This window comes from Castor canadensis, chromosome X (assembly GCF_047511655.1).
Source record: "Castor canadensis chromosome X, mCasCan1.hap1v2, whole genome shotgun sequence".
Taxonomy (NCBI): domain Eukaryota; kingdom Metazoa; phylum Chordata; class Mammalia; order Rodentia; family Castoridae; genus Castor; species Castor canadensis.
The window spans coordinates 24,670,193-24,742,281 of NC_133405.1; the positions used below are offsets into that span (position 1 = coordinate 24,670,193).

The following is a 72,089-nucleotide window of genomic DNA, read 5'->3' on the forward strand; positions in this document are numbered from 1 at the left end:
CAGTGCTCCAGATCTCAGCCACCCAAGTAACTAGGATTATGGATGTGAGCCACTGGAGCTCACGAAGGACAAACCCTTCATTGCCATCCACAGGCCACACACAAGGTTCTAACCTGCCTTCAAATATCCAACATGTTCTGCTTACAAGCTGGGTAGCCTTGGGCAAATAAGTCACCCTCACTGTGTGCCTTGATTTCCTCATCTGTAAGGCCAACTTATTAATAGTGCCTACCTTACAAAATTGCTGTGAGGATTAAATGGGAGTTTTTTTAAAAATCATAAGTGGACCCAGGCTCCTCTCTATATCGATTTGTGACCTGATTTGTCAATCAGCAATATATCTTGGAAGTCTATGTCAGTACATACAAACCTATCTCATTCTTTTCACACTACTGTGTGATACTTCATAATAGTGTATTACCAGTCCAGTCATTCAGGAAGAGATATTGAATGTCACTGTCAACTGTCCTGACAGATGGGCCTTCACTGCTACTTTGGGCAAAATGTAGCTAAATCATTGTAGGCAGATGACTAGCTTAGGCACAAGAAGTCAGGTGCAGCTTTTCTTGGCTACCATCCTAGAGCTTCTCTCAGGGGCCTGGATCTGATGGAAAGCCTTGTTGAAGCCTGCATTCTCTACTTTTATTCTTGCTGAAAACTCTGCTCCTGAGTCCCATGTCATTAGGGAGGATGAAATGCCCTTCTTCATCCTTGGTGATAGCCCACAATTACCAGCTTTTTGTATACTTGTTGAATAGTTTGATCAGAGAATAATCCCTTCTTCCTTCCTTCTTTCTCAACCACAGTATGTTTGCCTTTTAGGTACTCTAGTCTGAAGACCCCAAGAGCCAATAGAGTATCCCATTGGGGCACAACTGTAAGGATCAGCCACCACTCTCCCAGGAATGAGTCACGTTCCCTGTGGCCTTGACCTCATATCATGGGCACACTCCTAGGACACACAGGGTGGTATGGAAAAAGAAGTAGAAAAAAAACAAGGAAAATACAGAGGTGAGAGTAGGTAAGAAGGAAGGGAGAAAACAGACTGCATAGGGACTGAAACCCAAGTCAACGGAAGTCATGTTTCACACTGCTGCAGGAATTCCCTCTACAACTGTCCTGACAGATGGGCCTTCAGCCTCTGCGTGTGTATATCCAATGAAAAGGAGACCACCGTCTTTCAAGACTGCCTATGTTAGTTTAAATCAGTTCCTAAGAAGACACAACAGAAAACAGGAAAAATCTAATGGCTAAAAGAACTAGAAAGACTGGACCCTGAGTTCAAACTCCAGGACTGCAAAAAAAAAAATGAATGAAAGAAAGAAAGAAAAGAAAAGAAAACTAAATATTTAATGCATGAGCAAAGGTAAATAGACTGAAAAGAACATCTGTTGAATGATGAAGGAGGAAGAGATCTGGGCAGCAGAGAATACCAGTGTGTTGGGCAGAATAATACCCCCACAAAAATGTCTACATTGTAATCCTTGGAACGTATGAATATATGACCTCAGTTGGCAAAAAAGGACTTTGTATGTGTGATTAAAGATCCTGACACAAGGATGTTTTCCTGGTTTGCCTGGGTAGACCCAATGTAATTGCAAGGATCCTTGCAAGAGGGAGGCAGAACCGTCAGAGTCAGAGAAGATGTGACTGTGGAAGTAGAGGTCTAAGTGATACGTCCAAGAGCTAAGGAATGAGGCAATTTCTAGAAGCTAAAAATGCAAGGAAAGAGATCCTCTCCTAGAATTTCCTGAAGGAACACACCATTGCTAACACCTTGATTTTGGCCCTGGGAGACCCATTTCAGACTTCTGGCCCAGAGAACTCTTAAGATAGTAGCTCTTTGTTGTTTTAAGCCACTACATTTGTGGTGGTATGTTACAGAAGCAAAAGGAAACTGATAAAACCAGGCATGTGAGAATAGGAGCGAGCAAGGACAACTTTAACATGCATACAGATCATCTGGAGATCTTGCTAAAATGTACTCTGCTTCAGGTCTTTGCAAGGCCTGAGATTCTACATTTCCACCAAGCTCTCAAGTTATGCTTCTGGTACACACTTTCACTAACAGTGTGTTAATTTGATTAACAGAGACTAGAAGACTATCATAATACCTGTATAACATCCTACAGTTTGAACCAATAAAGAAATGGGCAAGTTCAATGCAGAGAAACTAAAGCAGATACCTTAAAAGCAACTGAGGCCAATAGGAGAAGGGGACCAGGAACTAGAGAAAAGGTGAGATCAAGAAGAATTAACCTAGAAGGTAACATACATGCACAGGAAATTAATGTGAGTCAACTCCCTGTATAGCTATCCTTATCTCAACTAGCAAAAACCCTTGTTCCTTCCTATTATTGCTTATACTCTCTCTTCAACAAAATTAGAGATAAGGGCAAAATAGTTTCTGCTGGGTAGCGAGGGGGTGGGGGGGAGAGGGAGGGGGTGGGGGGAGGGGGGAGAAATAACCCAAACATTGTATGCACATATGAACAAAATAAAAATTTTTTTAAAATCCTACAGTTTATGAAGCTTTTTCACATCCATCATACTTGATTTACCATTCTCACAACCCTGTGATGTAGGTATTATTGTCCCTATAATACACATCAGAGAACCAAAGCTTTATCAGAAAGAGGAAGTCATTTGCCTAACCAAAGTCAGATATGGAACCCAAGAGTTCTGACTCCAGAGCCTGTGCTTTTGCTACTAGACTATGGTTCTCAATCCCAGCTAAGTTTCTGGATTGCCTAAGGAATTTTTTAAATTGCAGATGCACAAGTCACACCCCATTCTAATTATGTCAGAATGCTTGGTACGTGGGACCAAAGAGCAATATTTTTTGGAATCACTGCTGATTCCAATGCAGTTAAGGTTAAGAACCATTGCACTAGAGCAATGCTCCTCAAAGTGTAGTCCCTTAGCCAGCAGCAGCAGCTGGAAATTTATTACAAATGCAGATTCACAGGCCCACTCCAGACATACTGAATCTGAAACTCTAGGGTGAGGACCAGGAATCTGGGTTTTTTTCCAGGTGACTCTGATGCACTTGCAAGTTTGAACATCAGCCAGCTTGAGTCCATCCATACAGGAAATGAAAAACTGGGGAAACACAAGAACACCTTAAATTCAGGTACAAAATTAGATTCTAAAGAACTGAAATCAGCCTCTTAAACTTGACATGTACCAAAGAATAAGAACTGTTCTCAGACTGACAACTGGAATATCGAGTCCCCATGAAACAGTTTTTCTGAGCCTTTGCAGAAGACACATCTGCCATAGGCCCCCTCAGACTGTCAAAACATCCTGGAATATATTTGCCTCCAACACTACACCTTGCTCTCCACTCTCTCACTGAAAACACTAACCTTTCCCATTTGTGCTCTCAGCTGAACTGAGTAAATAAGCTCCTAACTACTCTTCTTCCCACCCCTCTCTTCTTGGTATCCAAGATGAGAGTAGCAAGCAAAAGGTTAGTGCTAATATATCTGAGCAAATGGCCATACGACCTAAATGGAGTGACTTCCACAGCTGCCGTCCCTGCACCCATTTCACCTGCCTCAGCAATACTGCCACCCTTTGGCCTAACTCCCCACCCATGAGCTCTATCTCTGGAAAATTCCACTGCTAAAGAATGAGCACATATGTTTTTGACTGAAGCCCACCTCTTCTTGTCAAAGAACCTTGGGTCTATAGGATGAAGAAAGGCAAGACTGCCAGCCGCTACTCACTGACCAGGGACACAGCCCACCACAGTATGGAAACAGTTCCCAATGACTACACCCAAGAGTCAACAGCTTAAGATAGGGAATGGGCTCTATTCTAAACCAAATGATAGCTGTTAACTGTTATTTGCCTTGTCTTTCCTGTCTGTCCCTCTGAATTCTCAATGAACTGAGATCTAAGGGTGAGAAATAGGGGAACTGTATACCCTGTTTGAGAGAATTAGCATTTGGGGTCCTAGGAAACAAAACATAAGAAACACCTTAAATATGTGGTGATGTTCCTGAAAGGGTTGTGGGCCCCTCAAATAACTAATTTATCCTCACTTCCCACTTCAAACTAATTATCATCACTTGCCTGATTAAAAGCATTCATAGTATTAACTGAAAATTATTTATTAAGCAAATGCTTAATTAATCTGAGATTAATTACTAATCTGGCACGTAAGGCTTAGGAAGAATAGTGTAAATTTAATATCAAGCTATGAAGGAAGAATGATGAGAGTCAATTATATCTTTTGCCCAACAGGAGACCTGATGAATGTCCCCGTACCTTCAAAGTCCTTGAAGCATCAATGAAGGGAGAGGTCCTGGAGAGACAGCATGTGCCAGGTACTTGGGTGTTGTCTAGTAACTTGGTTGTTGGAAGGGGAGGGACTAGCTCAGAGCTCAGGGAGAGGTCTGCCTTGGGATTTCTGCCTTCAGAAAGCTGGAGAGGCAGGAGGTAGAGGACTGAAAAAGAGGGTGAGTAATTCTTAGTGACATCAGTCACTAGAGGTGGCAAGTTGCCAACCTGGACTGCCAGTAATGGCCAGAATTACACTGTGGCTCTGAACTTACAGCTCATCTTTCCCTGGCCCATGAGAATTTGAGGTGGAGAGACAGAATGCCCTGGTAAGTGGAAGTTCTGCCACTTCAAGACATGGAGTCATCTTTCCCATTTGGAGTGATCCTTGCTGTCCTGACCTTCCTCATCATTGCTGTTAATGCAATAGTGGTTGTGGCTATCCTGTTGTCAATCCACAAGAATGATGGTGTCAGTCTCTGCTTCACCTTGAATCTGGCTGTGGCTGACACCTTGATTGGTGTGGCTATCTCGGGGCTAGTCGCAGACCAGTTCTCCAGCTCTTCTCAGTCCACACAGAAGACCCTGTGCAGCCTTCGGATGGCATTTGTCACTTCTTCTGCAGCTGCCTCTGTCCTTACAGTCATGCTGATTGCCTTTGACAGATACCTAGCCATTAAGCAGTCGCTCCGCTACTTCCAGATCATGAATGGGCCCATGGCTGGGGCCTGCATTGCTGGGCTGTGGTTGGTATCTTACCTCATTGGCTTCCTCCCACTTGGAGTCTCCATATTCCAGCAGACCACCTACAAGGTGCCCTGCACCTTCTTCTCTGTGTTTCACCCAAGGTTTGTGCTGACCCTCTCTGTCGCTGGCTTCTTCCCAGCCGTGCTCCTCTTTGTCTTCTTCTACTGCGACATGCTCAAGATTGCCTCTGTGCACAGCCAGCAGATCCGAAAGATGGAACACGCAGGAGCCATGACTGGAGCTTACCGGCCTCCACGGTCTCACAGCGACTTCAAGGCTGTCCGCACTGTATCTGTTCTCATTGGGAGCTTCACTCTGTCCTGGTCCCCCTTCTTTATCACTAGCATTGTACAGGTAGCCTGCCAAGAGTGCAACCTCTACGAAGTGCTGGAACAGTACCTATGGCTGCTCGGTGTAGGCAACTCCCTGCTCAACCCACTCATCTATGCCTATTGGCAGAAGGAAGTGCGGCAGCAGCTCTACCACATGGCCCTGGGAGTAAAGAAGGGGCTCACCTCCTTCCTCCTCCTTCTCTCAGCCAGGAACGGTGGCCCAGAAAGACCCAGGGAAAATTCCTGTCACATCGTCACTCTCTTCCACTCAGAGCTTGATGGCTAAGATGGTAAGGAAGGAGAAGTTTCAAAGTGCCTTATCCTCTCCCCACTCTGGATCCCAGCTAGGAGTTCACATGGAGCTAGGTGAATGACAGAACTTGCCTCAGGCAATTGACCACTCCACCTCCCACATCCCCTCATCCCCAGGATGAGGAAAATGAGGCATGGTCCTGACTTGCTTCTATAATCAGTATCTCCACTTGCAAATTTCCATTCTTCCTTGCACTTCTTTTTTTTGAAATGGGCCTGTTTCCTTAGAGGTGTGCTCATTAATAGCCAGAAATATACTGCTAAAAAGACGTTTGCATGTGAAATCCTATTTTTAATGTATCAGAACAACACTGTCCAATGGAAATAGAATGCAAGCCACATACATAACTTTTAGTTTTCTAGTTAGTAGCCATGTTAAAAAGGAAATAGGCAAAATTAATGCTAATACTTTTTAAAGTCACAAGCTTTAATTTTTAAATTATTATTTTAATTATATATACTTATGGAGTACAGTGTGATATTTCGATACAAGTGTACAATATATATTGATCAAATCCAAGTAATTAATATTTCCATCTCCTTAAACATTAATGTTAATGTTTTATTTAATCCAATATATCCAAAATATTATTGCTTCAACATGTAATCAATATAAAAATTACTATTTTTTTCATACTAAATCTTTGAAATCTGATGTGTATTTTATTCTTTTTTCAATTCAAACTAACCATACTTCAAATACTCAATAGCCATATGTGGCTTAGCAGCTCCCACACTGGACATCACAGCACTTGAGAAATTAGGTTTTCTTTTTAACTGTTTATTATAGTGATTAACTACAAAAATGCGCTCATAAAGTAAGGAGTTCCTGTACCTCCTGCCTTTCCTAATGTAAATCAGAGATTGCATACAGTGAGTTTGCATAAAATACCTGAGTCTGAAGCTTGTCTTTTCCTTTGGGGTTCAGAATGTTTCTTTGGGAACTAGTGTATCTTGTGATTATTTCTGCTATTACCCCTCCCAGTCCATCACCTTTTTAACTCTCTGGTGCCCCTTCGCCTTGGTTTCCTCCTGTGTCACTTGTAGCTACTTGCTGAGGACAATGATAAACCACAATCTCTGAGGTACTGGAAGGGAAGAAAAGGAAAAGAAGTATATACTAAGGCATGCACTTCCAAGCTCTCCAGACTGGACCCACTTTTCTCCTCAGAGCTAGACTTTCTTCCCATAGCAATTTTTCAATACTCCCAAATTTGTATTTTCTGAGAAACTCAGCTGCAAATGATGCCATCAAAGTGGCATAGGACAGCAGTTCATCCTCCTTTCTGTGTGGTATAGAAAATGACAATGTTGGAGCTGGGGATGTACCTCAGAGGTGGAGTGCCTGCCTAGCATGCTCAAGGCTCTGGGTTCCACCCATAGCATTGTGTGTGTGTGTGTGTGTACAGAAAGAGAGAGAGACACTTTAGGACAAAATGGGGAAGGGAGGACTCAGGAATCACACTTTGCCTTCCCGTGTTTTCTTATAACCCTTCCCTCAACCTCCTGGTCTCCACAATGGACTCAGAGAGTGTTCTCAAGGCCCTAAATTGAGTTATTTCTCCCTTAAATCTTCTGAGTTGGCAAAAAAAGGGAGGGCAAGATGAAACTAAAGTAGCATGAAGTAATTTGTCTGGGATCTGGTACTGAGGCAATCTTAGGTTAATCCCTCAATATCTCTAAAATGATGGCCTGATGTGTCCAATGTGCAAATGCCAATTCTAAAAGGCCCTTGAAATATTTCATTCAAATTTTAATATTCAGAACCTGGATGGAATCCAGCCATTCTCCCCTCAAAAGGATGTCACCACACCATGGTGCTTTGCAGTTGAATTTTCTTAATTCCCTTTTCAATTAACTCCCAACTTTCTTTCACCAATCATTTAGAGGATAATAATTACACCTTTGAAAATTCCCTACCCTTTCTTCACCCTCTATCCAACGGCCCGTTTTCTACTATCTATTCTGCTGTACATCAGCCCTTCTTTGGGAAATTGTTTTGCTGTTGCTCTGCTTACTTCTCTGGCTCAGAGGAGGAACATGCTTGTTTTCATTATAGCAAGCTTTATGTTCGTGCCACTGAAGAAGTTTTTGGCTGTGTAATGGATGATGGAACTCAGTATGCCTTGAAGTGCTGAGTATCCAGTAAGTAGCAGCTATGCTAACACACTCTTGGACTGGATTATGCATTAAGTGTGAATTAAGTTAAATACAAATAATAACCGCATTTTGGACAAAATCCCAGTTCAAACCAATTCTTTCCTTACTGGTAGTTCAAAGCTTAATTCCTTGTCTTTCTGCAAAGGATGGATCTTGCTGAGGTACCATAAGCTAAGTGGAATGGAATTTAATTAGCCTGGCGTAATCATTCCACCTTGTAAACACATATCAAAACATCACACTGTATCCAATCAATATATGCAGTTATTATTTTTTAATTAAAAATAAAAATTTAAAGATATTTTAAAGCTACAGGAGAAAAGCAGAAACAAAAGAATCTAAATGATCAGTTTGTTATCAGGTTCAGTCTAACTAAGAAACCCTGGGAATCAGGATATGCAGCAAAAAAAATCATAGGCTTTCGAGTCTAACAAATAAGTGTTCATATCATGATTTAGTTGTTTAAATTCTCAAAATGAGACACATCTGTTAATTTGGGGGGTAATGCCTATCTTACAAGGCTATAGTGAGGATGAACTTAGATAATGTATGCAAAAATGCTAAATAAACTCCGGCACATTATTAGTGCTCAGAAAATGTTAGTTTTCTTCTTCCTTAAAAATCCCCAAGAATAAAACAGTCAGTTGACCCGTTTAAGGGAGTCCATCACATTCATGTATTATGATCTACAAAAACAATTTAGCTCAGAAGCGTGCGTCCCTCAACCCCAGAACACATTTTCTTTTTACTAAAGAATAAGAAATAATTCAGGTTGAAAAAGGCAAGCAGTAAATCTAATATCTTAGCAGTATCAAGATAGAGCAGATACAAGGCTGTAGATGTGGCTCAAGTGCTATAGCATCTGCCTAAAAAGCATGAGGCCCTGACTTCAAATCCCAGTACTGCCAAAAAAAAATTACAATACTTAAAAAAAAAAAGCAGATACAAACAAAGCACTGGCACTAGTCTCATACACTTGGGTTTAAGACTAACTGCAATTAACACTGTGTTTCATAAGCTGTCAAGAGCAGAGACACAGAACGCTATACAAAAGTTTAATAGCTTTCTTTGACGCAGGCTCCTTCACAGATAAGGGAAAGCACTGGAGAGGAAACATTTAGATATCATTCATGCATCCAATACTGTCTCCCGATGGGGTTGCAAAGAAGCTACATTTTGTTCAGCAGTTGATCAAAATATCTAAAAGATATGAACACGTGGTAGGATACAATGTATATCAATCAGTTCCATTCATAGTTTCCACGAGTAGCTTATTGTGAATTCATTATAAAAACTGTGACATAACTATGTTTTATATTAAATCCTTGGCTATCTAAAGTTATACATATTGCACCTCTGTTTCAGTTTCAGGACTACTTTGAAGAACATAAGATCACAAAGCCTTCTGTACAAGGGTATTTTGAATGGTTTTTACAAGTGTTAGAGGCAGGTTGCTCTGACCTCCTGATACTCTTCTGCACAACCAATAAGCCCATCTCTGGGAGTTGGCCAGCCAAAGTTAGCCGTGGGATATCTTCTCCCTTGATTAAGAAGTATTAACTGGTTCAAATGGGAATTGAACTCATGACCTAGATTTTATGCTCACCAAGCTCAACCACTGGCCAAACTGAACCAAGACCAGTGTAAAGAGAAGGCATTAGAGATACTTCAAGGACATACATAGAATAAGAAGAAACATGCATCCAAGGAAGGGCAAAAAGAGTAGCAATGGAAACAAGAACAGATCGCAACTCCTTGGCCATCAGGCACGCAATTTTTTGACTCTTTCAGTACCGTCCACGTGATCCTTTGAAAACTGCTGACCAGCCTGGAATATCCTTCTTTTATGTGAATCCTCATTTGTTATTTCTGCAATCTTACAAACTCAGTGGTGGTGCCTACAAATGTCAATTGTCATTTGTTCATTTGTCAGTCAGTCTATCTCTTTATCTACCAACAAACTGAGAGCTAGGTACTAAAACTGCCCTATCTTTGCTGGGATTTCTTTTAAAGATACTTACTGATGTATGAATGATACTTATTATTCCTTTTTTATTATAAAAGCAACTTTTGCTAATTTTAGAAAGTTTTGAACATATGGAAAATCATTAAGGTACCCACAATTATATCATCCAGAGATGACTGCTGTTACTCTCCATCTTTTTTTTTAATTTGACTGAATATTGTGGATATTTTCCTATGCCATTAAGTCTTCTTCAAAAACATAAATAATGGTTGCGTATTTTTTCAACAAACAAGTATGTAATATTTTAACCATTTCCCTATACTTGTGCCAAAATTTAGGTTACTTCCCAATTTCTCCTTGTTATAATACTACTATAAACACCGTGTATAAATCTTTGACATCCCTCTGTTCAGTTCCTTAAGGCTAAATCCTCCAAAGCAGTATTACTAGATCAAAGAGCATTAAACATTTATATGAATTTGATTTATACTTTTACTGGCATTTCTTGAAATGTAATGTTTTCCTGGGATATCTGCTCAGAGAAGTCGAAAGTAAACCATAAATGAGCACATAACACTGATATGAATATCTCAAGCAAATAAAAGCACATGAATTCCTGAAAGCACAAACCATACTCAGGGAGTTAACTTTGTCTTGTTTTGTTGTTTTGTTTTAACAAAAGGAAACCATTTGATATGTCCTGCTGCTAGCCTTAGTCTGTCTCCTGAAAATCAGAAGTCTGGACTAACAACACAGCATTTTAGGAAAGCCCCTCACCAGGCAACTCTATCATCAGTACAGCATAGTATGATATCTAGATATCAATTTCAGCATTTTCACTCAAAATTTTCTGAGGTAGCTGCTTTATACAATATCATAAAATGCTAAGTAGACATGAGAATAAAACATTTACACACAGAGCTAGGAGACAGTTCTTGATGCAGCTGAAGCCTTCAAGCCTCACAGTTTGCTGAAAGGGAAAGATGTTTCTCCACCTAATGATGGACCATGGCAGGGTAAAATGCAGGAGAGGTTAACATGCTACTACCCAGCCATATGTTCACCGAATTTACAAGCTGTTAGTACCCTAATCAACCACTGGGCTCAAAGAGGTCTCTCATGAAGCATCCTGGAAACGACTGATGCAGCTGCTAAGGCCTTGTCTGAGTCTTTTAGTGCACAAAGCAATTCCTGTTTCTTTCAAATCCCTTCTATACAATGGGGCAGATAGGATTCATTTGCTCCTGGGCACTAGAGGAACTAAGATCATGTAGAGCCAAGAGGCAGAGGAGGTCTCTGCATCTATTTAGATTCATTGTTTTTAGTGTGTGTTGCTCAATGATCCCATGGTTTAATATTTCCCATTTACTATAACAAGTCTACATCAGTTCTAGGTCTGTCTCAATTGTACTGACATTAAGGCACTAAAACGCCGATAAACACACTGAGATAGAACAATAAAATGCCGTGCTGTCTTATAAAATTGTTCAATGTGCTTTTACCACCTGTAGTATTTTTAAAGATTTGTTCATTGAGCCATTCAACAAATAGGAAAACACTTCCTGCAGAAAAGCAAACAAATGCTCTATCTACTCAGAGGTAGGTTTAAAAAAGGTGAGATGCTGAAACCAATAAATTATAGCTGAAGGACTATGAAATTATTTCAAATGTGAAAAACAGGCTCATAATCTAAACATTTCTCTTAGGAACTCTTGGACCCTTAGACCTCAAAATTCTAACCACTACTTTAAAATTACCAGGTCTTTAATAATCTTATATAATGAGTATGTTAAATAATTTTTTATTTACTAAAAAAAACAGGAAAGATATGGATGCACGAGGAGTTCATAATGAATAAGGCACAGCTTCCAAACACTGGATTCCAACGCCGAGACACTGAATGGAGAAATGAGAAATACTGTTTAGAATAATACCTTAGAAACTGGTATCATTGGGGAATAGCCATTAAAACTGGAAAGGCACAAAGACATTAGTAAAAAAAAAGGCAATTTTATTACCTTAACCATGCAATATCCTATTGGAGTAAGTTTTAAATTCCCTTAAGTGAGGCTTTCGTGAATACAGAATTATTTATAATCAGGTTTTAGTGGTTTAATCATTACTTGTCCTATAAACTTGTTCATAAGGATAACAAAAGACTGTGTGCATCAGAGGAGAGAGGGCAAGAAGTCTAGCCCCATGTCCAAATTACTAAATTTCAAAGTAACATCCGTATCAATAATTTTAAGTTCTTCAATAAATGCAGATAATCTAACATAGAAGAGGAATAACTTCATGTTGTTCTGGTGTGCTACCTCTAATAACAAGAACTTCTTTCTGAACCCTGCTGTGCTAACCTACCCCTGGTGAACTGTGCTCACTCAGACTGGAGGAAAAGGGGGGGTAAGGTAGTGATGAAATAAGTGAGAGGGAAGAAAGGCCAACAAAGTGAAGAGAAGGAAGTAATAGAACGTGGAGAACAAGGGGGGAATGAGATATTCACAGTGACAAGTCTCCAGGAAAATAATCTAAATCCAATATTACAGTTAAGTGTCAGAGTGTGACCAGTCACAAAAACTATTGATCTTCTTTCTCATGTGCTATAAAGATAGGGAAATTAATGAAATCAATATTTTAGTGCTCACCTGCCATAAACGTTGTGAATCCAGACAAGGTAAGTCACTACATCTTCAGTATGTGTGGACTTAAGTATGGGCTCATGAACCAGTATTCTGGCTCTGCGACTTTCTAGAGCAAAGTACTTTACCTTTCTGTGCCTCAGTTTCTCATCTGAAAAATGAGTATAGTATCTACCTCATAGAGGTGGTTCTAAGGATTTAGACACTTTTGTTAACACAATAGACTTAGAACAGTATCTGCTATATAATAAAGCCATGTAAATATTAACTATTGCTTTTTTTCCCCTTGAGATAGGATCTCACTATGTTTCCCTGGGAGGGCTTGAACTCCTAAGCTCAAAGGATCCTTCTTCTGCCACCTCCCGAGTAGCTGAGACTACAGGTGCATGCCACCATGCCCAGCTTAGCTATTATTATTATTATTATTATTATTATCTAAGTTGTCACTCTCCATTATCCCAATGAAAGGGGAATCTTTTTTCAACTTATAGTCTACAGATTTTGATCTTCATCCATTGAAATATGACTTGCTGGAGCTGTGGGAAAGCAGAGTTGATTACTTCGAGTCCTAAGCCATTAAAAGTGTTTTTAGGGAACAAATCAAGGATTTTGTTGTGAGCATATTAAGTCTAAAGTGCCTATTTGACTTTAATGGAGATGTGGGCTAGGCAATTGAACATAAACATACGAAGGTCAGGGGACAGGTATGGGCTACAGATGACATTCGGAAGTCATCAGCATAGAAAATACTTAAACCCATGGGAATCCTGGGAGTCCTGCCCTTCTAGTGACTCAGGCTTGAAGTAATCCTTATCATAAACCATCTATCTTGTAATTCAAATTTTAATTGAATTCAATATAAGTCTCATGTTATTTGCTAGAACTTTTCTATGTTTTTAGGCATTTTATCTGATACTTTGGATATATTTACTTATTTAACAAATCTTTACTGAGTGCATATAACTGTGCTAGGCACTGAGAACCCAGCAATAAAAAAAAAACAGCATAATCCCTCTTTACTGAGTTTACGGACTGATGTTAGATGTAGATACTAGTCAAATAATCACAAAAACACAATTGTGCAACTATAAATTGTGACATATGGTATGAGAAATTATAATGAGGAAAGTTATTTACATTAGGACAGAGGAAATCATTGGAAGGTTTCTTCTGAGTAACATTTGAAGTCAGTGAGAGCCATTTTCTAGCATATGTGAACCCTTCAAGAAACTATTTCTCAGTCTGTACACTGTGACAGTATGGCTTCCCCTTTGCTCATCTATTTGGTTTGAGTAAGGTATCTGATGGATGTAGTAAATGTTTTAAAAAATAAAGGAGATGCTATTACATACCTATAAGAAGGGCCAAAATCCAAAATAAAGACAATACCAAAAACTAGGAGGGATGTGGAACAGCAGGAACTCTTGTTCATTGGTGCTGGGAATGCAAAATTGGAGAACCACTGTGGAAAACAGTTTATCAGTTTCATAAAACTCAATATACTCTTATCACACTATCTAGCAATTGTGTTCCTAGATATTTACATAAATGAGCTGAAAGTTATGTCCACACAAAAACCTGCACACAAACGTTCATAGTAGCTTTATTCATAATTTCAAAAACTTGGAAGCAATCAAGATGTCATTCAGTAAGTGAATGATACATTGTGGTACACAGAAAAAACAAAATATTCCTCAGCACTCTTATGGTTTGGATCTTAAATGTCCCCTAGAACTCTGTGTTGAAGGATTATTCACCAGTTGATGGGAGGTGGTAGAAACTTTAGGAAGTAAGGCATAGTTAGAGAAAGTAGGTTACTGGGGGCATGACCTAAGTTGAAGGGGTTCCCTTCAAGGGACCCTGAACCCTTCTTCTCTTTCCCTTTGCTTTCTGGCAACTTTCCTGTGCCACATGCTTCTGCCATGATATAATGCCATGCCAAAGGCCAAAAGAGCAATGGGGAAAAGTGACCATGGATGGAAACCTCTGAAACTATGAGCCAAAACAAACTTCTCCTCCTTTAAGTTGATTTTTTTCTGATATTTTGTCATAGTAACAGAATTCCAACACAAACACTAAAAAGAAATGAGCCATTGAGCCATGAAAAGACATGAAGGAATCTTAAATGCATATTACTAAGTGAAAGAAGCCAATTTGAAAAGTCATCTATATGATTCCAGTCATATGACACTCTGGAAAAGAGAAAACCAAGGAGACAAGTTATTCCCAGGGGATTAGTGGGAAAGAGAAGAATGAATAGGACAAGCATGGAGGGTTTTTAGGACAGTGAAACCATTCTGTATGGTTTTCTAATGGTAGATATATGTTGTTAAACATTTGTCAAAATGTATAATGCCTTATCTACATGGGAATATCCAATCTTCTTTTGACTCAGCTTAAATGTCACCTCCACTCAGCTTAAATGTGAACTTTGTTTGACAAATCCCTTAGGTAAAGCTGTGATGTAGGAGAAGCTCCTATATAACTTTTTTCATCTCTCACAGAGAACTTAGAATCCACTGTAATTATTTACTTACAATCTACCCTCCCACTATAATGTTAGCTTAAAAAACAGAGACTATGTCTTACTCATTTTCATATTTCTAACATCTAAGGAAAGGGCTGGCAGAGTGGCTCAAGTAGTAGAGCGCCTGCCTAGCAAGCAAAAGATCCTGAGTTCAAATTTCAGTACCACCAAAAAAGTACATATTCCCAATGTCTAGGAAATAATAGGAACATTAAAAATGTTCAAACAAATGAAGGAATGGATAAATTATTAATCCCACCAATAACTTGAGTGCCTACAATGTACTAGGCACTGTTCTAGTGTAAGAAAATGGCCACAACTTTTTTGCCTGTAACAAACAGAATCCTAAGCACTGGGTTCTATTCTAAGTTTCTTTTATACTTGTATCTATAAAAACTTCTCAGTGAGCCACTTGCCTGGTTATTCATACATAAGGACAAAACACCTGCCTAATGCTTAGAAGTGAGTGGCATTATGCCATGAATAGCACCGTGAAAACACAACACACTTATTCTATTCCCATAAATGGTGCTTTCAGAGTCCAGTCTTGATTTCATAGTCACCTTCTCTTTATCATGTTCTAGGGAATGTAACTTAGAGTTAGCAAAGGAGAAAACAGTAAATGAAGACAAAGTCAAAGTGATTCTGCCAATAAATACTTTAATGAGAACCGAGGTCTGTAACATACATGGCAATAACTGTCCTGGCCTACGCCTTCTGCTCTAGCCCAAGTTTGGGGGCAACCAATTACATTTAACCCACATTTGGAAAGAAGGCCATTTTGAATGTCACCCATCAGTATCCATCTTCATAGAAGATACCAATCTGGGGCCAGACTCTCAATGTTAACACTTTCTTTCAGGGAAAAGTTAACATGGTAACACAAACACATAAACAACTTTGAACAATCCTATTGTTCTTCCATCAGGAGGCCCTGAGAGACCACCGGTTCAGTAAACACTTACAACTTTGTCAAAATACATTAGAACATGAAGAAAGGGAAAAGAAAAATAGTAGAAAGGCTGGCAGGGTTGGGCTGACAGGTATTCAGTTCTCAGATTTGAAGCCTCTTGAGCTGCTCATATGTAATAAAAAACTGAGAAGTAAGTCATGGAAGAACTCTGGGTTGATACTGAAAGCCAAACTCAGTTCTAAAATTGTACGTTGCATTCTCTTAAATTAAGGTACTTAGTCTGCTATTTTAGTGTATTCACTTAAAAGTCTAAAAAGAAAAACCCTGTTGAATCATAAATGTACTGAGTGCCTACCATGTGCCAACTATGATGGATGGCATTTAGCAACAGAAACAGACTAAAACTATAATATACCTTTAGTCTTCAAGAGCACAGTACTAAACGCACACATACACACACACACACACACACACACACACACACACCACTCAAGACCATCAATGACAACATATAACTCAATGGTAGAGAAGTTATTATACATGTTAGATGATAAGAACAATTCTAAGGAGTGGAAGAGATACTATCACTGTCAGCCTACAGACCCCATAAAGACAAGGGATTACTTTCCAACCCTGTAGAGCTTACAACTATACACACAGTATCCAGAACATAGCACTGCACACAGGAGGTGCTCAAGCACAGCTACAGGAAGGAGGTCCACCCATGAGGAAATATTCCTATTTGGCTGTGCATTCCTTCCCTCTATGAATGTTTTCTGTCATCTTAATATTTCCCAGCTTTTTTGTCATATAGTAAGGGACAAGAAATCCATACTACCTTAGCATTGATTTTCCTCTGGGCATCCTGCATCAAATTTTCTAAAACAACTTCATAGCTCTTTTCAGAATGGTTGTGTTGTCATGTAAAACAAAAAGGAAAAGAGGAAAGTTCGGCACATCTTTTCTACCCCCTTAAGCTTGCTATGTTCGAACTAAAAGTTGTTTCTCTACTCAGTTCCATCCTTGATGGTCACCATTGAGATGCTTGAGTTTCTTACTTGCCTAAAAGTATTTAATAATCAAAATTTCCTTTCCATAGCCTAGAATTACCTTGGATCTTGAATCATTTGCTTTCATTCTCATGTTCTAAAAGGATACAATGATGTTCCAGGGTCCAAGTCGAAGCCAGTTTGGCCAAAATCCTTTATAGAGTGCAAAAAAGCCCTCATGTTTCCACATCTGAGGAAAAGACATAATCAAAAATAGAATGAATTCGCCTTTCTCATTACATTTGACAACCACCTTCCATCCCCACCCCAGCAAATATGGCCTCATGAATGGTTTTTTTCCTAAGGATACATTTTAAATTCATATGTATTATAAATCCATCCACCCACTTATTTAACAAATATTAACTGAGCATCCACCATATTCAACACATTCTTCTCAATGTTAGAATATAATTGTAAACAAAATAGAATGTCTGTGGTAACCAGTCTCCAAGATGGTCCCTAATGAAACCTACCTTCAGTTATTCATGGCCTTGTGTAGTTCTTACCCCACAACGTATCAGGATTTGCATGTGCCACCAACAATATATGGCAGTAGTGAACATACATCACTTCCATTGCTAGATTATGAAACATATTTTATAAATAATAAGGCATCTACTTCATTCTCCCTTGAATTACTCACTCTGGAGGAAACCAGTTGCCATGTCATAAAGAGAGAGGCCTATGTGGTGAGGAACTGAGACCTCCAGCCAACAATCACACGAGTGATCTTTGAAGCAGATATCCTAGCCCTAGTCAAGTCTTTAGATGACTACAATCCTAGCTGAAATATCTCATGAGAGATCCTAAGCTAGAATCAACAGCTAAGCTGCTCCTTAATTCCTGACCCACTGAGACTGCAAAATAATAATCATCTTGTTTTAAGGCGCTGAGTTTTGGGGTAATTTGTTACACGGCAATAGATAACTTATACAGTCCCTGCCCTCATAGACTGAATATTTTAGTAAGGCTAACAAGCAAGTATACAAATTGATGCATATTTCTTCACTTCTGGATATTATATACATATATATATATATACACATTAGTTTCCAGAAATGAAAATACATCTGAAGAAAGCCAAAGCAGGATAAGGGAATAGAGAGTTAAGCAAGTCATTCTCCTTCTCTGAGTTTGCTTCATTATTATAAATCCTGTGTGATGTCATGGCCTATTTGAGAATGCATTGAGGAGCACATAAGGAGCAATGTGAACTGCTTTGAGTTTTGGTTTCCTGCTTTATACAGTGGTTATAAGAACTAAATGACAAGCTATGAATACCAAAGATCATAAACTGGTGACATGTACTGAATTCAGCCAGGAGAAACCGTGTATATAACATACAGATATCTATTAAGTAACTACATTGTGTTAGGCATTGTGTTAGATATGGAAAATGTTAATTTTTGCCTTTTAACTGGTGCAAAGAAATTTACCACTATTCTGAAAAGTGGATATATTTGGATATGACAATACAACAAGAATACAGAACTGCAAATATCCCTTATCCATCCTGCAGTTTAAAAATACTAGAGATACTTATCCTTATTAGCTACTTTTCAGGTGACAAACAATAACAAATAATGATACTATTTATGGAAACAGTGGTAATATGTTTACACCAATGGATCTTTAGCAAATTCTAAAGGTCTCATAGCAAAACTCATGCTGTAAAATTTGAAAATCACTCAAAATATATATATGAATTAGATGTTATAACTAGTTGATTTCTTTCATTGTTTTAGAGGTATTTTCATTGAACAAGGTCAACTGGTTACCTCACACTCAGTATACCAGCTAATATAGTCCAAGGGATCATTTCTCCCCAAGTCCATGGTATACTTTATTGTGTGAAGCCTGCAGTTGGTGAGATGGGATGAGTGTACTTGCTTCCTGTGGCAATAAAGATTTTCTGTCACACACACACACACACACACACACACAAATATGCTCTTTCTCAGTTCTTAGGTTTGAAATCTCTTCAACTATGTTCATCTTGTTCACCATTACATACCTACCACCTCACAATGCCTGACACAATGAAGTTTCCAATAAATATTTGTGGAATATAAATGTACACACAAAAACGATAAGGAGCTGGGCATGGTAGAATACAGTTGTACTCCCAGCTACTTCGGAGGCAGAAGTCAGAAGGATCACAGTTCGATGCCAGCCCAGGCAAAAAGTTAGCAAGACCCTATCTCAACCAACAAGTAGGGTATTGATGGTTCACACTTGTCATCCCAGCTATGCAGGAGGCATAAATAGGAAGATTGTGTTCCAGGCCAGCCTGGGTAAAAATACAAGTCACTATTCAAAAAATAACTAAAGCAAAAACGCTGGAGTCATGGCTTAAGGGGTAGAGTGCCTGCCTAGCAAGTGTGAGGTCCTGAGTTCAAACTCCAGTACCACAAAAAAAAAAACAGTAAGGGTCTCTGACAGTTCCATGAGTTATTTGCATCCTTATAAATCTCCAAAAGAGTGACCAACTTCTTCAAAATATTAAATAGGGAGGAACTTTTTTTTGCTTGAGATGTTAATGTGTAAAGAAACAAGAACTTCTGTAGGCAAGCATAGACAACAGAGTCCTTCATGAGCTTATATAGGTTTATTCATTTAATAAATAAATAATTTGCTGGAGATAAAGTGATAAACAAGATACACACAGCTCTGCCTTCGTGGAATTTAGATTTTATTGAGTCAGACATTAACAGCAACTACATGGTGGGGCACGTCTGTAATTGCAGCTACTTAGGAAGTAGACAGGAGGATTGCAGTTTAAGGCCCACCAGGTATGATGGTGCATGCCTGCTTGGGAGACAAAGGTAGGAGATTTGAGGTCTGAGATCAGTTTGGGCAAAAACACAAGGCCCTAATCAGAGAAAACACTAAAAGCAAAAGGACTGTGGGAATGGCTCAAGTGGTAGAGCACCTGCCTTGTAAGCAGGAAGCTCTGAGTTTAAGTTCCAATACTGCAAAAAAAGCAATTATGATAAAATGTAGCAAGTGTAAATAAAATGTGATATAGCCATACAATGTAATCTTTTATTCAATAATAACAAGAAACAAAGTACTGACACATGCTACAACACGGATGAACCCTGAAGACATTATACTACATGAAAGAAGCCAGTCAAAAATGTTGCATGATTTCATTTATACGAAATATCTACAATAGGCAAATCTATAGCGGTATGAAGTAGGTTACTGCTTGCTTAGGACTGGATGGATGGGGAGAAGTGGTAATAACTAACAGGTATATTTGGATTCTTTTTCAGGTCATGAAAATGTTCTGAAATTGACTAGGTAATGGTTGTATATGTCTCATTATTATAATCTTAAATACTAAGTCTATTAAAAGCCTCTTTGAATGGGTTTATTTGATAACATTGTGAATTTGTTCTCAAAAAAGTTGTTTTAATGTAATAAATGCTATGGCAGAGAAGCTATAAGAAACCTTGCACACCCAAAATGCAGAGGCAGGAGGATGGTGAATTTGAGACCAACTGTATTGAGTTCTAGGCCAGTCTGGACTGTATAGCAAGACCCCATCTCAAGAAAAATAAGAAAAAGAAAAAACCCTGCCCACATGACTTAGTCCAATGTCATGAAAGACTTCTGTGAAAGACTAATGAAATCTGAAGAATGAGTAGGCGTTGGCCAAGTGCAAGATGTATTTACAGTGCTGCAAGGAGATCGCTAACAAAGTATATGGGTAAACATTTGGAGAAAAAAAGAAAGTCTAGGGCTGGAAATTATTCGGTACATCTGGAATGTAGAATAAAGTTGGCAGAAATAAGGCTGTAGGAGTGAAAAGGGGTTATATAGAGTCATTAGTCAATGAGAAGCCACTAAAGGATTTTACATGAGGGTGACAGGATGACATCTGCAGCTGTTCTTTTCTATGTCAGAGATGGATGCATGACTCATATCACCAAAATTTTTTTGGATTCTTAAAGATGAAATGCAAAATAATAAGATATAATGCTATCATTATGTAATGGTGATATATAAGAAAGTCATTTTAAAGAACTTTAATTGTAAGTAAATGAGTAAGTAAATATAAGTACTTAATAGTTACTACCAACATGAAAATATATTTCTGTAGATACAAAACAACATAGTAGTTGTAAGTAGAAACTTTGGAATCAGAATGACCTGGAATCCTCAGATCTGCCACTTATTAGCTGTGTAATCTTAGGTAAGTTACTTAGCTACTCTGATCCAAAGTTTCCTCATTTATAAAATAGGGAAGATAATATCTTCTCTATAGGATTGCTGGGAGAGTTAAAAGGTATACTGTATATAGGACATCTAGCACGTGACAAGCATTCAATAAATACTAATTATTTCTATATTATTACCTTCCATACCCTCTTAGCCAATCTTTTTAGACAGTATTGGGGTTTGAACTAGATAGGTACTCTACCACTTAAGCCATTCCCCCAGCCCTTTATAGCCTCAGTTATCTTTTAGTCAGGGTCTTGCATTTATGCCCAGGCCAGCATGGACTCGGATCCTCCTATTTACACTTCTTGCCATAGCTGGAATGACAGGTATGTGCCACTACGCCCAGCTTTTTATTGATTGAGATGGGGTCTTACAAACATTCTGCCCAGGCTAGCCTCGAATGGCAATCCTCCCAATCTGCCTCCTAAGTAGCTAGGATTACAGACTTGAGGCACCATACCAGCTTAACCTTCTTGAAAGAGCTCTTTAGAAGTTTTCTACTTACCCTCACTTCCCATGCCTTTATCTCCTTCAATTAGAATTTCTCATGAAAGCAGAAACATTTTTATTTACTAACATATCCACACCAATCCAGTGCCTACTGCATAAGGCACAAAACTCTTAACATTGAATGAATTGATGATTAAATAAACTCTTCTGTGCACTACAGACTGGCTTTTACAAACACCAATTCGCCAAACTAACCCTAGAAAATAATAAATCCAACAAACACTCTGCAATCCTTGTCATACTGGATCTATTACATATGACATTAAATAGCCATTCACTCCTTCTTGAAACTCATTATTCCCTTGACCTCCATGACATCACTCTCTCCTAAGTGTCCTCATATCTTCTGAACTATTATATTTTGGTATCTTTCTTGGGATCTTCACCTGCCAAGCCCTTAGAAAATGGTATTCCCAGTCAGGAATGGGGGCACACAACTGTATAATCCCAGCTACTCTGGGGATGACGGTAGAAGGATCATGGTCGGAGAGTGCCTGGATTTATCAGACCCTATCTGATTAATAAATTAAAAACTAAGAGACTGGGACACGGATCAAGGGGTACAGAAGCTTACCTAGCAAGCACAAGGCTGTGAGTTCAATCCCCAGTACTGCGAAAGAGAGAGAGGAAGAGAAAAGGAGAGAGGGAGGGAGGGAAGGAGGGAGAGACAGAGAGAGAGAAGAGAGAGAGAGAGAGAGAGAGAGAGAGAGAGAGAGAGAGAGAGAGAGAGAGAGGAAGGAAGGAAGGAAGGAAGGAAGGAAAAAGGAAAGGAGAGGAGAGGAAGGGAAAGGAAGGAAAAGAAAAAGAGAGGAGAGGAGAAGAGAGGAAGACAAAGGAAGAGAGGGAAGGGAAGGGAAGGGAAGGGAAGGGAAGGGAAGGGAAGGGAAGGGAAGGGAAGGGAAGGGAAGGGAAGGGAAGGGAAAAGAAAAGAAAAAAATTGGTATTCCCAGGTAGTCTTTCCTTGGTCCAGTGTTCTTTCCTTAATCCAGTGCTCTTCCCTGTTAAATTGTGGGTGGGGGCAAGAATGTCAGGAGTACCAAGGGGATCTTTTGCCAAACTATATTCCTCAAAGTCTAAGAATCACTGCCTCAGTGAATCAATATTACTGGAAAGACTTGTGTACTACTTCAGCATGCTAGGAAAGCAAAAAGGCTGTGAACTACCTGCTGTACTCTACCTAGTAGGTTGTATTCTGCATGCTCTCCTTCATTGTGTACCTACCTGTATGCTAATGCTCCCATATGCTTTTGTTTGTATTCACGAATTCCCCCAACTTAGGGATAATATATATAAATATATTCACTGTCTGTTCCTCATGCACATCAATTTAAGTGTCCAAAACTATGATGTCTCCCCAAAAACCAGTTCCTCTTCCTGTGATGTCTCTGTCAATGAATGTCACTATCTGATCACCCAATCCAAAAACACAGAAATGATCTTTGACATTTCCTTTCTCCCACACTTCTTCACATCATCTCAACCAAATCTTGTTGACTTGAACAACTAACTTATTCTGAACTCTGTCCCACCTTCTACATCCCCACTATCATACTGAAGTTCAGGCCTCTTGCTCAGATTATTACAAGAGCTTTCCAATCATCTTCTCTATCTCATGGTCAGTGGTTCTTAAAGTGATTAAAATGATTAGCAGCATCTTAACTGCCTGGGAACTTGTTAGAAATGTAAACTCTCAGGTCCCGCTCCTGACCTAAAATCCGAACCCAAAGGTGCGGCCTACCTAACTGCATTTTTAACAAGTCCTCCAGGTGATTCTGAGGCATGCTAAACCTTGGCGAACCACTGCTCTACGCTTATCCCCTTAGATTATTGGTCTTCAACCTTGAGTGAACATTGCAATCACCTGAAAGGTTTGAAAAATATTTGAGACCTGGGTCTTACACCCCAGGTTCTGAGCTGTGAAAGAACCCCAAGTGATTTCAATGTGCACCCAAAATTGAGAACCACTGTCTTAGCTTCCATCTCCACAAAGCCAAAGTGATCTATTTAAAATACAAATCTGAGGCTGGTGGGGTGGCTCTAGTGGTAAGAGTGTCTGCCTAACAAGCATGAAGCCCTGAGTTCAAACCCTGTACTGTCAAAAAATAAATAAATAAAATGCAAATCTGACCTGATTAAAAGTTTTTAAATCTTCCCATCAAGATAAAAAAAAGTCTAAGCATCTCAGGATAATATTCAATATCCGCTTTAACCTAACCAAGGAGGAAAGTACCACAGGGTTGAAGAATGGTGATTGACACCAAATAGTCTGCGTTTAATCCCAGCACTCCCATTTACTAGCTGTGAAACTTTGAGCAGTTATTTAATCCCTCAGTGCTCCAGTATCTACTTCATGAGGTAATGGTGAGAATTCAATGAATGAACACATGGTTTCTTTGTTGGAGGAACTGGGGTTTGAACTCAGGGCCTCATGCTTGCTAGGCAGGTGCTTTACTACTTGAGCCACACCTCCAACCTTTTCAATAAATACAGATAAGTCTCATTAGACAGCTCCTGACACACAGTAAAGTATTCACCAGATAGTAGTTATTACTGTTCAATTTACTGCCATAACAGGGAGTTTATTTTCAATTTCTCAATTAGGCTATAATATCCTCCCATAGAACTCTGAGTTTGTCACTTACCAGGTTGTATTGATTACCTGTTTGTACACCAACAACATTTTTGTAATAGCTATAATTTCTGTGTAGCGTACTAAAATGGTGATTGATATAAAATAGTTTTTCAATGAAACAACAGCAGAGAAACCATATGATACCACATTTTAGCACAAAATTTGTTTTTTTAACAGTAATGTCACCAATAATTATGTAATTCATTTATGATACTCAGCTTCCTCCAAACGTAACAGCAGAAGTAGTCAAAGCAAAATATGAACAATAGAATAACCCTGAACTTAAACCAAGACCATGTTTTAAGTAGCAGGCTTTCCATTACAGGTCTCTGTCTTATCTGTGGTGAGCAAATGTGGGACATATTAAATATTTCTATCAATAATTCTACAGAGCAATATTAATGAAAATATCCTATTATCTCAAGTATGCAAATTGGACTAATAATATTAAGAATCACTGCATATCAGCAGATTGCCAAAGAGACAGATTTTCTAACCGGGAATGATTCTGAGAAACTACTAAAAATATACGTAATGATTCTTTCATTATCTGAATGTGTGGCAACTAAGAAAGACCAAAAAAGGTCTGAGACATTAAAGAAATGAAAACTGTAAACCAAATCCACAGTGTGCATACCTTTAAAATACCATCCAAAGTGCCCTTGTAGAGGTCCACATGTCCCACAATTGCTCTCTGATTCATCATGCGAGTTCGCACCACATCAACTGGATTGGATGCCAGAGCCCCAGCCAAGCCGCATGTAAAGCTGGAACTAAAGATGAAAACTTTACGAGTATAAATTGCAACCATTTCCACCTCCTGCCCACTTAAACAGAAATTAGGCCAAACATAAAAGTATAATAATCTAAACCCCTCAGCTAAAACCCTTTCATTACAATCTAAAGAGAGGGAATCTTTTCTAAGAAGGCATCATTCAAAGTTTGTCCCTTCAGTTTTCAATCTGAAACTCAGTCTCTTTCTTAAAGGAGACAGTCTATAAAGCTAACAAGATCTCTAAGCAGGAAGTGGCATGCACCATCTATTAGTTACATATACTGTTCAAACCACAACATCATATGCCAGATGCATTTAAGTAGCAAAATATCATAAAGGATATAAGACAAACAAAATGTAAGATGAGATCAGGAGCAGTGTTTAGCCAAAACCTGTATTTAGTTTCAGAAACTCTACAAAATCTCACCCTTTTTCTGATTCCCAACAAGAAGAGTTTGCTTTCTGATAAAAAAAATTAACCAAAGAAAATAATATATGTGCTTATTCAATGTACAGGCTTTGTATAAATAAATGCAAATCCCACAGACATCTGGTAGGCTGCTGTATTACACACTACTCCCAAGTACCAAGTGCTGCTGGAGGTGTGGTTCAAGTTGCAGAGTGTTTACCTAGTAAGCTTGAGGCCAGGAGTTCAAACCCCAGGCCCCACAAGTACTCATAGAATCTAGGATCTCTGTAAAGTGTAAAATATTCTGTGGGAAGGGAAAAAGGGATCTTCTGAGTAACGGGGGGCTAAAAATGATAAAACTACCTTATTACATACATGAAAATGTCATAATGAAGCCCATTATTTTGTATAATTTAATCTACACTAATAAAAAGGGAATAAAATGTTCAGAAGGCTTGAAGTGCTGATAATAGAAAAGAGTATTAAGTCCATACATACCAGTTATAATTCTATCTGAGAGGATGTCAGTGAAAGAGGCTCTTTGTGTTCAAATTGCTAGAAATATAGAAAGAGGACATCTTATCCTACTTACACAAAGTGAGTTAAAATTGTGTCTCCCATCATTCCTGACAGTATCAGGTGCTTCTTGGTAATATCATAGACAGGTAGCTCTACTCCTACAACTATAGCAGCACGCTGAGCAGTTGGAACCACACCCTAAAAACACAAGTGACATTAGACACCAAGGAAATACAAAGAGAATGACATAAGTCTTCAAGTTAACAAAAACAGGTCAAGTCTTGAAAAGGATCCCAAGCACAGTGATTCATGCCTGTAATCCCAGCTACTCAATATGCAGAGATTAGAAGGACTGTGGTTCAAGGCCAGTCCAGGCAAACACTTCACAAGTCCCCACCTCAACCAATAAAAATCTGGGCATGGTGGCACATACCTGTCATCCCAGCTATGGGGGATGGATAAATAAATAATAAATAGGAGGATAAATAGGAGGATCATGGTTCAGGCCTGCGTGGGAATAAATGTGAGACCCTATCTGAAGAATAACTGAGGTGAAAAGGGCTGGGGGCATGGCTCAAGTGATAGCGCATCTGCTTAATAAGTGCTGAATTCAAAACTCAGTAGTGGACGGATGGATTAAAAAGATGTGGTATTTATACACAATGGAACTCTACTCAGCCATGAAGAAGAATGAAATCTTATCATTCTCAAGTAAACAGATGGAACTGGAGAACATCATCCTGAGCGAGGTTAGCCAGGCTCAGAAGACCAAAAATCGTATGTTCTCCCTCATATGTGGACTTTAGATCAAGGGCAAATACAGCAAGGTGATTAGACTTTGGTTTATATGATAAAGCGAGAGCACACAAGGGAAATATGAGGATAGGTAAGAAACCCAAAAAACATGACAGTATTTGATGTCCTCAATGCAAAGGAACTAATGCAGTAACTTTAAAGTGACAGAGACCAATAGGAGAAGGGAACCAGGAACTAGAGAAGAGGTCAGTTCGAGAAGAATCAACTTAGAATGTAACACATTTGTACACGAAAGCAATGCGAGGAATCTCCCTGTATAGTATCCTTATCTCAACTAGCAAAAACGCTTTGTCCTTCTTATTATTGTTTATACTCTTTCTTCAACAAAATTAGAGATAAGGGCAGAACAGTTTCTGCCTGGAAGCGAGGGGGTAAGGGGGACAGGGAGGGGGCGGCGGGGGGGGGTAGGGGGAGAAATGACCCAAACATTGTATGCACATATGAATAAAAGAAAAAAAAAAGAAAATGAATCTGGAAGTCCAGGAAATAACATTTAATAAACAAATATAATAACATATAGTTTGAGCCATATTCCCTGACCTGTGGAATTACTTGAGGAGACAGCATTACTAAATGAGTAAGTAGGACTCTTGGAAAAGTCTTAGGTGAAGGTAAATAAAAACATTTAGAATATGAGACTATTTATAAACATTCAAAGAAGTTACTTTTTTAAAAATTCCCTTTTGGACTAGATATTTCTGATCACAATGTATTACTAAATATAATAATGTTTTATATATTTCTTCAATTAAAACATATGCTCTAAGAGGAAAAAAAAGAAAGGGAGGGGTGGGGGGAAGGGGGGAGAAATGACCCAAACATTGTATGCACATATGAATAAAAGAAATAAAAAAAACTTTTGTGATTTAAAAGACCACCAAAAGTGAATCAACAACTCACACAAAAATATTTGCAAACATATATCTGATAAAGGACTAGGATTCAGAGTAAAGAGCTCTCATAACACAACAATAAAGACAAACAATCCAATCAATGATGGACAGAAGACCAGAAGACATTTCCCCAGAGGAAGATACATGAGTGGCAGTAAGCACACAAAAAGCTGCTTAACATCAGTTCTTAGAAAACTGCAAATCAAAACCACAACGACATGCCACTTCATACCTACAAGGATGACTATGATAATTTTTTTTAAGTAAAATAGTAACTGTTGGTAAAGACATGGATAAATCAGAACCCTTATTCACTGCTGGTGGGAATATAAAATGGAGCAGCAACTATGGAAAACAGTTGGCATTTCCTCAAAAAGTTAAACATAAAATTACCATATGGCCAGGTTCTGGCAGCTCATGCCTGTAATCCTAGGAGGCAGAGATCAGGAGGTTTGCAGTTGGAAGCCAACCCGGGCCCAAAAAAAAAAGCAAGACCCTATCTCAAAAAATACCCAATACACATACACCCAAAAAAAGGACTGCCAGAGTGGTTCAAGCAGTAAAGCACCTGCCTAGCAAGTGTTAGGCTCTGAGTTCAAACCCTATATCACCAAAAAATTACCATATAACCTAGCAATTCTATACTCAAGGGAACTGAAAACATATGTTCATGCAAAACTGTACATATCAGTGTTCACAACAACACTAGGCATAATAGCCAAAAAATACAAAGTTACCCTCATTCTCATTAAGTAATGAAGGGATAAAGCAAAAAATGTTGTATAGGCATACAATGGAATTATTATTAAACCATAAAAAGATATTAAGTACTAGGATTGGGGGTGTGGCTCAGTGGCAGAGCATTTGCCTAGCATGTGTAAGGCTCTGAGCTCAATCCCCAGCACCACAAACAAAAGAAAGAAATTAAGTACTCATGCATGGTGCAACACAGATGAACCTTGAAAACAGTATACTAATGGAAAACCTCTACTCACAAAAGACTGTATATTATATTATTCTGTTTAAATGAAATATCTAGAAGAGGCAAACCTATACGGACAGAAAGTAGAATAGTGGTTGTTTAGGGCTGGGAGGGTTGGGGGAAGTGGGAAATGACTAGTAAAGGGTAGGAGGTTCCTTTTAGTAAGGAAAATGTTCTGAATTTAGTGGTAACGGTTAAAAAAATCTATGAATACACCAGAAGCAATAAAATATATACTTTAAAGATGGTGAATTTTATGATATGTGAATTACTCCAATGAAGTTGTTACAAAAAATAAAATCATAAAGCAAAAGTCACCTAAGAGGGTAGAGATCTGGGGTAAGATAGCAGATTAGAAGTTTCCTCTACATGATTCTGCTGGTGAGAAGAGTCAGGGTAACAAGAGGAAAAACTATATTCTGAGGAGAGAAAAAGAGGAAGAGTATCAGAAATCAAGAAGGGGGTGACAGGATAGCTAAAAAGCATGGAGAAACAGAAAGGCTATGCAGAAAGAAGGAAACAGTTCTCAGCTCCTAGTCCAACTATGGAAGGAGAGTGGACCTGAAGCCACACTGCAGGGTCCAGGTAGCCCTGGTGACTACAGATTGGCGGTCCATGCTGCTGGGAAAACCAACAGTTCTTATAATTCTTTTTTTGGTGGTACTAGGGGTTTGAATTCAGGGCATTGTGCTTGCTAGTCAGCATCTCTACCACTTGAGTCACTCAACTAGCCTCCAATAGTTCTGGCAAGCCTTAAATCTAGTGGGGAGATACTTGTCTGACATTAACTGCTCCTAAATGGGAGGCCAGCATTGAAAAAGAAATCTAGCGCATCATTCCCCATATCTTGGAGAGATATAGCCAGGAGCCACCAGTGGTTGCCTATTGTTTGAGACAGATACTCTGGAAACCTGAAAACAAGGAAGAATTACAACTCAGGGAGCCTGAGGACACCCTGCCATAGTATCTGGGTGAGAGATGGCCACCAAAATCAGTTGTGGAAACAGGGAGGGTCAGACCCAGAACTGCTTAAGAAATTTAAGCAGTAGGGAGCCTAGGCTACAGAAGAGACACATAACTGGTGGTCCCATTCTCTGTGGTCAAGAGCAAGCCCTGTTACTTGTGGATTGCTGTGGACACTGAAAGCCCACGGCCATAGGATTGTTTAGTCTCTGTAGATACCTCCTTGTCATGTGTGTGCTGCCAGGCAAGTCTGAGAGCTCTGAGGCCAAGTCTGGCAGATTGTTGGGTTTCCACAGTCTCCCCACTCCTTTAGGGTGGCTTACTGCTGAGTGCGTCTCAAAGTGCTCAGACCTGCAGGCAGAGTGAAGGAATCCCTAAGGTCTCCCTTTCCAGTGCAGAACTCAGTGCCCTGTTTTGATTTCCCCACTCTCCGATGCATTCAAGGGACAATCCCATGCTTGCCACCCCTGGGTTCACAGCCTGAGGGGCCTCTAGAGTGAGTGGGAGCCTGCCCAGCCCACAAGCCACAAAGTTCATTGGGGTGAGCAGCAGTTTCCTGTACCTAAAGAAGGGAAGCCTCTAAAGGAAATGCAGCCCTGAGGCTGAAAATAGACCACTGATCAGCTTAGCCCTAGGCTGGCATACAACACCAACTAGTGATAGTGGGAACAGAGAGGAACTACAGTAGACTCCAGCTATGTCCCACTACCACCCCCAGACCAGGCATACTCTAATATTAGTGGACCCGGAAAGAAGCTTCTCTAATTCTTTGCCTTTTTTATTTTCTTTTTGTTGTTTTTAATTTGCTTTCATTTTAATATTGTTTTAAGTATTATTTTAATTTTTTAATCTTTGATGTTATTTTCTATCCTTATTACTTTTATCTAATTTTATTTGCAGTTTTTTGTTTTGTAATTAGATGCCTTTTATCTCTTGCTCTTGTCTCTTTGTCATTCTTTTCCTTTTTTCCTCTTCATTTTCTTTGTACTTTAACCTTGCTTCTTCTTTCTTTTTTCTCTTTCCCTGCCTCCTTCTTTATTTCACTTTTTTTAATTACTTTTATATTTATCCATTCTCAACTTCACGGTTTATTAGGACAATAAAATAAATAATCATGACCACAACTTTCAGCATCTCTGAACACAATTAAAAGAACAAACTGACAAATCTTTGTCAGATTAAAGGCATAAAAAAGTATTCAATGAAGTAATAGCAGAAAATTTACCAAATCAGGGGAAAGGCATGGACATCCAAGTACAATAGGCATAAACTGAGAGAAAGAAGTACCAAGTTCCTCACAAAGGCAAACATCAGAACAACAACCAACTTCTCAGCAAAAACCCAAAAGGCCAGGAGAGTATGGCCATTTCAAGCCCTGAAAGAAAATAACTGCAAATCATGATTATGATATCCAGCAAAGTTTTCTTTTAAAACCAAAGGAGAAATAAAGACCTGCCATGACAAATATCAACTAAAGCAATTCATGACCCAGCATTGCATATGATACTTAAAGGAATAACACAGAAGAGAAAGAAAGATCTATATAATTAGCTGGGCATGGTGGTAGACCCCTGTAATCCCAGCACTTGGGATGTGAAGGCAGGAGGATCACAAGTTCAAGGTTCGCCTTAGCTATGTAGTGAGGTCTTGTCTCAAAAACCAAATAAATAAAAAAAGTTATACATAATCACAAGAGCTTGGAAAAGAATAAATCTCACTAGAAAAATAGATAAATAAAGCACTAAAGCAACTTGGGAAGCTAAGGCAGGAGGATTGCAAGTTCGAGGCCAGTGGGCTACATAATGAGTTCCAGGCCAGCCTGGGCTACAAAGTAAGATGTTATCTCCAAAAAAAAAAGTCAGAGGGTTCTCAAATGAATAAGCTAATGATGCACCTCAAGCTCTTAGAAAAATAACAAGCCAAATTCTAAATTAGTAGAAAGAAAGAAATAATATATATGAAAGCAGGAATTAATAAAATGGAGACTAAAGAACAATATAAACTATCAGTGAAACAGAGTTGCTTCTTTGAAAAGACAAACAAGACTAACAAACCCTTGGCCAAATTAGTCAAAAGAAACAAAGAGGAGACACGAATTAATAATAATTAGAGATGAAAAGGACAGTACAACAGATACTACTGAGAAATGGATGCTCATTAGGGATTATTTTGAAAACTTATATTCCAATAAATAGGAAAATACAGAAAAAATGGATAAATTTCTACATACTTATGACCTAACCAAATTGAACTAAGGGGACAAAAACAACATAAACCAATCAATAACAAGTAATAAGACTGATGAATAAAAAACATCTCAACAAACATAAGTCCACAACTAAACAGATGTGTCACTAAATTCTACTAACTTTAAACGCTTCTCTAACTATTCCATAACATAGAAAGGGAAAGAATGTTACCAAACTCATTCTGTGGTATGAGAATTTACCCTCATACCAAAACCAGATAAAGACTCAAGAAGAGAAAACTATAAGCCAAATTCCTTGATGGACACTGATGCAAAAACCCTCAATAAAATATTTGTAAACTGAATTCAACACTGCATTAAACATGTCATGCACCTAAATGGGACCTCATAAAACTAAAAAGCTTCTGTTCATCAAAAGAAATGGTCTCTAAACTGAAGAGAACACCCACAGAGTGGGAGAAAATATTTGCCAACTACACATCAGACAAAGGACTGATAACCAGAATATACAGGGAACTAAAAAAACTAAATTCTCCCAAAACTAATGAACCAATAAAGAAATGGGCATGTGAACTAAACAGAACTTTCTCAAAAGAAGAAATTCAAATGGCCAGAAAACACATGAAAAAATGCTCACCATCTCTAGCAATAAAGGAAATGCAAATTAAAACCACACTAAGATTCCACCTCACCCCTGTTAGAATAGCCATCATCAGCAACACCACCAACAACAGGCGTTGGCGAGGATGCGGGGAAAAAGGAACCCTCTTACACTGTTGGTGGGAATGTAGACTAGTACAACCACTCTGGAAAAAAATTTGGAGGCTACTTAAAAAGCTGGACGTCGATCTACCATTTGATCCAGCAATACCACTCTTGGGGATATACCCAAAAGACTGTTACTCCAGAGGAACCTGCACATCCATGTTTATTGCGGCACTATTCACAATAGCCAAGTTATGGAAACAGCCAAGATGCCCCACCACTGACGAATGGATTAAGAAAATGTGGTATCTATACACAATGGAATTTTATGCAGCCATGAAGAAGAACGAAATGTTATCATTTGCTGGTAAATGGATGGAATTGGAGAACATCATTCTGAGTGAGGTTAGCCTGGCTCAAAAAACCAAAAAGCGTATGTTCTCCCTCATATGTGGACATTAGATCAAGGGCAAACACAACAAGGGGATTGGACTATGAGCACATGATAAAAGCTTTAGCACACAAGGGAGGGGTGAGGATAGGTAAGACACCTAAAAAATTAGCTAGCATTTGTTGCCCTTAACGCAGAGAAACTAAAGCAGATACCTTAAAGCAACTGAGGCCAATAGGAAAAGGGGAACAGGTACTAGAGAAAAGTTAGATCAAAAAGAATTAACCTAGAAGGTAACACCCACGCACAGGAAATCAATGTGAGTCAATGCCCTGTATAGCTATCCAGCAAAAACCCTTGTTCCTTCCTATTATTGCTTATACTCTCTCTACAACAAAATTAGAGATAAGGGCAAAATAGTTTCTGCTGGGTATTGGGGGGGGAGAGGGAGGGGGCGGGTGGTAAGGGAGGGGGTGGGGGCAGGGGGGAGAAATGAACCAAGCCTTGTATGCACATATGAATAATAAAAGAAAAATGAAAAAAAATGTCATGCACCATGATCAGGCTGGTTTCATTTAATGATGGTTCAGTATGTACCAATCAATAAATGTAATACAATCATAAATAGAATCGAGGATAAAAATCTCATGATCATCTCAATAGATACAGAAAAAGTCTTTGACAAAATTTAGCATCCCTTCATGATAAAACACCTAAATAAACTAGTAACACATAGATCAAACCTCAACATAATCAAGACTACATGTGGCAAACCAATAGCTAACTTTAAACTGAATGGGGAAAACACGAAAACATTTCAGTGCTTGAATTCTTATTGAAACACCTCTTTTCAAATTATACTACAGAGCCATAGTAACAAAAACAGCACAGTACTGGCACCAAAACAGACATGTACACCAATGAAATAGAAATAGATGACCCAGAAATAAATCCATGCAGTTAAAGACATCTGATTTTTAACAAAGGTGTCAAAAATACATGTTGTGGAAAAGCCATCTTCTTTAACAAATATTGCTGGTAAAACTGGATACCACATGTAAAGACTGAAACTAGATCCCTTCTTCTCACCCTGCACAAAAATCATCTCAAAATGGATCAAAGGCCTTAACGAAAGACCTGCATCTCTGAAACATAGGGAAAACACTTCAAAATAGGCAATAATATGATACCAATAGTGCAGAAAATAATAGTAAAAGTCGACAAATTGTATTGCATCAAATTAAACAGCTTTTAGAATATGGATGGGGTAAATTTGATCAAAGTACTTTATATGCATATGTGGAAATACACAATGAAACCCTGTGTGAATTTAAACTAATAAAAAATAAAAAAGCTCTGCATAGCAAAAGAAACAATTAACAGAGTGAAGAGGCAACCTCAGAACAAGAGGAAATATTTGCCAGCTAGTCATCTGACAGGGAATTATTATCCACAATATGTAAAGGATTCAAAAAATTATACTCCCAAAGGGCAAATAATCCAATTAATAAATGGGCAGCTGAAATGAATGAGATGGCTCTCAAAAGAAGAAATACAAAATGCTATGTCTTTCTTACTATCTCTTATGCATTCTCTTCAACAAAATCAGAGAACAAGAGGGCAGAACAGGTTCTGCCCAGAAACAGGGGGGAGCAGGGGGAAAGGTGGCCCAAACAATGTATACACATGTGAGTAAATCAAAACTACACTGAGATTCTATCTCACCCATCAGAATGACAGTCATCAAGAAAACAAACAACAAATAATGGTAGTAAAGATGTGGGAAATACAGAACCCTTGCAGCCTGTTGGTGGGAATGCAAATTTATTCAATCCCAGTATGGAGATTGCTCAAAAAGTTAAAAAATAGAACTATCATATGGTTTAGCTATACCACTCCTGGGTTTATACCCAAAGGAATCAAAGTCATCATACACTAGAGATACCCACATGCCCGTGTTTATCATGGTATTATTCGCAATAACCAAATTATGCAATCAGCCTACGTGTCCATCAACAGATCGATGGATAAGGAGAATGTCATATATAGGCAATGGAATGTTATTCAGTTATAAAAAAGAAAAAAATCATGTCATTTGCAGGAAAATGGATGGAACTGGAGATCATTAAGTTAAGCAAAATAAGCCAAACTTGGAAAGACAAATAAGGCAAGTTTAATGTGCAGAACTGAGATTTTAAAAGAAAAGAAATCAAAGTAGAAGTGGAACTATTTGGAAAGATAAAGGGTCTAGGGGTGGGGGAGGATAGACAAGGGGTATGGGGTGAAAATGATCAAAGTATGTTATGTGCATGTATCAAAACATCACAATGAAACTCATTATTTTGTACAATTACTACACACTAATAAAACACAAGAATGAGATGCCACTATGTACCCATTATGTCTAAAATGAAAAACAGTGACCACGAAATGTAAGAATGTTGATTCACAGAATTTTATGATATGAGGAAAGGACACACACTAGAGTGACAGCAAAAGGTACTTAAGGTAAGGAAAGAGCCAAAGGAAAGCAGTATTTCCCTTACACATCCTCCTGTGGTAACATTACCAGTGTTCTACTCAACAGTACAATGCTCTTACAACTCATGTAACAACACAGGGTTGCTACAACATTAAAAGTTACATTTTGGAAGAATATTAATGATATAAGAAAATACTTCAGGTATAATGTTAAAGAAGGTAAGTATGAGCCAGGCGCCAGTGGCTCATGCCTGTAATCCTAGCTACTTGGGAGGCTGAGTTCATGAGGATCAGGGTTTGAGCCCAGTCCAGGCAAATAGTTCATAAGACCCCCATCGCCAAGATAACCAGAACAAAATGGACTGGAGGTGTGGCTCAAGTGGTAAAGTGCCTGCTTTGCAAGCTCGAAGCTTTAAGTTCAAACTCCAGTCCCACACATATTTGTCAATATTTTAGAAAGGATTAAAAGGAAATACATTAAAATATTTTTCTGGGATTAGGATAAAAGATAAGTTAATTTTCATTTTTATGCATTTGTATATTTTTTACATTTTTATAAGGAATGGTTTACCCTTATAGCTGTTTAAATAATTAAAATTAACATTATACCCCTGAAATATGTACAATTTTTATCAATCATACCTCAGTAAAGCTGAGGAATAAATGAAAATAAACCATAAAAACTGAAAATAATATGCCATGGGGATAAATGGTTTTTGGGGTATCTCTTTATATTAAAGTGTTCAATCACCTCTAAATTCCCAAACTCTATTTATAAAGTGGGAGTGATACAGCTGTGCCAAGATGCTTGATTCTGCTGATATAGCCAAACAGTGCCTTTGTCTCTGATTCTTCCACCAGCTTCACTGTGGTAAAGAGGGTGACCTTCCCAGAAGGCTATTTTAGTGAACAGCAAGTCCCCAAACTGGGGTCCGTGAGCTGAATTCGGGCCACAGACCTGCTTTTTGTGGCTCACAGTACTTCTAAAAGATTCAATTACTTGTCAACATTTGAAGAATTAAGGTATTTCACATAGAAATGCAAGTTTCCAGCTTCTCTTTTCTGGTCCCTTGAAAGACTACACTGGCTTGCTATCAATACAGGGGAGCAAAAGGTTATAGCTGAGGAACAGCTGTCCTCTTTCAACAGGGCCAGTGCTCTCCAGTTCACCACAGGCCTCACCACACACTGTCACCCCAACTCTGATTTAAGTGCCAGTTATACTTCGTTACTAAACTCCTGTTGTTTTTTCTTAAATGGAGTTAAAAACAAAGCGAAATGCTTTTAGTACCTCTGTTACAACCAAAGCAGGAAAAATACAATAGACTAAGAGGATCAGGGGTTTGAAGAAAAATTCCTGTATTTTAAATATGAAAATAAAAAATGTTTGTCTCAAATGAACACATAGCACAATGTACTTTGCTTCTTTACATCATATACCTGGATCATGTAAGCAACCTGGATCATAAAAGTAGTTATGTTCAGTCATTAGGTATTAGTATATATGCATGTTGCTAGAATATCACCCAACAAATTACTTGCTAATTGCAAAGAGAAGAAAAGTTACCATTTACAACAATGAGACCTGCCAGACACCATCTTACTGAGTAATCAAACTTGGCACCACTAGTCATGGAGCAACCTAACATGTACCTCCTGCTGTGAGACACTATGAAATACACCTATGATACTCTCTTACCAAAAATGCTTAACATGAATATAATCAAGCCAATGGTCTCATGTGTCGGTTTATAGGAAACAGGGATAGAGGAACAAGTGAAGCACTACATGGAAATATTCTATATGAAAACTAGCCTGGTCTCATTAATAGAGGAAATTTTAATATGGACTGGGTATTAAGAATTAGGGACTTATAATTAATTTCCTTTCATGTGATAATGATATTGCTATCATGTAGAACAATTTTCCTATTCTTAGGAGATGCATAATGAAGTATTTAGGGGAGTGCCATAATGTCTATAACTTACTTTCATATACTTTATCAAAACAATGTATATGTGTGTGCATCTACACATAAAATGAAGCAAATACGGACAAATTTCATCAGTTGTTTAATCCAGGTCATGACTAACTAGTATTCACAGTTCAACTTTTCTTTATGTTTGAATTTTTATAATAAAAATAATTGTGGAAAATTATAAAGGAAGAAAAATAGCAAAGCTCTCGTTTTTTATTTAGAAGTCTATCTGGACTGGGGCATGACTCAAGTAGAGTACTTGCCCAGTAAGTGAGTTTGAGCTTAATCCCCAGTACTGCCAAAAAGAAAAAGAAACAATTTAGGGCTAGGGGCATGGTTCGAACGGTAGAATTGCTTGTGCAAGTGCAAGGTCCTGAGTTCAAAACTCAGTACCTGCAAAAAAGAATAGAAGTCTATCAATGGGTTTCCCATTCCATTCTCTGCATACTCTACCAGTAGACTTATTTACAATTAGAACATTCAGTGATCACAATAGATTAAAAGTTATAGTAACAATAACAACAAAAAAGCAAAGTATAAATAGAAGATTAGAAGATAATATGACAAAATGTTCACAGTGATTATTTCTAGATGGTGGGAATACCGAAATTTTTCTTTCTAATTTTGTGTATTGTCTCAATATTTTACAGTTCATCTTTTACTTTCTATAAGATCAAAAACATCATTTTAGATAACAACTTTGAACAGAAGCATACAGCAACTATCATAGACAATACTGCTGTGTTTAGCACAAAACTACAATGAAGAACTAAATTCAATGGGAATTTGAACACATCAAAATGGCTATCACAAAGTAATCACTTTTCCCATGTATACAATCCTCAAACATTAAAGCAGAAACAAAGATCAATGGTAAGTTTTGGTCCTTTCACAAGTGATACGGGGCTTCTTACCTTTATGGTGGGGTGTGACTCACAATTTTATGGCTTTATAGATAAAAAAGTATTCTTTGCAAATTCTAGTTACTGAGAGTATAGAACAATACAGGGAAAGAGCACTCACTCTCCACAGACCCCTGGTACCTTCTTGCTGGTATATATCAATGAAGCTGCCAATCATGCTTCCTTGGAACAAGTTTCCTTGAGCCTGCATTCGAATCTAAAATAAGAATAGGTGAACGTTTTTATTTTGATAGGGAAAACCAAGATGAGATATGTCAGTCATTTAAAATTAAGAAAAAGTATTTGGGAAATCTCAAAAACAAATCTCTGATATTATGATTAAATTAATAAGCTAAATAAACTGTACAGAAATAATGTAACCTTATCAAAGTATATTTTATAAAGATGATTTTCATTAACCTTACATTATTTACACTAAGTCTATACTTTTTGGAGTTGGAAGAAAAATTTGGGAAAAGAACAGGCATTCAGTGAGAGTAGAAAATAATTCTTAAAATACAATTAGTTTAGTAAATGTTAGAGACAAACTAAATGTCTAAAACGACAACAGATTGGTTACATTAATTATCACACATTCATTTAATGAAATAGAAGGAATATTACAGAGTCATAAAATGTACTTTTATAGACTATCTGTCGACATTGGAAAACATAGAAAATTAATTGATAAATAGAAAAAGGGTTATAAAACAATACGTAATTTTAGTTAAAACATATAAAGTTAAAAAATCTATAAACACAAGCAAGGAGACTAGATGAACATACATAGCCAAATATTAACAGTGGTTTATATCTGATGGTGAGGCTACAAGTGAGCATTTTTCTCTTTTGTGTTTTTTTTCTGTCTTCCATTTCTTTCTATACTGAGCATGCATTGCTTATATAATTATAAAAAGCAAAAATGTTTTAAAATATAATTTTATGTTTACAAAACCTTAAATTAATTTTTACTTGTTAAAAGTATGATATTATATTCGGCCAAGTGACCTATGAGAGCTGCGAGAAAGGAAATATGGCATTAAATAGCCATGTAAAAGATTTGGTGCAATTTCCCACAGACTCTACACACACAGAATTATAGTCGTCAGTCACTAAATAGTAGTGGCCCAAAATGTAGGCCTGATTTTCATGAAGCACAACTCTACCATTTTTGGTTTCAGTGAATTCCCTTGCTAAGTCATGTAACAGCAGCAAGCTTTTATGCAGAAAGTTAAGTGCAACTACTAAAAGCTTTCAAATAAAACTCTAGTCCAATGAAACCAAGACGTAAACTATCACAATGACATATCAAAACTACCCTGAGTAAGTAGAAAACTTGTTCAAGGAAGTGATTCCTGAGCAGGACTAGGACTAGAGTAACATGGGTGAATCTAGGTGATGCATACAAAGATGGTCACTATACTAGATTTTTCTCTATTTTTTGTGTATGTTTGAAATTGTTTATCAAAAACTACACAAAGGTTTAAACTGCCAAGGTTAAAAATGGAGGCAACAGTTGAGCTATACCTCAACACCAACCACTCATCATCTAAAACTTAAGTTATCCTTATTTCCCCAAAACACTATCTCCAATTGCTTTATGTCCTTGTCAGCATGACTCAGAGAACTGGAACTGATTGATTATAGACAAATCACCTTAAACAGCTCTATTTGCCTTAAAAAGAATAATATATCAAAAATATCAGCCCTGCCAGGCACCAGTGGCTCACACCTGTAATCCTAGCTACTCAGGAAGCAGAGATCAGGAGGATCGTGGTTTAAAACCAAACCAGGCAAATAGTTCATGAGACCCTATCTCAAAAAAATCCTTCACAAAAATGGGCTGGTGGAGTGGCTCAAGGTGTAGGCCCTGAGTTCAAACTCCAGCACTGCAAAAAAAAAAAGGTCAGTCCTTCTGTATCTGTGAATTCAACTAACCACTGATCAAATATACTTGGAAAAAAACTTGCATTTGTACTGAATATTTATCGACTTTTTCCTTGTCACCATTCCTTCAGCAATACAGAATAATACTCATTTACATAGCATTTATAATACATTAAGTATTATAAGTAATCTAGAGATGATTTAAAGTATACAGAAGGATGTGTATATGTTATATGCAAATACTATGGCATTTTATATAAGGGACTGGAGCATCCGAGAATTTTGGTATCCACAGGGATCCTGGAACCAATCTTCCTATAATCCTCCTTTATGCATTATGAACTCTGCTGTAACTGCTATAAGGGGAGCTTCTTACCACTTGGTTGGAAGTCTTCTGGATTACAATCTATACTTTCTCTTGCTGCATAAAAATAAACTTTAAAAATTTTTCCTAAGTTAATCTGATTTTATTTTTGGCAAAACAAAAAGAAATTGCTTTTCTCTGACTCTGTCTTTCCACGGGCTGGAATACTGGTGTGATGGTGGCCCAACTTCAACTATACAGCCTAAAACAATACCATTGTACAGTGGTCGGCATACTTTTTCTGTAAAGGGCCAGGGAGTAAATATATTAGACTTTGTAGGGCTTGCAGCCTGTCACAACAATTCAGTTCTGCTACAGAAACACAAAAACAACCATAGACAATACATAAAAAAAATAAAGTGTGTGTTCCAATAAAACTTTATTTACAACAGACAGCAGGTCAGATTCAGTCTACAGGCAGTAGTTTTCTAACCTAGAAGATGGATGTGCAGCATAACTGAAAGAACCTGGGTCCTGGATGACTGCATGGAGTAGAACTGCCAAATCAGCATAATTTGCTCTCCTCTCGACTGCAACATGAGGGAAAAATGAACTCATATCTTGTTTGGGCCACTGTATTTTTTAGTTTCCTTGTTACAGCTTGGCCTGTAATATAGTGAGAGCTAAAGTCTTAACAAATGAAAATGGTTGATCAAGAAGAGATTGTAGAAGACAAAATAGCTAAGAATAGAATCTTGGGTGGGAGAAAAGACATGTGGGGTAGGTGCAGAAAAAAGAAACTCTCAAACAAAATGAAGGAGCATGAAACCTGGGAGAAGAATCAAAACTGAAGAACTTCAAGCAGGAAAAAATTAGTTAAATAGGTTAAGTAAAATGAGAACAAAAACCACCGGATTGGATAATGTGGACATTGCTGCTGACTCTCAGGAGAGTAGTTTCAGTCAAGTAGCACAAGTGATTACAGCAGGTTATGCAAGGGAATGGAACGTGAAGACTACTCTTGTGAAATTGGATAAGGGAAGGAAAAGAGAGGGTGGTGTTTTGAGGAAATTAGAGGGTCAGGAGAAAGTATTTTAAGCAAGACAGACTTGAATATATTTATCATTTAAGGGGAGCTAACCAGTACAGAGGAAGAGGCTAAAAATAAGGGGGGAAAGTATAAATGATACAGAAAGGTCCCTAATGAAACAGAAGTAAGTAAGACCAGAGTAAAGCCCTTTTTTTTAAGTTTGATCATGTATGCAAATCATCTGGAAGTCTTTTCAAAACACAAACTGGGCCACATTACACTCTTGCCAATTGAGTAAGTGTAAGGTGAGGCTCCAGAATGTGCATTTCTAACAAGTTCCCAGGTAATGCTGATGCTGCGGGTCTGAAGAATCATGTTTTGAGAACCACTACAGTAGAGACAATGTGCAGGTAGGTATAAGTGTGGAGAAATTTATAATTGAAAAGTGGTAAGGTCAAGAAGTTGACAGGTCATAGATGGTAATGTGGTCGGCTGAAAGAGAAATGAGGAGATGAAAGAAGAAAGCTTGAAGATTTAAAATGCCCTTGAGGATAGGAAAAATGAGCTGTCCAAGGATAAGTGAAAGAACTGAAAGGCCCAATTGTGTTTATAAATCAGACTGACAGGGTCACAGTCTGAAATTGTGACTTCCCTCCTGTCCAGGATCACTCTGAGGTATCACTACTGAGGTATAAGAAAGCAAAGGGTAGATGGTAGCATTTGTCAATGGTGGTAATTTTGCCAGAGAGTTCACAGGGACAGGAAATTGATGAGGGTGGCTAAGGTGATTAAGTGTAGGATCCAGACGGATAAGAAAGGAAGTTTCAGGGAGTTGAGTATTATTTTTCTTGAAAAGCACATTCTAACAAGTATAATTATATTACAAATATTCTAGAGTTTAAGGATAGTCATTTCTCTTCATAAATATGTATTCTTTACACCTAAAGTGATATAAAAATCTATAGCTAAATTATGCTGACTTTAATCCAAAAAGATTATTTCATATTTTTTCTCTGTCAACCACCAGTGGTTTCTTTCACATGTGGTACTACTTTTCATGTCACTCACTAAGTTCTCAAAACTCTGTGAATTACAATAGATCAGTTCTTCACTAACCTAACCACTTATGGTTTCACCAGTGCTGAAATAAAGTATGTATCCTCTTGCTTTTGTCTCACAGTCCCCTTAAAATAATTTTTAAAAACTTGAGAGCCTTTTGCTTATCTAACGATATATTTAGTGCTTTAAATCAATCATAAATTTAAATACATTAATAAAAAGAAATATTTACCACTTATGAAATAGGGAAAATGAAGACTGATATTTAAATAAGTGTTTTATTCTGGGATTTGATACAACCTTAAAGAAATCCAATTATATTCTTAACAAATCAGCACCAGTAATTCATAGTGCTGTTTCTAAATGCAGAATATCCCAAAACAGACCAAAATATACTATTTTAAAGCTAAATTTCACCCCTAATAGAAACATGGATAAGACAGGGAAAGATAGAGGTGGTACAAATTTAAGGTAACCCATTTAGTTATTAAAGGAGACTTCTCCAAAAACCATATCTCAATTTATCTCTGATACCACAGGTCAACAAACCATATGAAGATTTGGAATGGGTAAGGGATATGTTTCTTTTGTAAAATGGAAAAATGGCTATTAGAAATACAGATTTACTCTCAGACCAGTTTTAGGAAAGAATACAAACGGAAGTAAAGGATCTGGACACTGATTCCTTTAAAACTGCACAGCCCTTGAAAAGAACCTATAAGAGCTTGCATACCCTAGCTTGTAGACCAATGCATATCATAATAAATTGACTACTATTTATTTAGCACTACTACCATGTACAATGTTAGGCAGTTTACACATATTACCTCTAGTTCTTCGAAGCTCTATGTTATAAGCATTGCATTAACTTCATTTTACAAATGAGGAAACTGAATCAAGCTTGATGCAATTAAGTGATTTGCATAAGCTTTTACAGCTGGCAATGGACAGAGTAGGAATCTAACATAAAACTTGTTTTCTTTTCAAATTACACTGCAGACATCTCTCTTACCTTCAGAACATCAGTGGGATTGGCTATAGTAGAAGATATCACTCCTGACACTACCCCACAAATCATATTAATTAGAAGAGTTTCATCTGTAAAAAGGATAAAAAAAGAAATGTCTGCTTTTATTAGGCACTAATTTCTGAGAGGAGAGTACTGAGCTATCAGAGAAAGGGAACCTTGACCAGAGAAATGACTTTAGAAATGACCTACAAAGCTTACCAAAATAAAGAAACACAAATATTTCTAGATCCCAACTCAGTATAAAATATATAAAAATTATAAAATATAAATTATTATTTCTAAAAGATACTGGAATATGTCCTATTCTTCTACATAACTGTCAACACTACATCAATTCAGGATGTGGTTATTTCCCTTTCAACCACTTCAAACATATAACTAATCTTTTTTTAAAAGTCTTTCATGATTAACTACCAACTGTAAAGACTCAAGAACTGGATGTGAAAAGATAAAGTCTTACCCCCAGTACTGCCAAAATTAAATAATTAAATAATAAAATCTTATGTCTAATAGAAAAGTTATCTGGATATTCATATCTCCTAGCCTCTGTTTATTTATGGAATACTTCTGTGGTCAAATGTGAAAAATCAGTAATTTATTTACTTTTGCAGTGTTGAGGAGCAAAATCGGGATCTCACATATGTTAGGCAAGCACTCTACCACTGAGGTATACCCTCAGTCCAAAAATGCAATAATTTAGAACAAAATACTCTCAGCTAGGAAAAAGAGCACACAGAAATCACAGAGTACATTGTTCTACAAAGAAAATTCAATCTTCACCACTCCTTCCCACCATAAAGAGCCTACAAATAGAAACTCAGTAAACCCAAAAGAAGAATCTATGAAAGGAAATTACCTTAGAAAGATGAGAAAGGGAACTTTTCAGGATTCCCAAAGAAGAGGCTCCAGAAAAGGATAATTTAGGGTAATAAAGTGATTCAAAAGGCATTACTAACTGAAAGGCTCTCCACCTGTTCCCAACCATCCAACATCCCCAGGCCTGTGGTAAAATAACTACTTAGTATCAGGCTGAAAATTCTACAGCAGAAAATAGAGGCCATGTTGCACATGGGTAAGGTGTCTATAAGTATATCAGAATCTAGAACGTAATAGGCTAAAATTAATCTACCTAAAAAAGGCTTATCAAAATTGGCAACTAAAAAATGTCTGATAGTTAAAATCCTCTTTCTGATGAGGATAGCACTAATTTTTCTGGACATGATTGTTGCATGCTTCCTTAGAGATAACCAGAAGCATTCTTATTGATGGAAAAAGACGAATTTGAAAAGCAGCTTCCTCTAACCTATGTATCACCTCTGCCACGATTTATCCCAAGTCAATACAAGCTCACTTTGTACTTGTAGTCGTCCATTCTCAGACATCACGTGATAAACACTTCACATCAAGCATGATCCCTTTGAGGATCACCTCAATAGAGTGTTAAGTATACTGACCTTCCAAACGTTCTACAAATAATCGCTTCAGGCTTTGGTAAATCCCAATTTTAATGGTGCCATACGATGCCTGTCTTAGTAAAGCAGGAGCAATTCTGCCCCCCACGAAAAAAAAAGAGAAATAAAGAAAAGTTAATTTTACTTGATATGCATTTTCAGGATAAATATATAGATAGATAGGTAGATAGATATCATTTATTTTACCCACCTCATTCCACCCAACAACAGCAAAATATGCATTTTTTTCAAGCACCATGAAATATTGACCAAGAAAGCACACATCCTGGGTCATAAAACAAATCTCAACAAGTTTAAAACAACTGAAGTTGTATAGAGTATATTCTCTGGCCATAATGGAAGCAAAGGAGAAATCAATAAGGAAAATGCTCACTTAAATAACACATGTCTAAATAATCCATTGGTCAGAGAACATCTCAAAAGAAATTTTTGATACATAGACCTGAAAATTAATATTCATTTTATTAAAATATATGAGATATAGACAAAGCAGTGCTGAGGGAAATTTATGCACAAAGTATACACATTAAAAAACAGAGAAAGTCTCAAATCAATAATCTAATTTCCTATTGCAAGAAACTAGAAAAGAGGAAAACAAATGCAAAGCAGGCAGAAGGAAGAAAATTAAGAAGAACATAAATCAATGAATTGAAAATAGGAAAACAGAGAAAAATCTATGAAACAAAAAGTTGACTCTTTGAAAAAAATTAATAAAATTGATAAACCTCTAGCAGGACTCACAGAGATAAAAAGATAGAAGATAAAAATCCCCAGTATCAGGAATGAAATAGCACAGTGCTGTAAGTCCTGCAGCCATCAAAAGGACAAAGGAATAGCATAAACAACTGTATGCTGATAAATGCAGTAAATTGAAAAAATTGAGTACTTCCTTGAAAACTGCAAACTACCAAAACTCAATTAAGATAAAATAGATAATCTGAATAAGTTCCATAACCACTGTAATGGACTGAACATTTGCATCCTCTCCCAACAAGTCACAAATTGATATCCTAACCCCAATGTGATGGGATTAGAAATCAGAGCCTTTGGGAAATAAATAGGTCACAAGTGTGATGCAGTGGCATTAATACTATTAAAAAAAAAGACCACTCCTTGGAACCCCCCCAACACTGGGGGCTCAATTCTCCCACTTTACACTTTTCTATCTCAATAAACTCTCCTGGTTTACTTGAAAAAAAATCCCATACAGCACTTGCTCTTTCTGTCATATGTACATACAAGAAATCTGCAACCCATAAGAGAGAACTTACCAGAACCCAATCTCCAGAACTGTGAGAAGCAAATTCCTGTTGTTTATAAGCCACCAAGTCAATAGTCTTTTGTTATAGTGGCACAAACTAAGACAACATTAAATAATTTGAATTAATAATTTTCAAGCTCCAAAAAAATCTCCAGGCACAGGTAATTTTACTGAGAAATTCTACCAAACATTTATAGAATGAACACCAATCATATACAATCTCTTCCAGAAAACAGAAGAGGGAATGCTTCCCAATGCATTTTGATACCAAAACCAAACAAAGAATAGTACAAAAAAAAAGAAAGCTATAGACCAATATTTCCTGTGAACTTAGATGCAAAACTCCTTTTAAAAAGATTAGCAAATTGAATCTAGCAATGTACAAAAATAATTATATACTATTACCTACCTCATTAGTTAACAGTTAAAACTATCTCATTAACTCTACCAACAAACTAGTACTAAAGCCAAGATCTCAACCTATTTAGTTCTGCTCATAAACTGGAGACATTCTCACTCATACCTCCTTTGAGAAACCTCCAAATTGCTGAACTACACTTTAGGAGATATAAATAGAAAGGCAGCAACAGTTCAAATAGTTAGGATTGGAAAATGATGACTAAATATGCATATTTATGACTTTTTTCTTGAGATCAGGAAAAAATCTTGTGATTATCCATGCTGATCAAAGAACAAGGTAAAACAGATGATCCATGAATCGACTGCTTCAGGATGATGACTTGATTTTTTTCTCTCCAAGAAAATTATCTTTTAAATAAGCATAATATAGGTTAATAATAAAATTGATTTCCATTCTCTGAGCAATAAACTGGTAGCCTAGAATTACGATAGCCTAGGAAATTGGCAGCACATAAACTACATACTGAACAAGCTGATGGAAAATCAAAACTTGACCAAACTAAATCTGTCTCCCTCTCTGTCACTCTACATTTCTGTTTAAATTGCCAGAATAATATTTCTTTACAGAGAAAAATCTTAAAGGAAGTCAGTATTTGCCAACTCAGGGAAAATATTACAAAAATATATGGGTTAATTAGTGCTGCTGCTAACAAGGCCATTGGTGAGTCTCAGAAAAGCAGGAGAAAGCCTATGCTGCCATGAAGTATCCATTTTAACATGTATTACCTACAGCTAGATGAACACAACATTCAAAGCTCAAGATTTGCAAGCAGGTTTAATATAAACTGGCCCATTGATACAGAATTTCAAATTGAAATGGTGACTACGAAGGGCATAAACTATCTACAGTTGAAATGTGTGGCCTTTTGAAAAAGCATTTCTGTTCATGATATAAGGAAGGAATCCAGTCTTACCCTGAATACAGTGCCAATACACCTTCTTCTTTATAGATTCGGAACAGGGCATGAAACATCCCTCTATATTTTATCTCTTTGAAACGGACATCGATGCTTTGGCCTTGGACTTGAAGTCGTGTTTTAGTAAGGTCCACAGGGAAAGTTCCTATAAAGGAACACACTCGCTTATAAGTATTTCCAGAGTCACAGTTAAGTTTTTGTTAAATGTAAGGACAATACCTGAAACCTAAGAAAGAGCATAACATACAGAAGATCACAACTAGAACACCACTGCCAGAGGACGAGTTGTTTGTATGTGATAAAGTGAAATGTACCAGACTATCTAAGCAGCACAATCTGACCTGTAGTATACCTGACATTGTAACATATAAAGTGGTTTAAGATTTAAATGTTACTTTAATTTCATCTGTAACATACAATACAGCATTTATCATCTCTTTCACCCATCCCCTCCCACCTCAAACCTCCCCATCTCTCCCTCATAGAATCTCCCAAATTTTCACAAATGCAGGAAAACATGGACTTGCTGCTCCAGATGTTCTTATATTCTGTTAAAAAATGTGTGTGTGATTTTTTTATCTGTTTAAAACAAACAGCTCCTTAATATTATGAAAGATAATGGCAAAGTCCTATTTAGTTCTACTAATCCTCTTTCCTTTGATAATTCAGGACTAATGCTAGCAGAGTGCCTAAGGGTGGAATTTCTTATATCAACACATAGAAGTGGTCTCTACACTGACAAAATCTATTTCAAGGAATGTCCAAGGTCTAAAACTAGTAAGGTCATTATGTAGTTATAGACACTTGTGACCTGGATATCACAACACCAGAGCACATACCAAAAACATTAACAAAGATTAGTGGATTGTAGCCACTTATGAATAGTTAAGGAAAGAGAAAAATCTGGAAAATGAAAAAATCACAGTCTTAAAACATTTCAAAATTAAAATGAAATAGAGAAGAATCTTGTTCAGTCTTGTTAGTTTAGGACCGAGTTTTGAAACAAAGAAGCTTGGGTACTTACAAAGAAAGTTATAAACAACTTAGCACAAAAGAAAAACCATTAGTACAGAAAAACAGCAGAAACCGCTATCATACACAACTCCTTCTGTATTTTCATGCATATTAAGCCTAGAAAATTAAAAAATCACTAAAATGTCAAAAAAGCTTCCAAAGTTTGATTTTTCTTAACTTCAGTTGCTGAACTATTAGCAGTACTTTCTCAGAAATATTACTTGATGGCTTTGAGGCAATAATTTTTAAAACAAAAAACACATGTTTATTTTTCTCTACTTTTCACCAAAAAATAACTGTCACCATACATCACCATCTATTGCATAATGCATACTTATCATTTTTTTACACTCTTACCAAACTCAGCAACAATAGAGGCAAGGCCGCCATATACAAAGGGTTTCCAATTCAGACCAGACATCTCATGGCTTACAGTGGAACTTTTCTGGTGCTAAAAATAACACAAATCAGAACAAGGCACAAGAGTGAAAAGCATTTGTTAGCATTTGATCATATAATTTAGATCAACAAAATTGTTAAATAAAACAGATGTAGACAAAAAATCCTACTAAGTGAAATGACACAAAATGTGGGGTCCTGTGCTGGATGATCATGCATTTGCTCTTTAATACTATTCAGTAGGAATAGGTGTGCAAGTCACTCAAAGATCAACCTGTACCCCTTATTCTCTCTGGTTTATTAAATATTATACTCTTCCCCACCCAAAGAAGAGGTGTCCATCCAGCACACCCAACTTAGACATTTGACCAGACAATTACAAGTGAAGGAACCTAGAATTCAAGTTATCTAGGCTGAGAGGCATCTTATAAAAGCAGTTCATGGTATTCAGTTAGCTTGATTCAGGTGCAAAGCTGACACCACTACTTTTCAGCCTCTCATCTCTCCAGCAAACTTTAGGGTTTGAGTTCTGGGAACTACTTCTAACTATATACAACTAGCCACCTGAATAGGCCTGGGCTAAGCTCAGCCCCTTTTCACCTTCCTTCTGGCCCCCACAGGAATGACAGCAATATGGGTATGTCTCTACTCTCTGACATTTAACATAAATCCATTTAATATATCTCATTTTCTTTTTCCTGACCTTTTAAAACATATGCATATGGACAAATACTGCTCTTTTACATTCTGATTATTTAATTATATATTCTGCTCCCAGTCCCTTTTTCTTCTTTGCCATCCCACTCGTTAGGTCTAACATCTTCAACCTTTTTATCTTTCTTCTCTTTTGCTGTTACTCTCAGCCCCTTCAGTGTTGGATTTTTTTTCTATAAGTCTGGCCTTTAGATAGTGTTTTTCAAATTTTAGCAAGTACCAGAATCATCCCGAAGGTATATTAAAACATGGACTGCTGGGCCTCTCCCCTAGAGTTTCTGATTTATGCTCCGGGTCTGGCCCTGAGAATGTGCAAGTTCCCAAGAAAGCTGACACTTTCACCCTTAAGAACTACTGCTCTTGGCATCACCTGATAAATCCTGGTCTAACTTACAGTATGATCTTTTCTTCGCATGCACTCTCAGATTTCCTTTAAATATTCTTTTTTCAGAGCTTCACAGTTATGTATACTTCTGAATTTCAAAGGCTACCTCAGGTGGCTTATGGTCAGGAAGAATATGATGATGTTGGATAACCTAAATTAAAATCCAGATTCAACTCCTGATTACTAGTCAGAACCACTTACTAGTTCTGTGTCTCTGGGCAAATTGGTCAACCTCTCTATATCTCTATTTTCTGAATTATAAAATGGGAATATTAAAAGCTATACCATACAGTTGTTGTGAAAATTAAGCTATATATATAATACACCTAGAAAAGTACCTGGCACCTAGTGCAATAATAGTTATCTGATTAACATTATTTATAATTCTGAAATTTTAAGTCCCCAAATTTTGCTTTAACAGATAATACTTTCTGCCCTTCTCCCCCATTTCCAATCTGGGTTTAGCACCTTGAGTCACAGACTCTTTGTATAGTAGACATGGCTTCAATTCGTTTCTACATAAGGAATTCTCTGTAACCAAGCAAAGAGCAATTTCCCAGAGAGGACAGCAAGCATATGGATAAATGTTTTAGTTACAGGCCACAAAAATAATTATAGAAACTTCCTTTCAAGCATAGTACATACAGAGTCTAGAGACAGTCCTATTGAAGGAAATTTGCTGAAAAAATAGTGCAAAGTAGGAACGGATACTTCAAATATCAACTGCAGCTTGAAGTAAGTCTTTTTGTGCATGTGTGATACTGGAGCTAGAACTCAATGCCTTGTGCTTGCTAAGCAGGCACTCAACCACTTCAGTCATCCCCCTAGCCCTTTTTGGCTTTTTAGTTATTTTTCAGGTACAGTCTCAAGTTTTAGTCCTCCTACCTGCAGCCTCCATCAAAGCTGGGAAGACAGGCACACACCATCACACCTGGTTTATTGACTGAGATAGTGTCTCGCTAACTTTCTGCTACCAGGACTGGCCTTAAACCACAATCCTCCCAATGTTCACCCTCTGAGTAGCTGGGATTATAGGCATGAGCCACCATGCCCAGCTGAAATAAGTCTTAAATACTAAATACTACCTTATCAACATTTTTAGCTATGCCTATATTTTAAGATTAGAATTGATAGTAAAACACAACACATGGTGAGAGAGTAAAGAAGGAAAAGAAGCTGATGGCATGTTCCCTCTCTGGGTTTATGGGAAAAAAAATCACTCTCCATTGACACATTTAGACATTCCCCCAAATAGTCTTAAACATTTCAGACAGCTGCTGGGCTTCTCCCCAAAACTTTCTCTTTATAACTTCTTTTCTCACTTCTCATTACAGAGAAAACCTCTATTAGAACTTTAGTATCTGCTCTCTAGCCATTAAATAAGGACAGTGTGCTCAAGGTTCAGGAAACATGAATCAGTAAAAGGCAGGGAATCAAGCCATCACAGGAAGCAGAAAGATCATTGAATTTTGGGCCAATTAGCCCAGGGGTTCCCTAACGAAGTTTTCACAATTCTGAAGTGATATGGAAAAATATCTAGGGCTTCTTTTCAGCTAACTGTTTAAAATAAAGGACTACTATCAGACCACATTTTTTTCATACTCCTGGAATATTGAAACCCCCTTCTTGTATGAAATGATAATAACAATTGGTAGTTGATTTTGTTTGTTTGTCTTTACTTAGCAAAATAAGCTTGACTGACCTGTATTTGTGGCCCCTCACCATACTTTCATTTAAACTTTCCTGGTCCATGAAATCCAAGTCTGAAGACTCCTAGACAAACCTAAAACTGCCCCTATTGCCACCTCCCCATTCACATCTGATAATAAAATCTTTTTCACTCCAGTGTTAGAAAAGACTCTTATGGGGCCAGGGTATGGCTCAAGCAGTAGAACACCTGCCTAGCATGCTCAAAGCCCTGAGTTCAAACTCCCAGTACCATCAGAGAAAAAAGAATCTCATGAAGACATTCTGTATCGTTGTTGATTAGGTCTGGTTTTACACAGACTTTCCTTATACAAGCCCAGTGTGGAGGCAATACTGAACAAATGTACTCTTTTTCCCTAGGGGAGTCCTTCAAATATTTGAAGATACCTATCTAAATATTCCTGATCATATTCTTCATTCTATAGACTTTACTTCAATTACTGTAGCTGAAAACTGCAATTGCTTTTTAGGGAGTCATATCACACTACTAAAATCATTAGATTGTCAGCGTACTCTGAGTCTTTTACATAAGGCTGCACACACGCATGCATGTTATATCACACCTATTCTAAAGCTTTTGAACTTTCATTCATTTCTTCTGTATCTTAAATCCATGCATAAAAATAATGACTAGTATGAGGTTTACCTTCTAGTTGTTCCATATTACTTCCTCTCTTAAATAGTTAAGATCCCTGAAGGCAGACACCATATATCATTTTTTATATGCCTTAGAATAGCTAGAGCAGAATTGAGTACACATCCTTTAAACAGTTGGTTTTACAATGTGATATATTGAACCTATATACGCAGTCTGCATATAAAAGATTACAGGGGAAACCAGAAGGTAACTTGCTGGACCTGGTCAATCCTACACATCCTATAAACGACACATCCCTGATTCCCAAATATTCTCTGCCTATATATCCTCCTCTCTGGCTTTTGTTGCAGAGAATTACTTGTGTGAAACAATCCCCAAGACCTCTTAAAATTATTTTGACTTGTGTGGGCTAACCCCAGATATGGGCATAAGGACAGAAACCATCACTAAGTTAAAACAGAAATATACACTAAATGTTTTTAATGTATAAAGAAGCCAATGAAAATTGCCTTCAAAATGCTGACATGTATTCTAAAGATGTGATTAAAGATCTTGATAGCCAAACAAGAAACAACAAAAATGTCCTAGAATATAAGTTACACAGTGCTACACTACTCCAAAGATCTGTTCAGGAAATTTGGGGTGCCTTTCTTGCTTTCTCATTTAAGAAAGAGATTCTTGGGTTCAGAAGGTAACAATTAGGAGCCAACAACTATTTACAGAAGTCATACTAAATGCTCAAACCTGCAATGTGTTATGAGTGTGACTGTCATGTTGAAAAAATCATAGAAATATGTTCTAACACCAAGACGATATTTGCTGTTCAACCTATTTTTCCTTGATAATATCAAGGAGATGGGGCAGAGACAAAAATTGTATGAAATATAATCCTTGACTTTTAAAAGCTTAAATCTGGTGGAAGAAATCAAAGTACTTCGTTAGAGAAAAATTAAGCATTAAATTGCGTACTACCATCTATAAGAACAAGAGAAGCATGGAAAAGGAGACAATCAGCATGAACCTGAATTACTGGGTTTTGACAGAGGGTAGGCTGAATCTGGATAGATGCAGGTAAGGGAAACTGGTGGAGGAGGAGACAGGACGAATAGACACAAATGTAGCAACAAATGTGGAGGTAGGTTTCCATGTTTTGCACTGAGAAAAAAATTAAGGCCTCAACTACAAAACACAATCCACTTGTTGGCTGAAACAAGTAAAAGGAGCAGGTTATATAGTAAGGCTGGAAAGCAAGGTGTTGGCGGCGCACTGTAAATTTTTTTTAACAGGGAAGTGACTTGAGGAAATCCATATTTTGGTTGGTCTAGTAGGGCTGCAGCAAGCACAGTGGATTACAAACGGGAGAAGCAGGGAGACTGGCTCAGGATGGTGTGAAGTAAGGCAGACAAAGATACTTGTTGGCAGTGAGGTTAGAGATAAACTCTGGAATGGAGACAAAAAGGTACTTAATGGTGCAGGGAATGAAAAGGAGGAAAAGGTTTCAGGACTACTCTAAGCGTCTTTAGCCTGGGGAGAAAACAAGGAACCAATGACAGAAAACTAGAAAAGTCCCTCTGCTACCTTGTCTGAGAAACTAATTCGTGTTAATAATAGCTGTCATCCCAATCAAGCAACTGAACTGCATTTTAATAGATGCCTTCAATGCCTGGACCTCGGGAGTGACAGGGGGTAGAAACTGAAGGGGAGCATCTTTCAACAGCATCCCTTACACTAATACAATGGAGGTGTTTGCTTACTCCGCTTACAATCACGGCCGCCGTTGCAAACTTCACCCTTAGAAAAATTAGGATTATTCCGGGAAAGATACCCATTCACCCTCTGGGTAGCAGGATCTTGCCAGTTCCTCAGCTGTCAGAGCGAGTTCGTGGAGAGAAGGGAGGCGCCTGAAGGAGGCGGCCTCCCAGGGGGGTCGAGGAAGCAGGGCTCAATCGAAGAAGGAAAACCACCGATGCCAGAAGAGTGAAAGACAGGGAAGGGACTCAGCTGAGGGGAGAGAGAGATCAAAGGACCGTTAAGCCCCTCCCAGGCCGGGAACCAGGCCAGCCCGGCCCCGCGCGGCCTGGCGCGGCCCAGCCCCGCTCCCCAGCCTGGAAGTCCAGGAGCACCCTCTCACCTGCTCGGGCTCATCAGACGACTGGGAAGCCGAGACTCCCACAGTCGGAAACGCCACCGCAGCGCCAACCCGGAAGCATTGAGATCGACGGAAGTAACCAAGGCGTCGCCTAGGCAACGGTGGCGCAGCTGTCCAACTCCGCCCCCTCGGAGCCGAAAAAAGAAGGCGCGAATAAGAGGCGGAAGCTGCAGAGGAGTTAAAAGGCTGTGGGTGTCAAGGCCCAGTGTGGGAAACCTGGCCTTCAGGAGCTATGGGAGGAGGGCGCTAAGGTGTGAGAAGGTCGCCGCTTCTGCAGTTAATGCGATCGCCACAGGGGGCAGAAGTGTCGCCTTGTCACCGCGTTTACTCACCCACCTGGCACGTAGGAGGACTAGAAAAGAAAAGGGTGGAGCAAACGGTGAGGAGGCAGCAGAGTCATAAGGGTGCAAGCTATGCAGAAGAAAAGGAAAGATATGAATGGAGAAGGTGCGGAGGTTTCAAACAAAGTGGGAAAAGGAGAAACAGGACATGAGGAGAATTTAGTGATGGGTTTGGGCCAGGAAAGAAAATAAAGAGCAGACATTAAGTGACTGAAAAAAATTACACACAGACCCTGTACTCGAAGGTCATGATTTAGGCAGAAACTTCAGAGCAAGTTGGAAACAGAAAAGGGGACCATAAAAAGTCAGAAAGAATCCTAAGAGGAAAAATGCTAATAGGGGAGACTAGTTAATCCGCACCTTACAATCTCCCAGAAAATGAGATCCTGGTGACCTGCTCTGGCTCTAGTCCTCAAGGACCTCTGCAAGAGATAACCACAAAGCCTCTCACGTGAACATTCCCAAATGCTCACACCAGAGGAAGCAGTAATAGAAATTACTGCTTATTTGTTTTAAGTAGAAGTCATTCAGAGCAAGGCCCTTGGCAGGAAATAGTGATTTGTTGAACGAGTAAATGTTTGGCATTTCTTCGTTCCAAAAGAATTTTTCTCATTTATTTAGCATTTTTTTATGTGTCCCTCATTTAAAAATTTCTTCAGGCAGCACACACAATAATAGATGACATTACAGAGTACTTACCGTATACTAAGGGTAATGCCAAGAGTTTTTTTGTGTTGTTTTGTTTTGTTTTGCTTTGCTTAAAACTACCCCATACAGCAGATAACTCTATATCCCCCTTTTGTCAGATGAGAAAACTGAGTGGCAGAACTGAGATTTCAACTTGGGTCTCATTTCAAATTCCAGGATTTCATACTGCCTTTGTTCACTTCAGAAACGTCCTTACTTAAAATAGAGATAAGAAATGCCTGCAGGCATTCCAAAATGTGAATCCCCTTGCATTTGTATCTGACCATAGCACTCCCCTTCAGTCAAATAAGGAGGGGCTGCAATGTAGAGTCCTTCTTATTTGGAATTGCATGTGCAGCTGTAACTTGGGCTTATCCCTCATATCCAAGTCACTATCTTAGCTTTTCTACCACACTACTTTTGCTCCTCAGCCACTGCCACCACCACCTAATCCAGTAATCAGCTAGATAACCTTTGTGAAAAGGAGCTTTCTTTTCAAATGACTTACTTTTAAAATTCTACAATAAGTAAAATAGTATTTGTACAAGCAAAATTATAAATGCGTACCACACTTTGGCACATTTGCAGTTTGACTGATTTCTTTTTAAAATTTTTATTAGCATAATTAATTATAAAGGGGGACTAATTGTGATATTTACATGCCTGCATATAATGTACTTTGATCAAATTCATTCCATCTATATTATACTTTCCTAACCCCACTCCCTTATCATTCCTTCTTTTCAACAGTTTTTAATAGGTTTCATTATGCTACTTTCATATATATATGTATATATATACATATATATAATGTACTTCTACAATATTCACCATCCCCCATCACCCACAACTTTCCTCCTCCACCCTCCCAATGGTTACCCCTCAAATAGAACCCCTTGTATAATACTGTCATATTTTAGGTTACATTCCACATAAGCAAAAACATGTGATCTTTGTCTTTCTGAGCTTGACTTATCTTGCTTAACATGATGATCTCCAGTTCTACACATTTTCCTGCAAAGGACACAATTTCATTCTTTATGACTGAATAATACTCCATTGTATATATGTACCACATTTTCTTTATCCAATCATTTGGGCACCATGGCTGATTCCATAAGTTGGCCATTGTGAATAGTGCTGCTATAAACATGGATGTGTAGGTGCCTCTGTTGTGTGTCAACTTACATTCCTTTAGATATATGCCCAAGAGTGGTATAGCAAGATCATAAAGTAGTTCTTTTTTTATTTTTTTTTTTGGCTTGGCTAAAGTCTAAGATTCCTTGACAGGTAATTTTAAGAAGACTGTGGGATAAATACTGGGTGACACAGTTTCCAGAGCAGATTTTTTTTAAAATACAAAGTTGGGGTGGAGCTCCATGGTAGAATCCCTGTCTAGCATTCACCAGGCCCTGAGTTTGATCCTAAGCACTGCAAAACAAATAAAATGGACAAAGAGAACAAGTAGAAACAGAGGGAGAGTGATACTTCTCTGAGTCTACCCAGGTGCCACTGGGCTCCTGGCTAGAAAATCAGTACCTTTTAACAGGGAAGACAGACAAAGGTACTGATCTGGACCTTATGGGGTGGTCTGATGTCCCTTAATACCTGCCCCAACTTCACTTGAACGTAGGTAAATCTCTCAGAGTGGGTATGATCCCAGTCGGGGTCATAGTTCTCCAGAGTGTTCGGCTTAACTGGCTCAGTCTGGCAGTGTGCCTCAATAGGTTCTCCAGGGTGACACTGGAGATGCGGCTCCCAAACAAACTGAACATGGTGAGCTGGGAGCAGCAGCTCAGGATGGGCAGGATGGCATCCAGCTGGGAGTCAGTGACCTCACAGTCCTCTAAGAGCAGGCTCTCAAGGGTGTCGACCACTTCTCTAGCAGAGCTTGGAGGAGCTCAGGACTCAAGTCTTTCAAAGAGCAGTCATGTAGGTGCAGGTACTTGAGCTGGCTGGTTGCTGGGATACTGGGACAGATGCCTCAAGTCTGACAGCATAAGTGGGCTTGACCTCAAAGAGAAGCTCGCCAAGGGTGTCTGGCTCCTGAGTATCTCATGCAGTTTTCCATAAAGGAAGAAGACATCATGTACATAGAGCTCATTGAGATTTTCCAGCTTTTGCAACTGAATGGCGTATTTGGAGATAAGCCACGGGTTTTATGGGCCGCAAGTATATAATCCCTCATCTGTCAGGGTGAAAATTCACAAAGGTTACTCATTCTGCCCAGGTAAGGAAGAAACATCCTCGTGATCCCCTGATTCCAGATATGATCTACCTGCAGCTCCCGGAGTGGTCCAAATGTATGATATGCAAAACCTCCTGCATTTTATCGATATGCAGCTTTTTACAACGCTGCTGGAGTAAGTCTTTTCTCTTCTTGACCCACCACAGCAGATGGGCTTGCAGTTTATCTGGGAACAGATCACAGATGCAGATGTCTACAAATATCCTCATGGACTGCTTTGCTACCATCCCTGCGCTATGATTTGCTGCTTGCTGCTCAGTCATGTCTTCTACAGAGCAGGCATGGGCCAAGACTATGTAGCCCGTGGTCCAGATGTCCTGACGCTCTTTCCACAAATCCAGCACTTGCAGTTTGCACCTCCTGTGTTGAACCTGCTGGCCAATCCCATCCAAGGCAATCTTTTTTTTTTATTCATATGTGCATACAATGTTTGGATCATTTCTCCCCCCTTCTCCCTGCCCCCTCCCTTATCCCCACCCCAGCTCCCTCCCTTACCAACCCTAACCCCTCACTACCAGGCAGAAACTATTTTGCCCTTATCCCTAATTTTGTTGAAGAGACAGTATAAGCAATAATAGGAAGGACCAAGTGTTTTTGCTAGTTGAAATAAGGATAGCTATACAGGGAGTTGACTTGCATTGATTTCCTGTGCATGTGTGTTACCTTCTAGGTTAATTCTGCTTGATCTAACCTTTTCTCTAGTTCCTGGTCCCCTTCTCCTACTGGCCTCAGTTGCTTTTAAGGTATGTGCTTTAGTTTCTCTGCGTTGAGGGCAACAAATGCTATCTAGTTTTTTAGGTGTCTTACCTATCCTCATACCTTCTTTGTGTGCTCTTGCTTTATCATGTGATCAAAGTCCAATCCCCTTGTTGTGTTTGCCCTTGGTCTAATGTCTGCATATGAGGAAGAACATACAATTTTTGGTCTTTTGGGCCAGGCTAACCTCACTCAGAATGATGTTCTCCAATTCCATCCATTTACCAGCGAATGATAACATTTCGTTCTTCTTCATGGCTGCATAAAATTCCATTGTGTATAAATACCACATTTTCTTAATCCATTTGTCAGTGGTGGGGCATCTTGGCTGTTTCCATAACTTGGCTATTGTGAATAGTGCTGCAATAAACATGGGTGTGCAGGTGCCTCCATCCAGGGCAATCTTTACTTACCTCACATCTCTTGTCTTCATCAAGGCCTCCAGAGGGAGGCAGGGGAAGGGCCAGGCCTGTACCATAGCCTTCAGGCTCTCAGTGCTTCTGCAAGCAGAGGCCTCCTTGAAGAGCTGAAGGAAGAGCCCCAGTGGCAGGTTGTCCACAGAAGAAACACCCAAGGCCTGGTTCCTTAGCAGGATCTGCACTGACAGCTCCTGGAGTCTGGGTGGGGCCTCCATGCTCATCCTGATGGATCTGGGAGTAAAGGATCCAGATGTGGACCAGATGCCCAGAGCTCTTTGAATCCCAGCAGGGCCAGGCAGTGACTCCAGGCTATGGGATTCTGCTTCTCTTCTGTGGCTCCTCTGAAGCTTTATTGATCTTTCTACAAGCACCTCCCCTTTTCAACTCCTCTTGTCCAATCAGAGAGCAGCATCTGATCAGATTCCTGAAGCTCTACCTAGTTAATCCTAAATGGCTCTTCAGCTTTCTCCAGCTCAATTGATTGAATCAAATGTTCCCCCCCCTTTAACTCCTGGCTGGCTTTGCCACATGTTAGCTGCAATGGTTCAATCTCTGATCAGAAGACTTCCAAATTCTTTGTGTTCCAAGTGGAAGAATCCATGGCAGGACATGTGGGTGTAAATAAAGTTTATTAAAAGTTAGAGAAGAGAATTACAAAAGGGGTCATAGTGAGACCAGGTGGAAGCTGAAAGCAGAGAGAAGAGAGGCTATTTTTAATTTCTTATTTATTGATTTATTTATTGGCAATACTAGGGTTTGAACTCAGGGCCTGATGCTTGCTAGGCAGGTGCTCTTACCACTTGAGCCACTCCACCAGCCCTATTTTTAATTTCTTGAGGAACCACCATACAGATTTCCATAGTGGCTTTAGTAATTTGCATTCCCACCAACAGTGTATAAGGATTCCTTCGCAGCATTCGTTGTTGTTTGCTTTCTTCATGATAGCCATTCTGACTTGGGTGACATGGAATTTCAATGTAGTCATTTATTTATATGTGTATACATTGTTTAGGCCATTTCTTCCCCCTGCCCCCTCCCTCTCCCGCTCCCCACCACCCGCCTCACTTCCAGGCAGAACCTGTTCTGCCTTTTTCTCCAATTTTGTTGAAGAGAAAACATAAGCAATAATAAGAAAGAATAGTGTTTTTGCTAGTTGAGATAAGGATAGCTATACAGAGAGATTCCTAGCATTGCTTCCATGTACAAGTGTATTACACTTAATTTGCATTTTCTTTATGACTAAGGATATTAAATATTTCCTCATATACTTATTAGCCATTTGTACTCCTTTTGAGAACTGTCCAATTCATTTGCCCATTTTTAATTGGATTATTTGTCCTCTTGGTGTTTATTTTTTTAACCTTTTTATATATTCTGAATATTAATCTTTTGTTTGATGAATAGCTTGCAAAGACTTTTCTACCATTCTGTGGGTTATCTCTTGATTCTGGTAATGGTTTCCTTTGAGGTGCAGAAGCTTTTAAATTTGAAGCAATCCCATTTGTCAATTTGTGCTCTTATTTCCTGAGCAATTGGAGTCCTGTTTAGAAAGTACTTGGTATGCCTATAGCTTTCCTATGTTTTCCTGTAGTAGTTTCAAATTATCAGGTCTTACATTAAGATTTTTAACCCATTTTTAGTTGATTTCTGTACCAGGTGAGAGACAGAATCTAGTTACTGTCTCCTATGTGGGCATACCTAGTTTTCCCAACACCCTTTGTTGAAGAGACTGTCTTTTCTCAAATGTGTGTTTTTAGTTTCCTTGTCAAAAATCAGATGGCTATAACTCTATGACTTTATTTCTGGCTCTTCTATTCCATCTGTCTATGTGTCTTCTTTTGCATCAGGACCATACTGTTTTTGTTACTATGGCTCTATGGTATAATTTGAAGTCAGGTATTAAATACCTCCAGCTTTTCTCTTTTTGCTCAAGATTAAATTTGCTATTCTGAGTCTTTTATACTTCCGTATGAATTTTAGGATTGTTTATTTCTATTTATGTGAAGAATAACATTGAGACTTTGATGGACTGTAGATTGCTTTCAGCAGTATACCCATTTCACCATATTAATTCTGGCAATCCATGAACATGGAAGGTCTTCCCATCTTCTGGTATCTTCTTTAGTTTCTTTCCTCGAGATTTTAAAGCTTTCATTGTGGAGGTCTTTCACCTCCTTCATTAAGTTTATACCTAGGGTTCTTTTTTAAGCTATTATGAATGGAATTATTTTCCTGATTTCTTTCTCAACCTGTTCATTGTTGGCACATAGAAAAGCTACTGGGCTGGAGGTGTGGCACAAGCAGTACAGCATCTGCTTTGTAAGCACAAAGCCGAGTTCAAATACCAATAACACCAAAAAAAAGGAAGGAAAGGAGGGAGGGAGAGAGGGCATGAGGGAGGGAGGGAGGGAAGGAGGGAGTAAGGGAAAAAGAAAAAAAGGCAAGTTACTGATTTTTTTTTTTTGGTGGGTCTGGGGATTGAACTCAGGGCTTCGTGCTTACAAAGCAGGTGCTCCACCACTGGAGCGACACCTCCAGTCCATTTTGTTCTGGTTATTTTGGAGATGGGGTGGGTCTTATGAACCATTTGCCCAGGCTGGTCTTGAACCACCATCCTACCACTTTCAGCCTCCCCAAGTAGCTAGGATTACAGGTGTGAACCACCAGTGCCCAGCAAGATACTGATTTTCATATGTTGATTTCATATCCTGCTACATTGCCAAAAGTGTTTATCAGATCTAGAAGTTTTGGTGGAGTCTTTAGGGTCTTTTAAGTATAGGATCATATCATCTGCAAATGGGGATAATTTAACTTCTTCCTTCCCTAGTTGAATTCCTTTTATTTCTTTCTCTTGCCTTATTACTCTGGCTAGGAATCACACCATTATATTGAATAAGAGTGAAGAGAGTAGACACCTTTGTCTCATTCCTGACCTTAGAGGAAATGGTTTCAGTTTTTCCCCATTTAGCACAATGTTGGCTACAGGTTTGTCATATATAAAATTTATTATATTGTGGTTTCTTTCTTATAGTTTATTTTCAACATTCACCAAAGTTATAATGTATAAAAATCTAATCTTCATTATCAAAGTTGGGCATTTTCCTTACAAATTGTCTCCTACTATTTGTAGTCTCTGCTACAAAGACCAGTATTTGACTAAACATATTGTCATGTTTTTATGCTTGAATTCTGACCTAAGGTATAAACTATTCAAGTGGATAGAATCATAGGATCTAATTGTTAGAAGGAAACTTAGAAGTTCATCCTATATTATTCATTGCAGTCAGTTTCTGGTCTTTGCTAGAATACCTTTAGTACAAGTATACAGTACAAGTCAGCTCATTGCACTGTGGAATAACACTATTAGAAAGTTTGCCTTTGTATTGAACCAAGGTGTACCTTCCCCTTCTAACAGCCCCAGAGAGATAGTTGGTCTTATGAAAAGAACACTGCACATGGAGCAAAAACACTTTTCTAAATTAATTTAGGTAAAGTTCACATGACATAAAATTAACTATTTTAATGTGAACAACTCAGTGGCATTTGATACAATGATAACATTGTGCCACCATTTACATCACCAAACATTCCAGACCCCATGTCCATTAAGCCATTGCTGCCTATTCCTCCCTCCACAGAACCCCTGACAGCCACCAATCTGTTTTCTGCCTCTATGGATTTACCTATTCTGAAATTTTCTTATGAATAGAATTATAAAATATGAAATTGCTTGTGTCTGACTTCTTTCACTGAGCATGTTCCTTGAAGTTCATCCAAGTTGTAGCAAGTATCAGTACACCATTCCTTTTTATGGCCAAATAACATCCCACTGTATTTGCACAACACAATTTGTCCTTTCATCCATTGATGAACATTTGAGTTATTTCCAACTTTGGGCTATTGTGAATGGTGCTGCTATGAATATGCATGTACAACTACTTGACTGAGTACCAGTATTCAATTCTTTTGGGTGTATACATAGGAGTAGAATTGCCAGAAGACTTTTATGAAGCCAAATTCCATCAATTTCTAGCAATATGACTTTGAATAAACTGCTTAATTTTTCTGAGCTTCAGATTCCTTACCTAAAGATTAGATATTCTAATGTTCCTAGCACAGAGTCAGGTGTTTATCATATGCTTAGTAAATGTAAATTACCTTCCTTTCTTCTTCCTCCCATAAGCAACTCTCCCATATATCTTATATCCAACTAGTATTTCCTTCCACAGTCTTGACATCCTCTCAACCAGTCTTCATAGGGCATGCTTTCCGACTTCCCACCAGCTAATTGTCCTGCCCCTAGAAGATGTCAGGGGGGAAAAACATTTTCTCTATCCTCTTAAAGTCTGTATCTGGGGGCTATGAATTAAACTACCAAAAAAAACAGATTGACAGGAAAGAGGCACACAATATTCATGATTATGTACAGTTTACAGATCTGTAGCTCATAGAAAAGAAGTGAAACTCAAAGAAGTGGATAGATTCAGGGGATTGCATGCCTTTTTAACAAAAGAAAGGGTTTCAGCTTCAAGAAATGATAAATTGTGGAGAAATAATTAGGAAATATCTGGAAGAGCTAATGGAAGACAAAGACTATTTTACTAAGATGTGTTGGTGAAAATTCATCTTGGTGTCAATGTCTTATCTTCAATGATGAGTCGCTATTGTGGTTTTGGTATAAAATGTCCCCCCAAAAAGCTTATGAGTTGAAAGCTTGGTCCCCAAAGCCTATTGAGAGGTAATTGGGTCATAAGGATGCTAATTTCATCAATGAGCTATTTGGAGATGGGACCCGGTTGAAGGAAGTAGGTCATAGGGGTCAGGTCTTTGAAAAGTATATTTTGGCCCAAGTCCCTTCTTGTTACTTCTCTTTGTTTCCTGGCTGCCATGAGGTAAGCAGCTTTCTTCAATCATGTCGTTCAGTGATGTTTCTGCCTTGCCACAGGCCTAAAAACAATGGAACCAGCCAAACATAGATTGAAATTTCTGAATCTGTAAGCCAAAATAAACTATTTCTCCTTCGAATTGTTTCTCTCAGGTATTTGTCACCACAATGAAAAGCTGACACAGTCTCTCTTCTCTACTTGTAATGAGGGAGGGAGGGCTTCGTCAAAGGGAAACTTATGCCCTGCTTCCAGACAGATAAGGGAGAACAGGGAATTCCCGGCATCAGTTGATCCTCAATTTCATTTAGCTCTAAATAATTCTTATGCCAAAGTGATATATTTTGGAGTGGCATATTCTAACCTCCTTCAAAAACAAATTAAAGTGAGAAATTTTTCTCACTGCCCATTTGGGGGCAGAAAGGAGCTGTGTTAGATGTCCTGGATTGGACCCTAATCCTAAAATTTGTTTTCGTTTTAAAATTGAGAACATTTTTATTTTCTTTGAACGACACTATTAAGAAAGTGTAAAGGCAAGTCCATACTGGGAGAAAAGAGTTTTATTCCATGTATCATAAAATCTCATGATAGTGTCTGTATGTATAAAGAACTCCTAAATCTCAACAATAATAATAATAAAGGCAACTCAATTTTAATGGGAAAATACTTGAAAGACACTTCTTAAAAGAATATACCCAAATGAACAGTAAACATCAGCCACCAAAAAAATAAAATTCAAATCATAATATACACCTACCAGCATGGCCAAAGTTAAAAGGACTGACAATGTAACAGTTTGTCATGTCTGTGAAGCATCTTAAATTCTCATACACTGCTGGTAGAAAGATGTATTAATTTTCTATTGCTGCAGGAAAAAATGTCACAAATTTAACAACTTAAAACAGTACATGCTTATTGTCTCACAGTTTCTGTAGGGCAGGCATCCAGACATGACTTAACTACGTCCTGTGCTCTGGAGTCTCACAAGGATGGAAGTCAACGTGTCAGCCAGACTGTTTTTATCTTGAGATTTGACTGTGGAAGAAATCTGTTTCCAAGTTCACTCAGATTGTGCAGAATTTTTTTTTCCTTGTAACTACAGCACTGAAAACTTTAGTTTCTTGCTGACTGTCGGCCAAAAGGTACTCTTAGTTCCTGAAGCTGCCCCATTTCCTGTGATGTGGCCTTTTCCATAAGCAGTTCATATGGCCACTTGCTCCTTCCATGTAGGAGAGTGAGAGCCTCATCAACACAGAATATATTGGGACTATTAATTTCTGTTATGAATACTGTACCTATTATTTTAATTATAATAGCTATAGTTCTTTTTCTGGTGATAAAGAGCATATATCATTATAAAGCACTTAAACTAGCTGGGCATGGCAATGTCTGCCTTTAGTCTTAGCATTGATAAGGCTGAGGCAGGAGGATTGCAAGTTTGAGGCCAGCCTGGTCTACATAGCGAGACCCATCCCTCCCCCCAAAAAAATTCTATATACAAATTGGAAAGAAGATGGAAATTACCTGAAATCTAACTATCCAAAAAATGCTACTCTGAATAGCATGGGGAGCTTCCTTCCAGTCTTTACCATGCATATACATGAGCTAATACTGTAATCCTTGTGATATGCCTGTTCCTGTCATAAGCTTCTGTTGAGTGACTTCATGTGTTGGAGTCAATGGCCTGACTACCTCTTACAATCCTCCTACATTGGGAAATACACTTTCTGCTTTTATTTTCAAAAATAATGAAATTTCTATCTGACACAGTGGCTTACGCCTGTAATCCTTGCTACTTGTGAGATAGAGATCTGGAGCATCCTGGTACAAGGCCAGTCTGAGCAATGAGTTTCCAAGACCCTATCTCAACCAATAGCTAAGCTAACCAATAGCTCAGGTACTGCCTGTTATCCCAGGTACACAGGGAAACACAAATAGGATGATAGCAGTCTGGGCTGACTGGGCCTATAAAGTAAGTCCCATCTCGAAAATAACCAAAGCAAAAGGGGCTGGGGGTGTGGCTCAAGTGGTAGGGTGCCTGCCTAGCAAGTGTGAGGCCCTGAATTCAAACCCCAGTGCCAACAACAACAAAAAAACCTTGCAACATTTTAACATCTTTCCTTCCATTCTGTTTCTTACAGTCATATGAGTATAAAGTATACCTCATCTGCCCGCTGTGTCCCCACAGACCCCCTTCCTTCCCCACCACCCCTCTACCCCTCTGCTCCTAAGAGCCACGCTTTCCTGCTTTCCCTCTCCATTCACCCTTCCTATCAGCCTCATATTCTTCCTGGGCAACTGAAATAAAGAAAATCTTATTCTAACCTTCTGCCATCCTCTAGATACTACCCAATCTCCTTACATTCATAGTCCTGTCTAAATGTTTTTTTCAGTGCTGGAGATTGAACCTAGGGCCTTGTGCATGCTAGGCAACACCCTATCACTGAACCACACCCTAGCCCTTAACTTTTATCTAACCCAATATATTCAAAATGTTATCATTTCAACATATAATCACTATAAAGTTATTAGTAGGTATTTCAGTCTATTTTATACTAGGTTTAGGTTTTGTGTATTTTATTCTCATGGAACATCTCAGTTTGGACTAGCCATATTTCAAGTACCCAACAAACACAGGTGGTCAGTGGCCACCATACTAGACAACAGATAAATAAGTCCTTGCTCTGCCTAATAGATTATCACGTACCTTCTCCTACATCTCCCTTCAAATCAGCTAGATCTCTATTATTCAAGTGTGGCCAACTGGCAGCACCAGGATCACCTGGAGCATGTTAGAAATGCAGATTCTCAGGCCCTCGCCATAACATAATTAAATCAGATTTTCTATTTTATATTGTGCCTGAGTGATTTATTTGCATATGAAACTTTAAGAAGTCTGTTCTGCCTCCTCTTATACAGGTCTGGTAGCAGGAAATTCACTATCCCTTCCCCAAGGACCCTGTCTCAACCAAAGGCTAGGCACAATAGTGTTGCCTATTATCCCAGTTATGCCAGGAAACACAAATAAAAGGGTCGCATTAAAAATGGAATCATTTTTAAATGGTTCTAAATTATTACAAAAATTATTCCAAATGGTTCTAAAGTATTACTATCCTTCTTTCTTGAGTATGTTTCACATCAATTAGCTCATGTAAGACCAGTACTCTCTGAGATAAAAGCTAATTTTGACCCCTTACCTTTTATAGTTGCTGTTGTTGTTTTGTGGCAAAACATAAAGATAGAGGGGGTGATTCTAATTAAGAAATATTGCAAGCACTTATGTAAATGTTACAATGCACCCCCTGTACAACTATAATATGCTAATAACAAAGAAACCTTTAAAAATACTATTTTTAATTCAAAAATTTACCATTTCAAAATCATTTTAAGTATACATTTCAGTTTCAATAAGTACATTCACAATGTTGTGCAACTATCACTACTATTTATTTCCAGAAATTCTTCATCATCACAAACAGAAACCCATTAAACAATCACTTCCCTGCTCCCCTTTCCTCTAGTCTCTTATAACTTTCTGTCTCTATGAATTTGCCTATTCTAAGCACCTTACATAACTGAACTCATACAATATTTATCCTTATATGTCTGGAAATCAAAGCACATTGAAATCAAACACATTGAAAGCAGAAAAACAATAAAGAAAAACTAGTTCTTTGAGAATGAAAGTGAATAAATAAACCCCTAGCCAGATTGATCAGGGAGAAAAAAAGGACACAATTAACTGGTATCAGGGAGACAGGGAACTAAATTACAGATCCTACAGATATTGTGGCTCTAAGAAGATCCCTAATGATCCCAATTTCCTGGTATTTGCATCCCTAGTAATCCTCTTCCTCTTTAGTGTATTGCTGCCCAGTAACTTGCTTCTAACAAATGCACTTCAGAAAAGATAGTAAGATGTAACTCCTATAATTAAGCTATGACTACCTTCTTACTACAGTCTCTCCATTGCTGGATTTCATGAAGTAAGCTACCACGGTAGAGAGGCCAGTATGGCAAGAAACTGAGGACAACCTCTGACCAACAGCCCACAGGGAATTAAGTCCTCAGTCTAACAATCGGTGGGAAACTGAAAACTTCCAACAACTATGTGAGCTTAGAAATAGGTCCTTCCCCAGTCAAGTCTTCAAATGAGATCCTAGCTCTGCTAGCAGCCTAGTGATAGACTCTAAACAGAGAACCCATCTAAGCTATACCCAAATTTCTGACCTGCAGAATCTGTGAAATAAATGTGCTGATTTTAGCTACTATACATTTGTAACAATTTATTATGCAGCAATATAAAACTAATACAGATGTTAAAATAAGAGCATACTGTCAACAAATTAATGCCAATAAATTAAACAATTTCTATTAAATAGAAAAATCAACTAATTTCTTTAAATAAACAAGCTGCCAAAGGCTCATTCAAAAAGAAATCAATGATCTAATTGGTCTCATAACTATTACAAAAATTAATTTGTAGTTAAACCTTCCCACAAAGAAAACATTCTTTGTGACATTCTTTGTGGGAAGAATGTCACTGTCAAAACCTTCCAAGCATTTAAGGAAGAAATAATTACAATTTCACATAAACTCTTCCAGAAAATAGAAGAGAATAAAACACTTCCCAACTCATTCTATGAATAACCATTATCCTGATACCAAAGTCAGATAGACATTACAACGAAAACCAAAGATCAATACCCTTCAAGAAGTTAGGTTTAAAAGTTCAAAACTTTTGCAAACTGAATCTAAAAATACATTAAAATTATAACTTGTCAGTACTACAAGGGGTTTGATCTTAGGAATGTAAAAGCAGGTTAACAATCAAAGTCAATTAATGTAATTCACCATATTAAGAAGAGCGCTCCCACATAATCATCTCTATGACCACAGAGAAAACATTTGAAAAAAAGGCATCATCCATTCTTGATTAAATCTCTTAGCAAACTAGGAATAGAAAGGATCTTCCTCGAGAAATAGCAGCCTCTTCAACAAAAACTGCTGGGAAAACTGGTTAGCAGTCTGCAAAAAACTGAAACTAGATCCATGTATATCACCCTATACCAACATTAACTCAAAATGGATCAAGGATCTTAATATCAGACCCCAAACTCTTAAATTGATACAGGAAAGAGTAGGAAATACTCTGGAGTTAGTAGGTACAGGTAAGAACTTTCTCAATGAAACCCCAGCAGCACAGCAACTAAGAGATAGCATAGATAAATGGGACCTCATAAAACTAAAAAGCTTCTGTTCATCAAAAAATGGTCTCTAAACTGAAGAGAACACCCACAGAGTGGGAGAAAATATTTGCCAACTACACATCAGACAAAGGACTGATAACCAGAATATACAGGGAACTTAAAAAACTAAATTCTCCCAAAACTAATGAACCAATAAAGAAATGGGCACGTGAACGAAACAGAACTTTCTCAAAAGAAGAAATTCAAATGGCCAGAAAACACATGAAAAAATGCTCACCATCTCTAGCAATAAAGGAAATGCAAATTAAAACCACGCTAAGATTCCACCTCACCCCTGTTAGAATAGCCATCATCAGCAACACCACCAACAACAGGTGTTGGCGAGGATGCGGGGAAAAAAGAACCCTCCTACACTGTTGGTGGGAATGTATACTAGTACAACCACTCTGGAAAAAAATTTGGAGGCTACTTAAAAAGCTAGACATCGATCTACCATTTGATCCAGCAATACCACTCTTGGGGATATACCCAAAAGACTGTGACACAGGTTACTCCAGAGGCACCTGCACACCCATGTTTATTGCAGCACTATTCACAATAGCCAAGTTATGGAAACAGCCAAGATGCCCCAGCACTGACGAATGGATTAAGAAAATGTGGTATCTATACACAATGGAATTCTATGCAGCCATGAAGAAGAACGAAATGTTATCATTTGCTGGTAAATGGATGGAATTGGAGAACATCATTCTGAGTGAGGTTAGCCTGGCCCAAAAGACCAAAAATCGTATGTTCTCCCTCATATGTGGACATTAGATCAAGGGCAAACACAACAAGGAGATTGGACTATGAGCACATGATAAAAGCGAGAGCACACAAGGGAGGGGTGAGGATAGGTAAGACACCTAAAAAACTAGCTAGCATTTGTTGCCCTTAACGCAGAGAAACTAAAGCAGATACCTTAAAGCAACTGAGGCCAATAGGAAAAGGGGAACAGGTACTAGAGAAAAGGTTAGATCAAAAAGAATTAACCTAGAAGGTAACACCCACGCACAGGAAATCAATGTGAGTCAACTCCCTGTATAGCTACCCTTATCTCAACCAGCAAAAACCCTTGTCCCTTCCTGTTACTGCTTATACTCTCTCTACAACAAAATTAGAAATAAGGGCAAAATAGTTTCTGCTGGGTATTGAGGGGGTGGGGGGAGAGGGAGGGGGCGGAGTGGGTGGTAAGGGAGGGGGTGGGGGCAGGGGGGAGAAATGAACCAAGCCTTGTATGCACATATGAATAATAAAAGAAAAAGAAAAAAAAGGTAATAATGAAAGAAAAAAAAGAAAATGTGGTATTTATACACAATGGAGTATTATTCAACCATAAAGAAAAATGAGATTATGTCATTTGCAGGTAAATGGATGGAACTAGATATCATCATGTTAAATGATGTAAGCCAGGCTTAGAAAGACAAAGGTCAAGTATTTTCCCTCGTATGTGGAAGCTAGACCTACAAGATAAATGTATACATAAATACATGTATGATTTTATAGAGAGAGAGAACATGGTTATATGGCTATATTACTGAGTCTATCTGAGGAGACTACGGGGAGGTGGGAGAAGAAAAGAGAATGACAGTTAACAATATTGAAACACAATGCATATGTGTATGAAAATAGTATAACATAGGCTATTGAATAATTGAAGAGCAGTGTGATAAAGAGTAATAGAGGGGGTTCATCTGACTAAAGTATACATGTGTGAAGTACCCAGGCGAAACCCCCTTGAACAATCAATATACACTGGAAAAAAATGAAGGACAGAATATAAAACAGATCCTGTCTGGAAGTGCATACCCTGTTTGAGCGGGAAGGAGTAAATGGAGAGGGCGAGTTAAAAAAAAAAAAAGACTAGAAACTAGTCCTGGACTAGATTTCTTTATTAAAGCTGACATCTTTCATTATCATAAACTCTATCAACCAGCTACTGAGGAGAATGGAAAAGGATGTTGAAATTTTGCTTTTATATAAAATTCCAACTCCCTAAATCTCTAATAAACATCAAAGTCAGAGGATGACTTGTGATTACACTGTTTTCTTTTTGTTTTTAAATTTTTATTTATTAGCAAATAATAGTTGCATAGGGGGATTGTGACACTTAAATATGTACTTTTTTTTTACAATGTATCTTAATTAGGTTCACTCCCTCCATCATCCTCCCTTATCCCTTCTTCCCTCTGTGCCTCATTCCAGGGCATGTCTCCCTTAGCCATGTAATAAACTTCCTTTCTCTGCCTTCACCATGCCTCTTTATTTGGCATTTAGAGGTGGATGGCAGGACCTGGCATATGGAATCTCAGGAGTTTGGGCCTTGGGTCCAAAACTCTGGTTTCATCCCCTTCTTAGAACAATTTCAACAGGCTTCATTGTTCTATTTTCATACAGGTATACAAAGTACATCTACCACATTCACCCTCCTTCATCCCTCTTCTTTACCCACCCGCCCCCGGGGGGTTTCGCCTTGGTATGTCACATATGTATATACCTACTTCAAACAGATTAGCCGCCTCTATTATTTACTCTTTCTTTGTCACCTTCTCCCCTATTATTCGACAGCTACAGTGCATTTCGTTATACTATCTTCATACACAGATGCATTGTGTTTCAGAATTATTCACTGTCTTCCTCTCTTCCTCTCCAGCCTCTCTGTAGTCCCCTCAGACAGACCCAGCTGTTTTCCTTTTAACTGGTTAAATCAAACGACGGCTCTAGCTTTACAGTTTTAAATCTGCAAATGAGACATTACATCAAAGTTCAGATGTCCCTTTTAGGGAAGCTGAACTCCAGCCTGAGAATTCCTGCTCAAAGCACATACAGT

The 72,089-nt window shown here is 38.2% G+C and overlaps 2 protein-coding genes across 4 annotated transcripts; one reads left to right on the forward strand and one right to left on the reverse strand.

Moving 5' to 3' along the window:
• Positions 1-4,644: 4,644 nt before the first annotated feature.
• Positions 4,645-5,652, forward strand: Gpr119 (G protein-coupled receptor 119). Its single transcript, XM_020161428.2, has one exon. The coding sequence runs from the start codon at positions 4,645-4,647 to the stop codon at positions 5,650-5,652; it is 1,008 nt and encodes a 335-aa protein (XP_020017017.1).
• A 9,955-nt stretch (positions 5,653-15,607) lies between these two features.
• Slc25a14 (solute carrier family 25 member 14) lies at positions 15,608-54,808 on the reverse strand. 3 transcript variants are annotated; one of them, XM_074064325.1, is made up of 11 exons: positions 54,659-54,797; positions 54,291-54,528; positions 49,082-49,175; positions 47,708-47,855; positions 45,095-45,189; positions 43,623-43,708; positions 38,452-38,547; positions 26,084-26,208; positions 24,945-25,080; positions 17,042-17,122; positions 15,608-16,066 (listed from the first exon to the last, which is right to left on the reverse strand). In XM_074064325.1, exons 2-11 carry the CDS (start codon positions 54,354-54,356, stop codon positions 16,025-16,027), a joined length of 969 nt encoding a protein of 322 aa, XP_073920426.1. In that variant the 5' UTR covers positions 54,357-54,528; positions 54,659-54,797; the 3' UTR covers positions 15,608-16,024. The 3 variants fall into 3 exon arrangements, with proteins under 3 accessions (XP_073920426.1, XP_073920425.1, XP_020017019.2); XM_074064324.1 differs by having other exon boundaries at positions 54,282-54,528; XM_020161430.2 differs by lacking the exon at positions 54,291-54,528 and having other exon boundaries at positions 54,659-54,808.
• Between the last annotated feature and the right edge of the window lie 17,281 nt (positions 54,809-72,089).

What these genes read in the sequence shown, in the direction of transcription:
- Gpr119 (XM_020161428.2), top strand. Translation starts at nt 4,645, where the DNA reads ATGGAGTCATCTTTCCCATTTGGAGTGATCCTTGCTGTCCTGACCTTC.
- Slc25a14 (XM_074064324.1), bottom strand. Translation starts at nt 54,356, where the DNA reads ATGGGTATCTTTCCCGGAATAATCCTAATTTTTCTAAGGGTGAAGTTT. An exon ending in ATCCCACTGATGTTCTGAAG is followed by an intron (nt 38,548 to 43,622) that starts GTAAGAGAGATG and finishes TTCTTATTTTAG; the next exon opens with ATTCGAATGCAGGCTCAAGG. An exon ending in TTGGACCCTGGAACATCATT is followed by an intron (nt 16,067 to 17,041) that starts GTATCCTTTTAG and finishes CTTACTTCTCAG; the next exon opens with TTTTTTATTACATATGAGCA.